The sequence below is a fragment of the Zingiber officinale genome, chromosome 1A (assembly GCF_018446385.1).
Source record: "Zingiber officinale cultivar Zhangliang chromosome 1A, Zo_v1.1, whole genome shotgun sequence".
Taxonomy (NCBI): domain Eukaryota; kingdom Viridiplantae; phylum Streptophyta; class Magnoliopsida; order Zingiberales; family Zingiberaceae; genus Zingiber; species Zingiber officinale.
Genome location: NC_055987.1, coordinates 144612204 through 144673151, shown reverse-complemented (window position 1 = coordinate 144673151; position 60948 = coordinate 144612204). Strand labels below are relative to the sequence as shown.

General features: G+C 41.5%; 5 protein-coding genes and 1 long non-coding RNA gene across 7 annotated transcripts; 1 reads left to right on the top strand and 5 right to left on the bottom strand.

The window, feature by feature from the left end:
• Nucleotides 1-4046: 4046 nt before the first annotated feature.
• On the top strand, nt 4047-6324 carry LOC122037424. 2 transcript variants are annotated; one of them, XR_006127649.1, is made up of 5 exons: nt 4047-5069; nt 5162-5301; nt 5405-5474; nt 5680-5779; nt 5945-6324. It is a non-coding gene; the product is annotated as an uncharacterized LOC122037424 (long non-coding RNA). The 2 variants fall into 2 exon arrangements; XR_006127647.1 differs by having other exon boundaries at nt 4047-5301.
• A 12344-nt stretch (nt 6325-18668) lies between these two features.
• LOC122037415 (calmodulin binding protein PICBP-like) lies at nt 18669-19455 on the bottom strand. The gene has a single exon (XM_042596885.1). The coding sequence runs from the start codon at nt 19316-19318 to the stop codon at nt 18926-18928; it is 393 nt and encodes a 130-aa protein (XP_042452819.1). The 5' UTR covers nt 19319-19455; the 3' UTR covers nt 18669-18925.
• Nucleotides 19456-19486: 31 nt separating this feature from the next.
• Nucleotides 19487-21345, bottom strand: LOC122004522. Its single transcript, XM_042559400.1, has 2 exons — nt 19582-21345; nt 19487-19513 (listed from the first exon to the last, which is right to left on the bottom strand). The coding sequence occupies exons 1-2, from the start codon at nt 21343-21345 to the stop codon at nt 19487-19489; spliced, it is 1791 nt and encodes a 596-aa protein (XP_042415334.1).
• A 1537-nt stretch (nt 21346-22882) lies between these two features.
• Nucleotides 22883-33614, bottom strand: LOC122037408 (2-isopropylmalate synthase A-like). Its single transcript, XM_042596878.1, has 12 exons — nt 32850-33614; nt 32565-32778; nt 32393-32473; nt 30558-30647; nt 30379-30465; nt 29838-29938; nt 25085-25118; nt 24926-25000; nt 24596-24679; nt 24386-24520; nt 23345-23490; nt 22883-23269 (listed from the first exon to the last, which is right to left on the bottom strand). The coding sequence occupies exons 1-12, from the start codon at nt 33545-33547 to the stop codon at nt 23131-23133; spliced, it is 1884 nt and encodes a 627-aa protein (XP_042452812.1). The 5' UTR covers nt 33548-33614; the 3' UTR covers nt 22883-23130.
• An 11865-nt stretch (nt 33615-45479) lies between these two features.
• LOC122004511 lies at nt 45480-45965 on the bottom strand. Its single transcript, XM_042559390.1, has one exon. It carries the CDS (start codon nt 45963-45965, stop codon nt 45480-45482), a length of 486 nt encoding a protein of 161 aa, XP_042415324.1.
• A 12052-nt stretch (nt 45966-58017) lies between these two features.
• LOC122004503 (glutathione S-transferase T3-like) lies at nt 58018-59038 on the bottom strand. Its single transcript, XM_042559381.1, has 2 exons — nt 58680-59038; nt 58018-58573 (listed from the first exon to the last, which is right to left on the bottom strand). The coding sequence occupies exons 1-2, from the start codon at nt 59036-59038 to the stop codon at nt 58018-58020; spliced, it is 915 nt and encodes a 304-aa protein (XP_042415315.1).
• Between the last annotated feature and the right edge of the window lie 1910 nt (nt 59039-60948).

Genomic DNA, 60948 nt, shown 5'->3' with positions numbered 1-60948 from the left:
TCTTTTAAAATTATTTGAAAAATCTTTTCAAAATCATTTCAAAATCTTTAAAACTTAATTTTAAAATTCTTTTAAAATTATTTAAAAAATCTTTTCAAAATCATTTCAAAATCTTTAAAAATTAATTTCAAAATTCTTTTAAAAATTATTTGAAAAATCTTTTCAAAATCATTTCTTTAAAACTTAATTTTAAAATTCTTTTAAAATTATTTGAAAAATCTTTTCAAAATCATTTCAAAATATTTAAAACCTAATTTCAAAATTATTTTAAATTTATTTGAAAAATCTTTTCAAAATCTTTAAAACTTCATTTCAAAATTATTTGAAAAATATTTTCAAAATCTCTTAAAACTTCATTTCAAAATTATTTGAAAAACTTTTAAGAAATCATTTAAAAATTATTAGAAAAATCTTTTAAAAAACTTTTAAAACTTAATTATTTGAAGAATCTTTTAAAAATCATTTTAAAAAACTTTTAAAACTTAATTTCAAAAGTTATTTGTAAAATCATTTGAAAAAAGATCATTTGAAAAAACTTTAAAAATTTTGACTTGACCTCAAAATTAAAAACTATTTTTGGCATATCTTCGAAAATTCAAGCTATTTTTAACTTAGCTTTAAAATTAAAATTATTTATGATCTGACTTATAAATTATAACTCCTTTATAAGCTAAATGTTTTCAAAGCTAAGTACTTAATTAAGTTTTCTCTAACTAAACTTAGTTAAATTATTTTCTAAACTTAGCTACTTAGCAAGATATTTTCTCAACACAATCATTTTTAAGCTGAAAACATAGCTAAGTATTTTCAAATTTAGCTAAATATTTTTTTTTTCAAAAACATTTAGCTAAGTACTTTTTAAAGTGTTTAAAAAAAAAAGCTAAGTGTCTCTCAAAGCAATTGTTTTCAAATGCTAAGTATTTTCCAAAGCATTCTCAAAATCTCATCAAAACAGTTTTTTTTTTGAAAAACTAAATCTTTTTGAAATCATAAAAATTTGCTATGTTACTGTTTAAAGACAAAATAACTTTATCTCAGCTAAAAGTATCTCTGAAACTAAAGGAAGAATTTTTCTTTCAAAATTATGATTTCACCTAGCTAAAAGTCTTACAAGAAAAACTAAGTGTTTATCAAAAGTATACTTAACCCTCTATTTTTCTCTTTGAAAGATAAGATTGAAAATTATCTTTGAAAGTTAAGCTAAGGCCTAGATTTTCTTCACTCTCTTGGGTATTTTGATTAATGGCAAAGGGGGAGAGTAGGAAGAAATTCAAAGAAAATTATAAATTAAAATTCAAAGAAAATTAAAACGAAAATTTTGTTGTGAATGTGCCTATGCTTTATTTATGTCTGTGCTTATTTATGCGTATCTTTATTGCATTTTTATTTAACTTTGAATTTCAGTTGCCATAATCAAAAAGGGGGAGATTGTTGGTGTAGTAAGCATCCGACGATCGAACCTCAGTTTTGATAATGGCAAAGGGATTCAAAGTTAAGATTCCTTATTATCTAACGTGGTTAAATAAGGTTTCAGGAAAGTCCTAACTGCGGTTAGGCAGGGGAAAATCCTAAGGGGAGGTAACCTTAGGTCCTAGGGGGTGGTAACCCTAGGTGAAGGAAAATCCTAAGGGGGGGTAACCTTAGGTCCTAGGGGGCGGTAACCCTAGGTGAAGGAAAATCCTAAGGGGGGGGGGGGGTAACCTTAGGTCCTAGGGGGCGGTAACCTTAGGTGGAGGAAAACCCTAAGGGGCGGCAACTTTAGGTCCTAGGGGGCGGTAACCCTAGGTCGTAGGGGGTGGTAACCCTAGGCGAAAAGTCCAGTCGGTCTGGAGGACCGGATTGCATCAGGTAATCTCTCCTGAGGGGAGTAGGTGAGGACGCGCTCCTCGTAGAGGGAACAGTAGGCGTCGGGTCGACCTAGGGTTTTCGGTCGGAAACCCGAAGTCAGACTCGGACAGTCCGGAGACTGTCTATACTTCATTTATCATATTTATTGTGCTAACTTTGTGTTGCAGGATAGTGTTTGGGACTAACGTATCTTGCAGGTGCAAAAGAGCAACCTAAAGCCTCGGATGAACAGTGTCCGAGGCGCCTTCATGGAGCTTGGAGGCGCCTCGGGTGCAAGGCTGGAGCTGGCTGCGAGAAGCTGTTCAAGGTGCCTTGATGAATAGTGAAAGGCGCCTTGAACATATGAAGGCGCCCTGTGAACAGTGGAAGGCGCCTTGAATCTGTGATAAGATTCGACCAGTTCGCTCCTTATCTCTGCGGCTGACTCGGCCTATTCAAGGCACCTTGGGTAGCATTCAAGGTGCCTTGAACACTATTTATAAAGGGGGTTCGACCAGCAGCTTTAATCAATGATTTCCAAGTCTTCCTTCTGCATTTAGCTGCTAACGAACTCATCTCGAAGTGCTGCAACTTGACGCCGACGACCCGAACCTTCAATTTAGAACTTCCTATTGTCGGTATAATTTATTTATTGTATTTCTTGTAAATCATCTTTTGTAAATTTACGATCTTATAGTTGTTGCCCACCGGAAGCGATCAAGGATCGTGGGCCTTCGAGTAGGAGTCGCCTTAGGCTCTGAATGAAGTAAATCCTTCTGTCTCTGTGTGTTTGTCTTCTTTATTCCGCTGCATTTTTACTCGAGTGTTTTACGAATCAAACGAAATAGCTGCGAGCGCTATTCACCCCCCCTCTAGCGCTTCTCGATCCAATAACATCTAATGCGTCATCTTGATGCTTCTTGTAAGCATCTTTGTCTGCTCGCGTGGCATTGGCAGGAGGAGCCTTCAGAATGGGCTGCTCCAGAACGTACAGTTTATGTTCCTGGGTGAGAACTATTTTCAAGTTTCTGTACCAGTCCAGGAAATTTACTCCGTTGAGCTTGTCCTTCTCAATGAAAGAACGCAGGGAGAAAGTGTTCGTATTTGACGTCATGGTTATCTATAATAGAAAAATGCAAAAAATAAATATCATATTCTTTTAAATCATTTAATTAGGCCTTTAACTAAATGATGCTCCCACTAAATTCTATAATTCATGTGGGATAAGATCCACATCATACTAACCCTTGAGTTAGCTTTGGCTAATACGCCCAAGATTTAGTATGATCGGTAGGTAACGATTTACCAATTACATCTCTATGCAACTCTTGTTTATAGGATCATTATCCGCAGTTATATTAAAACTTGAGTTAGCTTTGGCTAATACACCCAAGAATTAATATAAATGTGATTTATGTCCTATCTTTCCAACCGTTGGAAGAATGCCTATAGTTGTACTCGATCCAACCGAGTTAACTAGGAATACTCAATCTAATTGAGTTTGTATTCGCCCATGCATTGATAAGCGGGACCAAGATTGTCCCTCCGTACCCTACCAAGATAATATGTGTTGCTCTGCTTTGGCAGATTCAACAACACATGTGATCGAGGTAGTGATAGGTATCACGGCACGGTAGGCATTAGAGTTGACGCGATTTAGATCTAATCTAATCGTCGATGTGTATCAAATACGCGATAGATCTAATCTAATCGAAAGGGTGCATCTTATACATGATTTAGATCTAATCTAATCATTAGGCACTAATTAATTACTAATCATGCATCACATACACACAAACAATTAATTAAATTAATTCGTGATTAGTCATGGCGCGCTACAAGAAAACAGGGCTTCAGAGATGGATTTTTAAAATGGAATTGAAATCTGTTTTAGATTTTAGTAAATCAGAGACGGATTTGCAACAGAATTATCATTCCGTTTCACATAAATAAAATGTAATATACAAATAAAAAATTGAGACCGGATTTAAAATGAATTAGAAACAAATTTATAAATATAATTTTATAAACAAAAATAAAAATGGATTAAAAATGAAATCTGATACGAAATTATATTTGTCCAACAAATCTGTTTTAAAAAGATTTAAACGAATAAAATTCTATTTTTAATTTATATAAATTAGAAAGGATTTTATTAGATAATTATAAATTTATTTTATTTTAATAAAATAAAAATTGTTTTCTCAATCCCTAATCTTCTCTTCCTCGTTTGACACCCGCCGCATCCACACAGCGTTACTTGTTAGACACTGCAGCGCAAAACCCCAATCTGTCGACAGGGCAGCAGAGGCGCGGTCTCGCCGTGCCCGCTACTGCCTCGCAGGGAGGTTACGAGGTCACGAGCGTATTGGACGGTGGTGCGGCAGATCCGGCAATGGGGGAGGTGATCCTTTCGGATCTTTTCACCAATGTCCTAATCCCGGTGGCAGCCGTCGTCAGGATCACGTTCGCGGTCATGGTCTCCAAGGTGCGATTATCGCTGGCGGAGGCTGACGCGGAGGGCACGGGCAAGAATGGGTACTCCGAGTACTTGATCGACGAGGAGGAGGGGCTCAATGATCACAACGTGGTCGTCAAGTGTGCCGAGATCCAGAGAGCCATTTCAGAAGGAGCTACTTCTTTCCTTTTCACTGAATACCAGTATGTTGGAATCTTTATGTCTATTTTTGCCATAATGATCTTCCTCTTCCTTGGCTCCGTTAAGGGCTTCAACACAAAGAGCCAACCCTGCACTTACAGCAAGGACAAGACTTGCAAGCCAGCCCTTGCCAATGCCATCTTTAGCACATTGTCTTTCTTACTTAGAGGTATCACCTCTGTGGTATCTGGATTCCTTAGCATGAAGATTGCGACATATGCTAATGCCAGGACAACTCTTGAGGCAAGAAAGGTGTTGGGAAGGCTTTCATCACTACATTCTGATCAGGCGCTGTCATGGGTTTTTTGCTAGCCGCTAATGGACTTTTGGTTCTCTTTATTTCTATTAACTTATTCAAATTGTATTATGGTGATGACTGGGGAAGGCCTTTTTGAGGCTATCACAAGCTATGGCCTTGGTGGGTCTTCCATGGCTCTCTTTGGTAGGGTTGGTGCGGTATCTATACCAAATCTGCTGATGTTGGGGCTGATCTGGTTGGGAAGGTCGAGAGGAACATTCCCGAGGATGATCCAAGGAACCTAGCTGTTATTGCCAACAATGTCGGTGACATTGTTGGAATGGGGTCAGACCTCTTTGGCTTTTATGTTGAATCTTTATGTGCAGCTCTAGTTGTTGCTTCAATATCTTCCTTTGGAATTAACCATGATTTGACAGCAATTGTGTGCCCTCGGACAAGCCACGATACTGATCTTTCAAGTTGTATTCCACTGAGTTAGGGTTTAAAGAGTTTCATCAAGATAGCTAGAGTTATTTTGCTCAAAATGCAGAAATTTGATGCATACTACTATCCTGAGGTATTGGACTTTTTCCATTTTCATCATCTTTGTTATTCCTCTCTTCAATATTTTGCTTGTTAAAGTGCAGACTTTTTAATGAGATGTTCATTGTCAATGTTAGTACTGGCTTTAGGCTCCTTTGGAACACCATTAAAGGTTTTCTTGACCCAAAAACAACTTCAAAGATACATGTAAGTTTTCTAATATTGAAAGTGTCTCATTTTCTGGTATTTTTTGCAATATATTTTGATTACTATATCACGAAGGTATTGGGAACAAAGTTCAAAAGTGCATTGCTTGAACTTATCAACTCTTTATACGGTCATATCTTTCTCTTCGTGATGCTACTAATATTTGTTCTTTTGATGAATAAATTACATGCTCTTCAAATTTCAGCCAACTTCCAAATTTCTTGAGTGACTTATGCACTTGCTCTAGTAAAGGTGGATGTTTGAATTTTAACAAAGGGTCATGGAATAATCCCAACATTATGGAGGTATAGTTATTCACATATGTATCAATTCATTTCTAAGGCCTTTCAGGAATATTTGTGCTTGAAAAATATGTTGTTTACGGTGATACTACTCTACATGATTCATTATTTCATTCCATGTCATATTGTTTCTTTGGTGTTGAAGCAATCACTATTTTATCTTTGTAGAAAAAAGATTTGGGACGAGAAGTTTTTGAATGAATGCATAAAAGAAAGCAAGGTACCCAATTTATTGTCAACAAATTGGTATTCGTAAAGAAAAGCTTATCGAGGAAGGTAGGAAAATTGAAGAAAAACTCAAGAAGATGGTTCCTAAGATGATTCAAGAGGTGGAATATATAATCATTCATATCCAGAAGGATTTGGTCCCCATGAGCGTTGTGATAGATGAAATACATATTAAATTATTATACTTGGATTTAAAAATTTATCAGTATCTTACAATTTGATTATAGTGAAATTTATTTAGATGATGTGAATATTTATTATCTCAATATTAATTGTATTATACTTTTGGATTAGAAATTAGTTATTTTAAATATTTTAAATTTATTTGAAATGTGTGAGTGTTTCTTGTAAAGGTAATATGTAAATAAAAATATATAAATAGAATATAATAAAAAAAATTATCTATTGATTTATAAATAGATTAAAATTATATTTGATATGTTATTTAAGACAGATTAATGACGGATTTTTAAAAAAATTTAGAGATGGAATTTGTATTTGAAACTAAATTAATTTGGTCAATTTAAAAACAGATTTATAAACGGGTTTCTAATTTGTTTTTAAATTAGAGACGGAATATTTCCGTCTCTTAAATTAGCAACGGGACTTTCAATAACGGATTTTAGAGACGGAATATTCCGTCTCAAATTTTCTTTAGAGACAGAAAATTAGCTTTCAGAGACAGATTTTTTCGTCCCTGAAGCCATGTTTTCTTGTAGTATAAAAGCCAATGAGAAGATCAGATGGTCAACCTACGGTCAACAGCTTCTCAAGCTCCTCCCTTTGACCACCTTGTGTTGCTCGCGCCCTCCTCGTAACTCCATCTCGAGTGGACCTTCCACCGCTCCAATTTTGTACATTACAATTTTGAAACTCGAGTTACATTCGAATCTAAACTAATTTACAACAAGAATATATAATAGAGAAAGGCACGACGCGCAGGTCGCGAATCAAATGTACAACACGCACAACACAAATGATGGCGCGCAGGCCGTAATATGAATTACAACACAAATCCAATCAGATTGGGTCTTTTGGGCCATGACTATTACAAATTATACATAATTCTAAATTATGTAATTTCCATAATTTTCTATAATTTTAATACTAATTTTTACAATTTTTACAAGTAAAATTTCTCGGCGGTCCCGCGGGGCCAGGGGCAGCACCCCTACCCGCGATCTAACTATCGCGAGTGTCCCTAAGCGATCCTACAGCGCCTTAGTCCGCTGTCCCAAAAAGTTTTGGGGCGAAACCTTGCCGTTTTGGAAAAATCTTCTCGGTAGTCGAAGCCTACAAGTGTATAAACACTTGTGCCTCGCTTCTACGAGAAAATTACTCATAAAAATCCATAAAAACTTAAATTTACAGAAAATCACAGAAGCTATATTTTTCATAAAAATCAAAATAAACTCGTACAAGTCTTCGCACGTGGCTCTGATACCACTGTTGGGTTTTTCGGGCCGCGAAAATCACTTTTTCGCGTCGCGGAAACCCCGAAAATCCTCGGCCACCGGATCCGTGCGAAGAAAAATAAAACAAAAGATGAGTACGAGTTTCTAAAGTCTAGATCTACACTAGATAAGAGAGTTACCCTCGATGCGATGCCCTTCGCTATCCCGCTAGTCCAACGGTTTGCCGGGTCTCAAGATTGTCAAAGTAGACAACCCTCTAGAAGTATCCACACAAACAAAATTAGGTGGAGGGGACCAAACAAAGGTGTGCTAGCACCTATGGTGTTAGGCCAAGAGAGGAGAGGGAGAGCTTGAGGAGAGCTTGTGGAAGAAGAAGGAAGTTACTCACCAAAAATGAAAAACTCCCAAGAACCATAAGTGGTCGGCCAAAAAATAAAGCATTTAAACCTCCATGGGATACCAAGAGTCACAACTCTTGGTCTCCCTCATGAGGTGGCATACATATATGCTAGCCTTGATGATGTGGCATATCATCATTGGCCACTTAATGTCAAGTCACAAATGATGTGGCATAAAGTCAAGTCAAACTTGACTCTTCCTCTTCCTCTCAAGTCAAGTCAAACTTGACTTAATCTCTCTCATAGTTGATCTAATCCAACCATTTAATTCAAGCCAATTTAATATAATGAATCTAATTCATTTAATTAAATTGATTCAATGAGTCATAATCTAAATTAGACTCATGAACACATGAATCAACTTGAGTCTAACTCAATTAGCCTAATTAGGATTACTCTTAATCCAATTTGATTCATCACATGAATCTAACCCTCTTGGTTCATCATATGAACCTAATCTCCATCTAATTGCCCTTTGTGTGTGACCCTATAGGTTCTTGTAACGTTGGCAATGCCCCTAAATCCATTTAGGAGCATAAGTAATGAGCGATATCTAGCAACACATCATTACTACCCAAGTTGCAAGAATGTTGAGATCCAACATCACCTTGTGACTACTAATTGTGACTCCTCACAATATATGACAAGTGTCCTTCTATCCTAGACATCTAGATTGATCAATGTGAGGCATAGACCGTGCCATCCTCTGACCAATCTAAATCTTGATCTCCAAGTAGACTCACTAAATCAAATGAGCTCAATATCTCATATTGACTCATTTGGGCATGACCATGCACTTCGTGGTCTCACTCTATCAAGAATATCGATGTCGCTCTCGTCATATAGGAGGGATAGATCCCATCTACATCACTCACATCCCTCTGCATAATTCGTTACATACCCAGTAATCGCCTTTATAGTCCACCCAGTTACGTTTGACGAAACCAAAGTACATAACTCCTTATGTAGGGATCCATGGTGACTTCAGGTCCAAGGACTAGTAGTCATACTAATAGTCACATGAGAAAGTATATGACACTCATATAACGATCCATGATACTTTCTCATGGCGGGTCATTCAGTATACATTCTCCAATGCATACTCATGTGTCAACTTGATATCTCTATATCCATGACTTGTGAGATCAAGTCATCGAGTTGACCTACATGCTAGTCTTATTGCATTAACATTGTCCCTGAATGTTAATACTCGATTAGGAATGATTAAGAGTAGTGTTCCCTATATCATCTCACTATCGGTTCAACTAACCGATTGATATAGGTGAGAACCTTCTACTCAAGGACGCTATTATACTTAGTTTATTTGGCACTAATACAAGTAAGTATAATAACCAAAACAAATGCCTTTATTTATATAAGAATATGATACAACAAGTCCATAATACAATTATCAAATGATTGGCTCTAGGGCTCTAACTAACAGGGTTACCGCCCCCTAGGATTTTCCCTTTGCCTAACCTCAACTAGGACTTTTTTTTACCTAGGGTTACCACCCCCTAGGGTTTTCCACCTGCCTAACCGAAGCTAGGACTTTTTCCTAAGTACACTTAGGACTTTCTTGCAAAGCTCATTCAAACATATCAGATAACAAAACAACTTAACTTTGAATCCTTTTACATAATCAAAACATAGGTTCGATCGTCGGATGCTTCCCGCACCAACAAGGAGCTCTGGGAAAAATTCCTGGAACTTCACGAAGGAACCTCGGAGGCAAAACTTGCGAGACGGGACTTACCTCACAACCAGATTAGCAACCTCCGATTAGAATAAGATGAAACTAAGCACATCTTCACTCGAGGATCAAGGAGCTCATCACCGGACTTTCGAATCTCGGAGAAAAGGTAAGCAATCGAGATTCTCTAGGTACGCTCTTAATGCATTTCCTAGCAATACAAAATGGGCATCATAGATGTCTACTATATCTCTAAGGATTTAGAATCTATTACCTTAGAAGAGTTATTTTTAACTTTTGAAATACATGAAACAAGATGTGCAAATTCAAGGAAGGAGTCGAAGCATAACATTGCCTTTAAGGCAAAGATGGACGAACAAGATTCAGAATTCTCTCTCAATGACGACGAAACGACAATAATGGTAAGGTGATTTAAAAAATTGCTTAAATCTAGAAAATCTAATAATCTGCAAGGTAAAAAATGAAGAAGAATCAGATGCTACCATTATGATGAAGAAGGACATGTAAAAGACAAGTGCCCTAAATTGAAGAACAAAGACAAGGGTAAGAACAAGAAGCTTGTCCAATCTAACAAGTATAAGATGCTAAAGGCTACGTGGGACGAAATGTCGTCCGAATAAGAGATTAAGGCTTTCTCCGGACTTGCGTTAATGGTAAGCCATCAAGAAAATGAACACGAAACAAGCTCATCCGAAATGAGCATCGATGAAGGGGGAGCTACATTGGATGAAAGTAGCAGTTCAGGGGGAGCTACGGATATTGGGATCGACAAGGTAAGTCAGGTACGATCTCTGTCATCCGATAAATTATTCGAGTTTGTTAAATTATTGTCAAAAGATTGCTGTAAGTTAGAAAAAGAAAACCAAAAGTTAAAATTAATTCCAGCCAAATCTTGTCCATTAGAATAATTTGACAAAATAAAATTAGAAAATAATAATTTGCAAATAGAAATATCATACTTGAAAAATCGTGCATGCTCGTTTAATCAAAACAATAAAAAATATAATAATTTGAACTGATATGTTAAACACCACAAGGGACAAATTAAGAAAATTTCAAAGAAATACATACCCAAAAGATTTTTAATTAATCCAGTAGGCTAGAACCTATATTGGGTTCCAAAATCTTGTCTAAATTAAAATTTAATTGGATTTAGGACTTTCAGAGAGTAGATTAAATGTTTAATTTCTTTAAGAGGTTTTATCTAGAAAGTGGTTGTTGCTCCAATAACCAAGAAAGCCTAGTGCCTCGCCACAGGCTAGAAGCTAATTAATGAAATAAAATATTTAATTAACTAACTAATAAAGCATTTAATTGTAATTAATGCTTTAAATAGTTACTCAAATATTTCTTTTACTTAGAATTTTTTTTTTTTTTGCAAAACTTAATGTTTCTAAAATTATTGTAATTTTTTTTAAGTGATATCAAAATTATTTTCAAAGTTTTTAAAAACTTGATAAGTTTTTCAAAATGTTGGAAAAATAGAGTTTTTTTTAAATTAGATTTTTTTTAGGTACCCCATTTTTTATATGATCAAAGGGGGAGAAGAGAAGATTAAGTCTAGGGTGGTAGCTTAACTTTTTCAACTTTTGTACTTTATTGTAAAATTTATTTCTTTTACTTTATGTTGGTTTACCCTAACTTAACTTGGGTTGCTCACATCAAAAAAGAGGAGATTGTTGGTACCCCAAGGTAGTTTTAATGTGATCAAACATGTTAAGTTAGGTCATGTTGTGGTTAACCCTGTATCTAAGTGTGCAGGAACTTAAGAGCACAGGAAGTCGAGTGAAAGATGTAGCTAGTAATAAGGATGACTTGGAAGAGAACCGACGGGCTCAGTGCTGCGGAAGAATACACCGGCAAATGAGAAGGAAGTATACGGTGTTTCCGAGGGACGAGAAGCCAGAGTGAAAGATTGCTCGAGGATCAAAAGATGCAGCTGCCCGAGGGACAAAAAACTGTAGAAGAGTACGCTGGCGGACGAGAATGAAGCAAGCAGCAATTCCGAGGGACGAGAAGCTGGAGCAGAAGTTTGCTCGAGAAGACTGGAAGTTGGGTTCGAGTGAGCCCTGTTCCTCCAGACCCGTTAACTCCTAAACACTTGGTAAAGTAATTAGACCACAAATACTGTAACTTTAATATACTTATCATTCATCAAAATCTGAATTAGATCATTGGTACAAATTGCACCAATAGGGTTATATCTGTACTTCCTCTTGTTGGACTGATTTGTTAACTAGAGGCAATGACTCTTCCTGGATGGTATGCACTCCTCCCTCCTGAATTTTCTAGGTCTTGCGCGCCTCTGTTTTTATTACATCGACGTAACATTTCCACTCAGTCAGCTATTCCCCCCTTACCTCACCAACTTGATCATCCGCTGGAAATTTCACTTTATAGTGGAAGGTGGAGACAACCGCACACAATTCGTGCAAGGAGGGTCTTCCCAAGATGACGTTATAGGCGAATGGAGCACCCACCACTATAAATGTGCCCCTTTGGGTTCTTACCAGGAGCTCGATACCTAAAGAGATGGCCAATTTGATCTAGCCGGTCAGTTGTGCCTCATTCCCTATAAACCCTTATAAGGTCGTGGTCATCGGTTGGAGTTCACTTGCATCGAGCTACATCTTATCGAAGGTGCTCTTAAAAAGCATGTTGATAGAGCTTCTTGTGTCAACGAAGACTCTAACCAATCTATTATTAGATATTACAGCTTTGATGATGAGTGCATCATCATGAGGGAGCTCCACTCCCTCAAGGTCTTGGGGCCCGAAGCTGATTTGGGCCCCAACTGCCTGTTCTTGGCTACAGCCGACTGCATGAATCTTCAGTCGGCGGCCATGAGGCTTTCTGGCTCTTGTCAAATCACCGTTAGTGGGGCCTCTAGAGATCATACCGACGTCTCTTACCATGACATTTCCCTCGTTCTCTTCTTCTTGGGTCTGATGTGGTTCCTTGCCTCGATCAATCTGATCGACCATCTTTGTTTTCCATTACCTGAGGTGTGTTGGTCGGATGACCAGAAGTGCTAGGGTTAGGAGCTAATTGCCCCAGGAACCGAGGCGCGATAGCCTCGCTCGGCTCTCGGCATGTTTCATGAACAAGTTGATAATAGTCTCTTATATCGTGAGTCTTGGACTGATGGTAAGTGCAATATTAAGATACCCACTGGAGGGGTTCGTTAAAAGATATTCAGATGGCCTTGATGTGTTGTACCTCTCTTGCTTCCTGGACCCGTGAAGATTCGGTCGAGGGTCTCTTAGGCGTACTAGAGGTGGTGGTGGTTTCCAATCAGCTTGGTCGATTGGAGCTGGGGTAGCCACCTCCTTCTTTCAAGCGGCTTGAGTTTTCTCTATATTAATGTATTTGACCATCTTCCCCAGTAGGTCGTCGAAGTCCTTTGCAGGCTTTCTGATGAGGGCTTAGAAGAATTTTCCTTTTAAAAGAACTTGAGAGAAGACACTTATTAATATTTCAAAAGTGGCGAACGGAATATCTAGCGTCACTTGGTTGAATGGCTTGATGTATGCTCGTAGGGATTCCTTGCTCCCTTGCTTGAGCGTGAACAGACTCAGACTGATCTTTCGATACCTCTTGCTGCTGGCAAAGTGGTGCAAGAAGGCTTTTCTGAATTCCTTAAAATAGGTAATAGATCCAACCGATAGTCGGTCGAACTATCTCTATACCAAGCCTGATAGAGTGGCCAGAAACACTCAGTATTTTATTGCGTCGCTATACTGGTGTAGTAGAGCGACGTTCTTGAATCTTTGGAGGTCGTCCTCAGGATCGATGTTACCTCCATACTCTCCAACTAATAAAGTTTGGAAATGCTTAGATAGCTTTTCATCTAGTGTTAGAGTGTCTATTAAAAGCCAAGCTTTTGTAAACATTTATTTGTTGAAATAAAAGAATCACATTGGTCAATATCTACATTTATTTGTTAAATGTAATTGTTCAATTAATTTATATAGTAGACAACATGGTGTGTGGTGTCACACACAAAAGATCATGTTGTCGGTTCTTTATAAATTATAAACAATTGCTCGCGACTAAGATGGAAAGGAACAAACCATCGAAATAGTCGTAGTGTAATTAAGTATTAGTTTATCTTGATTAATAAATTACACTGGTACACTCTAAGTGTATTGAGTAGGACTATTTTAAGTAAGTTCTTTTTATACTGACTTAATAAAAGAACTAGACCTTAGTTATTATGGAAGTGTGTGCTCTTAATCCTAATATAATAACAAGCACATATATTTAATATTTATTTCTTTGACTTATCAAAGGGTGAGGTTTAGCTCGATAAATCAATATGCCCGATAAGTTGGTAAATGATATTACTTATAGTGTGTGTTGTTGATTATAGAAAGAATCTGTGTTCTAGTTATCTAGGCTGAGAATGTCCCCAAGAGGAGCTCATAAGGATTGTTATGTTAAACCCTGCAGGTGGACTTAGTCCGACATGACAATGAAGTTGAGTGGTACTACTCTTGGAATTAGATATTAATTAAGTGAGTTGTCAGTAACTTACTTGATTAATGGACATTCGTAATCTTAAACATAGGGAGACTAACACACTTATGATAAGAAAGAGCCCATAATATAATTTGGGATTGGTGCGGTAGTGCGATAATAACTCTCTAGTGGAATGAGTTATTATCGATGAACTTGAGTTGTGTGTTCGGGGCGAGCACGGGATACTCAAGCTCATCGGAAGGCCAAAACCAATTTCTCCTCTAGGTCCCTGTCGTAGCCTCATTATAGCCTCTAGTCCATCCAAATGTAAGGCTCTTCTTGGTGTCTAAGAAGTGGGTCAGTCTAATGCTTGGTGACCAAGCAAGGGCCGGCCACATCCTCTTCTATAGGGGTCGACCCTTTGCTTGGTGACCAAGCATGAAGGGGCTGGCCACAATAATTCAAAAAGGGAGGGTTGTTTTGAATTTTTAAAATATTCTCTTTGTAGAAAACTATAAGTTTTAAAAGATAGATTTTAATTTTTAAAACTTTCCTTATTTGAATTAGGCCACATGTTTTAATAGAGAGTTTTAAAATTTTTAAAACTTTCCCTTTTTAACCATCCTCATGGTTTAAGAAAAAAAAGGAAGATAAGTTTTAAAATTAAAATTTTCTATCATCATGTTAAAAAAGGAAATTTTATAAGAGAAGTTTTAAATTTTAAAACATGGTTTTAATTTTTAGAACTTTCCTTTTTTTTAACTCCTACTTTAGGAAAGAGAGCTTGTAAAATTTTATAAGAGTTTTTCTTCTTGTAAAATTTCATAAAAAAATTAAAATTCCTTTTCCTCTTATGGGGGTCGGCCACCCTTGCTTGGTGCCCAAGCAAGGTGGCCGACCAAGTTTAAAATTATAAAATCATCAAATTTATTTTTGGTGATTGATTCAATCAAGAGGAAAGAAAAGGAAAATTAAAAGGGAAAAGGAAAAGCTAGAGGAATATTTTAATTTTTGTAAAAATTCTTCCCTTATTTGCCTTGGGCAACTAATATAAAAGAAGGGGTGGGGAGGCTTCATGAGACACAACAATTCTTATTCTCTTGGAGGAGTCTCTCTTGGTGGTGGCCGACCCTCTCCCTTCCCTTTCCCTTTGCTCTCTTCTCCTTGGTGGTGGTGGTGGCCGGATTTTAGAGGAAGAGAAAGAAAGCTTTTGGGTGGTGTTCATCTTGGAGGATCGTCGCACACACGACGTTCAAGGCGAGGCGAGGAATATGACAGAAGATCTCGAGGTCATTAGTTTACAAAGAGAAGGTATAATTAGCAATTGTTTTCCGCATCATGCTAGTTATTTCTTTTTGTAAGAATTTCAAACACAAGAGGCATTAGATCTAGTTTTTTGAATTAGTTTTTCGAGTTTGTGTTTTCTTCTTTTTCGAATTTGTGATTCGATTGTTCTTTTTAGTTAACCTAGAGTTATTTAAGGAAATTAAATATTAGCTTTCCTTAAAAGGCTTTGTCTAGGCGGTGGTGGTTGCTCCCATATCCAAGAAGGCCATGTGTCTCACCATGCAGTCCTGAAAGCCAATTTTGAAAATTAATATTTAATGAAATTAATAACATAAGTGGATTTGAATCAATAGTGTTAAGTTTCGCTTGTGATTCAAATCTAAACCATTAAGAACAGATAAGTTAAATTTGGAATCAATGATGTTAAGTTCCGTCTGCAATTCCTAATTTAACTTCTAAAGAACACAATTGGTTATTTAAGGAAAGATTCGACACTTGTACAAAATTTTTGTACAGTGGAACCGGTACGATTTTCTTAGGACTAACCAACAATTGGTATCAGAGCTAGGGTTTGCCTCTGTGTGTTTTGGTTTTCAAATTAATTATGCACATGTCATATATAATTTAGGCAGGATAATAGTAGGATGTGCTAACTTTGTGGTTGCAGGCTCCAACTATTATGGCATTTAGATATTGTGTGTGATTGGACCCTTGGACTTGTCAAGAGTATTATTTTGTGTGCATGATTGTATGTATCAAATACAGCAGGAGCTGTATTATTTTTATAATTTTATTTTTGTTCGATCTAGAATACATGTACATTCCTTTATGGAATATAGGATCGATATATGTAAAATTCTATATTTATCGCGGATCATATCTTTGCGAGTCGTGGTGCTATTGGAGGACCAGAGGCGTAACGGAATAAGAAGCAAGATAGATGCGATAACTCGACCCGATGGCGGTGGCTATCGAGAAGGTGATTCTCTAGTAAGGAATCGGTACAATTTTCATCTAGTTCCTCTGAGAGAAAGGTACACTGGGTTGTTTAGGTGATTCTCGAGCAGTAGGGGCCTTGCCTCGCCTTGGGTCCCTCTGGATTAAATTCTCTATCGAGGAGGCTTGTGACCGCTCAATTTTGGTGCAACCCTCAGCGGCCATTTGGAAAAATGCTTGAGGGAACTCAAATGATTGTTTTTGCTTGGATCTTTTCTTAGATACAAGAAGATCTTCTAACAAGGCCACGGGTGCTCGGTGCTAGTGAGAATCGACTGTTTGATTTTGGGACAAGTCTTGCACCTTGGCATTCACAAATAGCTCGTATTCTTCCAGAGTGATGGAAATGTTGATTTTACCAGCTATGTCTATCTTTACATTCCAGAACAGGTGAATGTGTTTCCACAGACGGTGCCAAATTTGATCCCGCCTGGAAGCTGAGTAGATGAGTGGCTGGTGAGGTGGAAGGAATGTTGACGGAGGAAGAACTTCGAGCTGGGTGTTGTGGACCTAGAGCTAGGAGCTGCGAACCTACACACACCATAAGCAAAGCCAACGGGAATGTTAGAGCAAGAACTAGAGAAGGGTCCCCAGTGCAGGCACTCCAACTTAGAATGGTAGCCAAGCGAAAATGGAGAAGAAAATACATAGTAGAACAATAATGTGGATGCATGTGCTTGCGTGCCTACTAGTTGAATGGAGAGGACCTCTTTTTATATTGTCTCTCATAATCTCTACAATAATGGCGCGTCAGATAATGTCAGGTGTCAGAATATGTGGATAGTGGAGGATGTACGAGCGTCTTCTCCTAGGTAGAGGAAGGTTCCGTTATGTGTATATATCAGGGGAATATTCCCTGGCAAGTAGCCGTTATTCTCTGACAAGTAGTTGCGATTCCCTGACAAAGTTATCTCCTAGAAGGAGTCTGACAGGCTATAGTGCTGGTCGAGTTTATGCTAGGAGTCATGCCGATGAAAAGTGGAGAACTGAGTCTCGGAGATCTAACCAGCTCTAGTGTCGGTCGGGCTGATGTTGAGAGTCATGCATATGAGAAGTAGGGAGTTGAGCTTGGAGGTCTAACTGGCTATAATGTGGGTCGAATTTATGTTGGAAGTCATGCCCATGAATAGCAGGAAACTAAGCCCAGAGGTCCGACCGAATCTAGTGTCGGTCGGGTTTATATTGGGAGTCATGCCCATGAGAAGTGGGAAACTGAGCCCCGGAGATCCAATTGGCTCTAGGACCGATCGGGCTTATGTTGGGAGTCATGCCCATGAAAAGTAGGGAACTGAGCCTCGAAAATCCAATCGGCTCTAGGGCCGGTCGAGCTTATGTTGGGAGCTATACCTATGAGAAATGGAGAACTGAGCCCTGGAGATCCGACTAGCTTTAGGGTCAGTCGGGCTTATGTTGGGAGTCATGCCCATGAAAAGTGAGGAACTGAGTCCCAGAGATTTGATCAGATCTAGGGTCGGTCAGGTTTATATTAGGAGTTATGCCCATAAGAAGTGAGGAACTGAGCCTTTGAGATCCGACCGACTCTAGGGCCGACCGGATTTATATTTTGAGGCGTACCCATGAGAAGTGGAGAGCTGAGCCCTAGAGCTCCGACCAACTCTAGATCCCACCTACTACAGTGTTGGTCGAGCTTATGTTGGGAGTTATGCCCATAAGAAGTGGGGAACTGAGCCTCGTAGGTCTGACTGGCTATATGTCCAGTTAAGTTTATGTTGGAAATCATGCCCATAAGATGTAGGAAACTGAGTCCCAGAGATCCGACCAGATTTAGGGCGGGCGGATTTATGTTGGGTGTCATGCCCCTGAGAAGTGAGGAACTAAATCACGGAGATCCCACCGGCTCTAGGGCCGGTCGAATTTATATTGGGAGTCATGCCTATGAGGAGTGGAGAGCTGAGCCCTGGAGGTTTGACCGGCTCTAGATCCGACCGTCTCTAGTGCCGATCGGGCTTATGGTAACAGTCATGCCGATCAGAAGTGAGGAAATGAGCCCCGGAAGTCTGACCGTCTATAAGGTCGGTTGGATTTTTGTTGAGAGTCATGATCATAAGAAGTAAGGAACTGAACCTCAAGAATCTGACCAGCTCTTGAGCCGATCGGGTTTATATTGGGGATTCATACCCATGAGGAGTGGGGAGTTGAGCCCCAGGAGTCCAACTGGCTCTAAATCCTACCGGCTCTAGTGCCAGTTAGGCTTATGTTAAGAGTCATGCCCATGAGAAGTAAAGAACTAAGCTCCGAATGCCCGACCAATTATAGGGTCAGTTGGATTTTTGTTAGGAGTCATGCCCATGAAAAGTGAGGAACTGAATCCCGTGAATCCGACTAGCTCTATGGCTAATCAAGTTTATATTAGGAGTCATACCCATAAGAAGTGAAGAATTGAACCCCGTTAAAAATAATCCATTCGGATACATACACTTTCATTTTAATTGTACATCATCTTAACTTTAACCACACATCATCTTAACTACCAACCCTACCTTCAACGCCACATCAATCAACATGTTCATATCCACATAGTCAAAACAGCTCGTTCTACTCAATCCTTCCTGGAACTTCAAGAGTAACTTCAATTAGAGAAGACAGAAGAAACCATTCTTTACCTTTTACGCCATGACATTATTCATCTTCAAGCTAGCACTGGTCTTCCAAGATCTGAAGTAGGACTCTTCAAGGTGAAGTCATGGATAGGCACGGACATGACCGTCTCAAATGCCTCCACGAGAAGTGCTACCTTCTTGCTCCGCGCAGGGGTCAATTTCCTCACCGCCTTTTGAAGTGCATTATCGATCATCCATGTTTCTGAACTTTTCCTTTCGTCTCTCTGCTGGTGCCTCAGATCGACCATTTCATCTGCTGGGTCGGGTTCCAGCGGAAGGAATCGCGGTGCCCTTGGATTGATCAGTCTTAGCACTTCCATCTCGATATCCTTCTTCCACTTTACACTTCTGCGTCTTGCCATATGCTTATTGCTTAGCTTAGGAGACGGGTTGCATCTTGCTCCTTCACTGCTGGTGATCATCCCATTTTGGGTGCAAATAGCTGCAAAGATTGTTCCATCAGATACGTCTTTGTGTTCCGTCTGATCACGCTCCGATGTTTGATCATCCTCTGAGTAGATATCTTCGCTTAGATCGATGAAGTTGGAGTCCCAAAAGCTTGATATTCAATGAATCTACCATCTCTAACCTCATCTTCTTCGGTGAGCTTGAGGCTGCTGTCTGGGTTTTCATAACCACTACTGATTTCAGGTTCTTTGTTTTCCGGCCATTCTTCAGCTGCGGCCAATTTCGATTGTTCAGTCCTATCATCTTCTCCACCATTGTTTTTGTTGCTGGTGTCATCATCTTCATCATCTGTTCCAAAGCCATCTTGTTCAGACTTATTGCCGTGAGAAACATTACTACTTTCTGAGCCTTGATCATCTGCAGCAACACTGCGATTTTGTTCACTTGTACTTTCATCTTCGAGAACTTGTTCAATTGTTTGGCTTTCAGAAGAAATATTTTTTTCTTCCAATTCGTCACTTCCACTCTCATCAGTTTCTTCAGCAGTATCATCTCCGCGTTCTGCATCATCTGCGACAATGCTGAAGATTATATGGTGTGGACTTGTAACATCTGTGGGTAATTCGGACTCTTCTTGAGATTTTTCACTTCCAAAGCAAGCAACGATATCTGCAGCATTATCTCCTTCTCCATTTTCAGCAACAAAGCTGTGGCCTTTGCTCGTGTGAGATCCGTCGCCTATGACTAACTTTGATTCTTCAAGGCCATGTTGTACAGCAATTCCACTTACGACGACGTCTTCTTCCTTACAATCTCCAATATCTTCATCGCCGGCTTCGATTCTGTGGTTTGTATTGTCTAATTCAGATTCTTCAAGATCATTGGATTCACATTTTACGCGCTCTCCACTTCTCACCTCCATTTCTTTGAACTCGTGAAGCTCTTGCGCCTTGATAAAGAGTTCTCCATGCCCAGATAAATCATCGAAACAGAAATGTGGTTCTTTCTCGGATTCAGCTGTAAGAATGCTACCAACAGCACAGGCATCACCAGAAGAGATGTCACTTGTTTGCTCAAGACTCTCTCCTCCAACGCTAATCCGGGCATATATTTCAGGGATTTCAATATAAACCCCTGCTCCTTCAAAATTTTCAATTTCCTCTTCACTGAACTCCGTATCATCTTCCGACGGCTCTAAACTCTCAAGAAATTTTGATATCTCTCTATCAAACTCATCCTTGTAGATCTCATTCAAGAAACAGTAGTTCGTCTCTTCTATTACAGGAGCGATCTTTGAGCCTTGGATACTCCTCATCTTGCCTGAATTCATGTTTCTTCCTCCCTTCTTAAAACTTCCCCTCCTAATCGATGATACCCTTTTCAACTTCACGCTCCTCCTCTGCGTCCTGAAGGACCGCCTTCTCGCTGATGGTAAGCGTCTCAAGGGTTGCAGATGCTGGTGCCTACGGCCATGCAGAGAGCAGTAGTTGAAAGGGCAGACCTTAACCGCAGAAGTCAACTCAGCAACTCTGTTCCCCTGATTTACCTCTGACACACTTGGGAATTTGGATTCCGTCATAGTGGACGAACAAGTAGCCCTGCTAACCTTCTTTCTTCGAGGCGATAGAACACTCGTTTCATAGATCTTCTTCATCGAAGGCCTTCGCGGTCGTAAACTTGCTTTCCTTGCTAATGTTTTCAAGTACTTCGCGACAGGAAGAGAAGGAGAAGAGGAAGGGGAAGGCTTTGAATTGCTATGATCAGCATGATTCTTGGCCTTGACGACGGCAGCAGGTGCTGGGGATTGAGCACTTACCTGCATGGGGTACTTCCTTGCGTCCGAGCAAGTCGTGGGCTTCATATAATTTGGCGAGGAGTTGCTCGTTGCCTTTGCGGTTTCCTTCTTCGCGATTCCTCCCCTTCCTTTGCCGTTCTGTTGAGCAGCGGAGGATCTGGACCTGAGCTTGTCTGGAGTTGATTGCGTCTTCTTTGTCTGCGCTTTGGGCTGATGAAGCTCATCAGGAGTCTGTGTTTGTGCCATTTGGATTGGACGAGGAGGGAGATGTTTGAGCAGGGATGAAGCTTGCCTTGATCTGTTAATGGAGAAAATTAGAGACCCTGCGCCGGTAATAGAAAAAAAAAAGACTTGTTCTTCCTGATGGAGGATGGCGAATAACAGAGAAATATCAGTTATTTGGAGAATTGGGTGGTATCAGGGAAATTGAGACTTAGAACACCGCGTAAAGTTTCCTTGTAAGGAACTTGGTCAAACAAAGGAAAGATGTTAAACCCAACAATTAGATTCTTTCCGAGTTTAAAAAGTTTAGTTCCATAAAATTTCCAAGTCAGGGTAACTGATCGAAGAAGATTTTTAAATTAAATTCTCGGTGTAAATCCTCCCTCACCGAGAATGCACGCCGCCACCTAAAAGCATAAGAACGCCGTAAACTGCACGCAGGACGCGGCAAGCGGCTTTTGACGCGCTCCAGCGAGGTGAGACGCGTGCATGTGGGACTTAAGTGGACTTTGGTGAGTCAAGTAGCGTGGGAAGTTTGGGTCCACGCGGCCAGTCACAATAATTGGTTAAGATTACTTAAGTTTCAATAGTCAAATTATAGGCTTATCGCAGGATTAAAAAAGAGAGAATTAATCAAACGTTCAATAACTAAGAACGTCTCCCAAGATTTGTGAGAAATTTATAAAATAAAAAAAGAACTGAATAAAAACAATTTAAATGTGAAGTTAGATATGTAGTTTAAGAATAATAGTTAAAACTTTTCTATAGTCTGTAATTAAATAATAAAGTAATGATCAAAGTTCTACTCTTCTTATTGTTTTATATAAATATAAATTTTTAATAAAATTATTAGTAAATTATTATTTTAAAAATAAATGCATTTCATAAGTTAAAAAAATATATAAATGACTCTAATTAAATTAAAATTTATAAGTTAATTAAATATTAAATTAAAATTTTAATTAAATTAAAAATTATAATTAATTAAAATATTAAATAAAAAGTATATAGAGATATTAAATAAAATAATAATAAATAAAACTAAGATTTTGATTATAAAGAGAATAATAAATTTTTATTTTTAATGTATATTGATGTGACATTAAAGGCTAAAAAAATCTCATTTAAAATTTTAACGTTTCATCTTAAAAAACAAATAGAAAGAAAGAAAATGTCAGATTAAACAACAAATAGAAAGAAAGAAAATGTCAATGCACTCGAGTTCAGCCTACTTCAATGATCAATTAAGGTATAATTTTCCGCAAATGGCATCTTGTACATTATATTTATACAATTCGGCCGTACCACGATAGATATCTATAATTCGATTCTTATGACGTATTTAAAAATAATCTCTAAATAGAGTGCATAATCAAATGATACTGAACTCTTGAACTGCTCGTCACACGTATTTCCCAATTTATCTTAGTATCCAATGAAAAAAATTTCATAAAACTAAACCGATCATCCCAATAATAATCAATGAGACTAACTGAATTTATCATTTATATATATATATATATATATATACAAATCGAGGAATGAGTGGGCATAAGAAGAATTAATGAAAAACACACTTGCAACATGTACTATGGTCATACACTTTCAACATGTACAAAGAAGAGAGGTAAATGGTAACAGGTTGCATTCAATAGTCCAATTCATGTCTTGATGAATATGCATCGAGAACGAAATTGTTGTCTAAATAAATACAAATGGAGGATAATCCGGACACCTAATCACCATCAAACAAGTAAAAGCCTTGCCTATTATGCCAGGATCCTGACCAAACATTAAGCAGACTGCAATTTACTCAACTGAAGATGATATGTTCTTTGGTGTTTCCTTGGAAGCTTTCATGGCAGACACAAAACCTAGCATTTTGTTTAGAGCGCTAATGTAGGCCCGAACACTGGATACTACAACATCCATTGCAGCTCCGCTTCCACTGGGAAAAGTAAATCATTCGGCATTAGAAATTCTTATCCTTAGAAATGAGACATGCACAGAAGAGAAAGAAGACCTGAAAGTTCGATGCATAGCCTGCCCTGTCAAGGCATGTGTTGACGTATGACTACCATCTCCACTTATAACCACTCGTGTGGTTGCAATTGCATCTATGCCTTCAGTTACTGCATTTAAAGCATACTCCTTCAGAACTGCAGGCACCTGCAGAGGTAAAGCACATCCTAAATAAATTCAGGATAAGGATAACTTAGAAAAAAAAACATATATAGCATAACTTAAATAGAGATCGAACATACTGTTGGTGCAACACAACACACCTAACTGAAAAAGAACAAGCCTAAAATCTGCAATACAAACAATACCAAGAGGTTTCCTCATGCTAGTACTTTCTTTTTAATATCTTCAGTAACTATGAAAATAATAAGTACTCTTGATTTATTTTATATCATAATCCTAAATGGAGTTTGCTTGCCCCTTGCATCAAATACCACCTCCCACAGAATAAATTATAAAAAAATAATTTCCCCGACCTAAGAACGCTAGGATGATGAGTCACCTGCTGCGAGCGCTTCTTGATTTACCGTGATGACCGGTGAGAAACTTCCGAGAGACGGGATTAATCTATGTAAACTGGATACATGGTGTCAAAGATATATATATATAAACGAGCTAAGATCCAACTGTTTGCTGATCCCAGGTCTTAACAAATCTAACAGAATGCTCTTCAAAGTCGATTACAAACATGTCTTTTATCTTATATTTCAAAACTACCTGAAACAGTCACATGCTTTGGAGCTAGTCCTAGCCAATCACTGACTAAAACAAAGTAATCAATTCAGAAGTTTATAGTCATAAACTAGTGTACTAGATTACTTTCTCTCTTAGAGAAAGTTGCAGCTCAATACTGAGTACTGACAAGTTAACGAAATCTGTTTGAGTTGGTCCATAACTAACTTACCGTTTTATGTTACTGCAGATAGATTATTTTTATCACTACTGATTGCATCTATCTTTTGTTACTCGGGATGTCCCGAACTGCAATCTATTACATGAAATAACAGCATAAAATCAAGAGCACAGAAGTCTGTATCCTCACCTCAACTATGCTATCAATGGCTTTGTAAGCAGCATCAACTGGACCTGTGCCAATGGAGCAAGCAATTCTCTCTTCTCCATCAGAAGCTATTAATTTTACAGTTGCTGTAGACAGGCCAAGTGTTCCACATGTGGCCTGTAAGATTAAACCATTACTAGAGAGTTTATGTTTGGAGAGCTTGCTTATGGGGAAAAATCAGTCCAAGTATACCTGTAGTTCTTCAAGAGACCAAATAACAGGAGGCTGAAATATTTCATCGGAGATCAGTGCCTCCAAGTCTTCGTCAGATATGCGCTGTTGTCATAGAAAAAATGAGTTCGCATTTTTACTCCATCCTAGAGATCAATTCCGAGTAATTACCATTTTCAACAAATTAAGCACCACAAAGAAGGACGAAGGATGAGTTCAGTGTTATAAGATTGCATTTTCTCCTAAACCATTGGTTGTGGAGCATAGGATCATGTTTTGTAAGTCATTTAATGACAAAAGAAGAAAAAAAACTATGATTCTCCTGAGCTACAATAGTTAATTGTTTCTCACCTTTTTCTTCTCAGCGACTTCTTTAAATCGTTTGAAGACATCATCAAGTTCCTTCCCATCAATATCATACCCAAACTGAACAAATAAAACTAAATTACAACTTACAAATGCAAAATAGTAAATGTTGTTACAAAGCAAAATTAATGAAGAAAAATGAACCTCCAACAATCTACACCTCAAAGCATGGCGTCCGCTGTGAAGATCAAGTGTCAGTCTTTTTGGAAATATGATATCCTTTAAAAGATAGACATACTACAGACACACAATTCTGCAGATTATTTCAATTTTTTTCAACAAGTTTGTCATAAGTTTTCTAACATTAGTGCACTAAATTCAAACACTCCAAGAAGTGTATAAAAAACTTCTTTAATTTGAAATCCATTTGTTTAAATTGATCTACAAGATGTTTACAGATATTTGCTTCATATACTGAGTTGAGAATGAGTTTGGCTCTAATTGAGCTAGGTAGAAGCATGAGTTTAATATGCATTTTAACAAAACAAGAGTGAAAACAATTTTTAGGTGTGTGGCTGAACAGAATTCCTGAGCTTGGTTGGACTCATTTACAGCCTATGCATACAGTAAGAGAATGAAGATGCTTGTTTACTGCTTCCCAGACGTTTAGTTTATTCTGATGTGAACTAAAAGAATATTGTGCCAAAAGAACATTGATGTAGGACAAGAAATTCAAATGACATCATAGCTTGTTTAAAATTGTAGAATGTTTTAAGATGTGAAGTTGATATAGAAAAGGCATATATTAATCTATATGTGATGTGAGGTATCCTCCTAATGAGCTTCTCCCCAAACAGAGGGGGGAACCCAGTCGTCATGTTGCCAATAATCACTCAACGATGGAACCCACACAACTAAACTAGGACCTTTAAGACCTCTACTCGTCCTTGTTCCCCAGGTCATCTGAAGATCCGTTCAAGGGGGGTCCTTGAGGGCGGGTTTGATGGCTCTCTTCCCCTTCTTGATAAAAGAGGATAAGCCTGCAAATAGAGGCCTCTTTAAGTTGCAAGTCTCCCAAGGCCCAAAAGAATGGAGCCTGGCTAGTGAGAAGGCTCAGCAGCAAAAGACAGATCTGTAAACTCCTCTTTGGGGGCTGTCTTGTCAACCCACAGAGTGTTGATCACGTTGGTGGCGAGAGCCTTGGGCTCTGGATGATCGGCCATGTTAGTGCAACAACTCCACAGGTGGACTATGCTCCTTTGTGAAGGATCGAAAGAAAGCGATAGAGGGGGGGTGAATATCACATGTTAAAAACTCTTTCTTTTTGTATCGTAAAAACATGAGCAGTGCAGTGGAAAATGAAATACATGTTTCGGTTACTTAGTTTGGAGCCTAGGTCAACTCCTACACGACCCACGATCCTTGATCGCACCGTTGGGCAATCCACTAAAACTCTTCTTTCCAAAATCATTCGGAGAGAAGCAATTCATACAGATGTAAAGTATAAGATAGTAACAATCTACTATCTTATTTTAATTTAGGTACAATGCAAGCTAATAAATAACAATTATACCGAACAAAAAATATCGATGAAGTTTGTCAGCGCTGTGTTGGAGCAGTAGCTTGCTTGAAGGTGCGTTGCAGAACAATAGCACGAACAGAGCCTTTGCACAGAGGTGAATTGAAAACTGATGATCTGCCTCGGACCTCGAGCTTTATTTTTATAAGAATTGTCATCGTTCGGTAGACTGATCCTCGGGTTCAGTCGACCGAACCCGCTCCCTTCCTTCTTCACTGAGATCCAATCTTCGGGCACTGATGGCATTCAATGGTTCGGTCGACCGATCACCTTGGTCAGTCAACTAAACAATGAATTTCCCTGTTCGTCGAGATTCACACTTAATGCTGCTTTAATGAGATGATCTTTCGATCGACTGATCCTCTAGTTAGGTCGACCGATCAGCCAGGTTTCCTTCTCTGCTTTGGCTCGGTCAGATTTGTGACATATCATCAAGGTTCGGTCGACTGACCCTCTGGTTCGATCGACCGATCAGACTTCGATCGGACTCTGCTCCGCTTTAGTCTAAACTAGTCTCTGGTCTGAGTTAACCTTATTCGATCGACCGATAAGGTAATTCTCTGCAAAACAAAGTTAGACTCTATATTCCTGCAAAAAGCATAGTAATATAATAAGATGCATGAGTAATAATAGTCTTGATCTCAACTTGAAAACCTTCCCGGTTTCTTCAGTTGGATCAACCACCTAGAGTTTGTTCCTCTCTGGAGCATGTCCTCATTGTCATTATTCTCCGATTGCTTACTTCACCCTACCTGCCAAACATTGATCATCTAGACCTATTTGAACTTTGTCGCTTAGCATCGGACCTAAACCCACCAGGACTTTCCCTCGATCTTCGATCCTCCAAACCTATCGAGCTTCCCTGCCAAGTGTCGGGTCATCTCGACCCACTTGGACTTTCTGCCTAGCTTCCATGATCTGCTAAGACTTTCTCCAGGTTGAGTAAACAACCTGCACACTCAGTCAACTTGTTAGATCACAACAAGACTTAACTTGAACCTTTGACAACATTAAAACTCAGGTTTGATTCTGGTGCGTCCTGCACTAACACTTGGTTGTTTAAGAAGGAGACATGCTCAAGCCTAACCTTTGGGTTGTGGAAGATGTCGACGTTTCTTCATAAGAATAAAGGGCAGCCCGGTGCATGAAACTCCCGCCATGCGGAGTCCCGGGGAAGGATCCATTGTACGCAGCCTTACCCTGCTTTTTTTCGCAAGAGGCTGTTTCCAGGATTCGAACCTGTGACCTTTTGGTCACATGACAATAATTTTACCGTTGCGCCAAGGCTCCCCTTCCGTTTCTTCATAAGAATCTCTAACAAAAATAGCGAAGTCCATCCCCACAAAAGCGTGAATCAAACAAGCACCACACTTAAAAAACTTGTTGATAGGACCCTAAAAGCCTAACTTTACGAGCTTCTCTCAGCCAAGTCCTTAAGAACCTCAGAATTGGCCATAACGGCCTTCAATTTTTTTCACCGCCTTTTGATACTCGAGGATAAGGCTGGATGTCCATCAGTAGCCTAGTAAGAAATCCCACCAATACGAGATTACCCAAGGTAATGGACAAAAAAAACTACATCTTCCATCCTTTTATGAAGGAGGGGATATGCTAAACTTTCTAGTCAATCGAGGTGTCACAAAGAGTACCCTTTTATCAAAGTTAATCTTAAAGGCCGCCATGAACAACCACACTTAGTGACCCAACTTGGCTTGATGAAACCTTAATTAGAAATGTAGTCAAGCTTCATCAAGAGTTCAATGAAAAGTGGCTAAAGAAGAGCCTGAGGGTTCGAAGGAGACTCACCAATAGGGCGAGAAGGGAAAAGCACAACCTAACGATGAAAAAATCCATAAAGAAAAGTAATCATCCTTCTTGGGGGCTATTAAGGCCTATGATGCCTCTAGGGGACCAAGCAAACATAGTACTTCGACACCTCATACCTCTTGCAGAGCACATTCATCTGTCCAACAATCATCATGGATGGTTCGGCATGAGCCTCCTCAAATGGAGGTTGAATACTTTTGCCTAAACCAAGGGGAAACTAGCAAAGTGAGAATACTATCGAAAGTAGTGCTTATGGGGTTTTCAAGGATTGATAGGAGAAAAACCGATCAGATCAAAGCTCATTTGGGACAAAAGAAGCAATAATATAAGGCTCACAACACTAAAGGAACGTGACAGCAAAAGACCTAGTGCTTGTGGTTGGGCCCTTTTTATAGTCATGATAAATTGTGGAGGAAGTTAGGAAAGGAGAAGATGAAGGACAACTATCAATTCACAAGGCCTTCACATCAAGCACTTCTTAATGGGCCCCAATGTAAGGTGGGAAAATTGATATGTGGTATCTGCTCACCTCAGAAAAACCAATTAGGACAAATCGTGTGTCCCCCCCCCCCCCCCTAACCAGAGGCATATGTCATCCCTAGTAAAATGTCCCATTTGGATGTCCCTTGTTTTGCACTGACATCAACGACCAACTAAGAGGAGAACATGCCAATGTCACCTACAAGAGGGGTCAGAGCCATCCCAATTAAACATACTCTTTTCTTTGTCACCAAAGACAAGACAGAAGACCGTTCCTCACCTCTCCACTAGTTGTGGAGGTTATAGGATAAGATTGAGATATGAATGGTAGCCACTTCGTCCCTATCCCTATAAAAGGTGCAAAGGAAGCATGGATGAGCTTCTTCTAAAACCCTCAAGTTAGGGGTGCAAATAATTCAAGCTGTTTGCGAGCGGCTCGGTCAAAGCTCGACTTGAGCTAGAAGTTGATCGAGCTCGAGCCGACTCGTTTAATATTCGAGTCGATCTCGAGCCTATTTAATACTGGCTCGATGGCTCAGCAAGCCTTATCAAGCCAGGCTAATTCAATATTCTAATATTTAAAATAAATAATAAGTTGAGGAGGTGTTTGTGGCTAGAAGGTTTCATTGGGTCTAGTTGTGGTTGAAGGTTCGAACTGTGCCTTGTTTCGTTTTAATTTAATTTTTTGACCCAAGCTTGAGCCGAACTCGAGCTCAAATTCACCAACTCACTCGAGTTCAAGCCGAGTGCCTTTAATTTTCTTGAGCTCGAGGCTCATTTGCACCACTACCTCAAATACCACAACCTACACTTCAAGATACTCTACAACACACCTTGGCCAAAACCACATCTCGACTCTCAAAACTCCAACAAACTTGGTGAACCTACATGAGGCATGTTCAACCATCTAACTCGGAAAGCCACATCATCTATTAGGCCCAAACCTCAATAAGATGAAACATGGAAGGACACTAATTCTTGAAGTAATAATAGTCTCACTGAAAGGAAAGAAGTGAAGCACTTAGTATCACAAACTCTCTTGAAATAGAATGAAAAAGGCCTAAGCCATACCTAAGCTTTCCAAGGACAATGCCAGATTCATTTGCACGAGCTAATCCAATGTCTTCAGGAGAGATAATTTCATATGTACCCTTGTGTTTAAGCATCCCATCCTGCAAAAGATTAGATCAGATATCAATGCACAAGTGCAAAAGCTAACCATAAAAAGAATGCAAACGCAGATGTGGTCCAAAACCCAAAAGATTTCCCTATTCTGAAACCAATGAGATAATTTGATTTTATTGTTAACATGATCAATTTCAAAACCAATGAGAAAAAAGTGATTTATTGGACCGTCGTTGTTGAGTAAATTTGATGCAGCTGTCTTTGAGACAAATAATCCCACTTACAGTAAAAATTCAATGATTTTCCAATTCCTTGAGTGTAGCTAGTGAATAGCAAATGATTTATCTTAACCAAATAGTTATTTGTAACTGTTTGTGTTGCCACATTTTTTTTGTATTTGTCTTTGTACATGCTGTCCTAAAGTATTACATAGAACCTAACACAGCACAAAAAATTGCAAGCATAGCATCAATATCTTAACAAGCACCTGGTGGATGCCACTTTCATGAGCAAAAGCATTAGCACCAACAATAGCTTTGTGTGGCTGTAAATGCAAGCCTGTATATTCAGCTACCTGAAACATCAATCTAAATTTACACTTATTGAAAATAAAATAAATAAATAAATTCTTCAAGGGAAACATTTAGTGATCAATTTTTAAAGTACCATCTTGCTTGCCATCACTATGTGTTTTGTGTTAATTCCAGTATAAAGACCTCCAAGAAGTTCCTGACGACACTTCATAGCAATAACAACCTGCAACAAGCAAAACAAAGGATGAAGAGACATTTATCAGATATCAAAAACCAAAACAAAATCATAGTTATTTGAATCGTGCAGAAAGTCTTTGATAACACTTTTCACTGTTCAACATCATTATAATAAGGATCAAAACAATTAACAAGTTTACATTGTTGATGGTTCCTTTTTTTCGAAAAAAAAAAGGATTTAAATGTATCTTAACTTCTAGTTCACTTCTTGTCACTGAAGAACACATTGAACAAATCACTGCATATCTATCTCTGAATCTAAAGGGACTAATTTCTTACCAACTTTAAGCATATGCATACCCACAAGGAAAACATTGACAACACCTAAACATGATCATAATGCTTTTTGTCTAACCTTTGGACTATATATCTATGTAGCTGGTATGAGAGTTTATGCTAGCAATATATAATGCTAGTAAAATATCTTTGCAAGAGACAAGAAATAGGAAGAATGATGGATAGCAATTCCAACTCAAAAATTTTCCATATCTCGTGGAGATGACATGCAAATGAACACCATCGGGTTTCTCTGTAATAATTCATAGTCATATCTTTTATAGTGGATAAACTATTCAATAAAGTTAATTTATCAATATTCATAATTCCACTCTGTTTTGATAAAATATCTATGGGTCATTAATCTATTTATATATAAATTTCTACACTATTTTGATATTAAATCAACTGAATGGCTATGGATTCATAAGGTTTATGTTGGCATTCACATTCAAATATTCTACATGTATAAGCTCTATCAAAGGATATGTGCTTTGTTTTGGGCAAAAGAGATTAGAGAACGAACTTGGTGCTTCTCCTGTTCATGTAAGCAAGCAGGTGGTTGTCTTTTATGTGCATTTCAAAAATGACTGATCTCAACAAAATTAATTAAAGCTATATGATTAATTAAATTAGAAGGCAATCAATATAGGCTGAGTGGGGAAAATATAACTCACGAGTCTAAATTTTCAAAACAAAATATGGTGTGGCTGCCTTTTCACAATTGCCCCAGCCGTGTCATTCATTGTAACCCAACAATATGTGTAAATCTATTACATATATCTTCACGACCAGCTCAAATGAGAAACTGACCATGGTTTAGGTCCAACCACCGGCCAAGATGTTTATGCACATGATCATAGTAAGTCCCTCATTTAAACCTATTTACCCTCATTATTAGTCTAAAATCCAGTGAGATGACAGGTTGACAAAACGAGGATATTGTATATGAGATGCCAGCTTAGAGACCTGTATGGTACCATGATAACCAGAAGCCTAAGAAACCAAATAACAGTATGGCATTTAAAAACAAGCATTAAAGGATTGCGTCTTGTGTTAATGATGCTTGTCAGACCAGAAAACACTGCATACTACATTTCCATATAATCAGCATTCTAAACCATGGAACAGTGTGATAACTATGGCATACTCAAAAATATAGTTAATGTGATGATATCATCAAGCCTTTGCAACCACTGGCACATACTATAATTTGTGTAACCATGTGAATGCATAGCACGGCCTAGCACCAACTAATGACAGCCAGCAGAACAATCAAAATTTTGGTACTTTTAATCAGTCAAGATGAAAACATTTGCAGGACAGTAGCAAAAGAATTTTTGTTTTTGAAAGAAAGATCTTAATGAAAAAATCAAAATAAACCTCAGTAATTGAACAGAATGTATCCCTTTTTATTCACTGCGTGTAATGTAGCCATTTATATATTAATCATACCTCCTCCAAAGAAGCATTTCCAGCTCTTTCACCAATACCATTGACAGTGACCTCTAGTTGCCTTGCCCCTGCATAAGCGCCCTGAGATTGGGTTGCCAAAACAAGTGAATACAAAGAAGATATAAGAGAAAACACAGGACAAGCTCACTTGAGTCGAGTATGCTATACTTACTGCTAATGTGTTTGCAGTTGCAAGTCCAAGGTCATTCTGGCAGTGAGTAGATATAATCACATTTTCAATACCAGGGGTGTTTGCCTTTATGTCAGCGATTAACTGTCCAAATTCAGATGGAAGAGTATATCCAACAGTGTCCGGGATGTTCAGTGTCGTTGCGCCAGCTTTAATTACTTCCGCCAGAAGATGATACAGAAATTCCCTATCAGATCTGAAAGAGATGGCCACTAGAATCAGAATTACACTTCCATTATTCGAGTTCAAGTTAAGAGAGCAGGAAACCTGCCGGCGTCCTCAGGGCTAAACTCAATATCCCGGCAGCCAAGACTCTTGGCATAAGCTACCATGTCACGAGCAATGCTCACCACTTCCTCCCTTGTTTTCCTCAGCTTATGCTTCATATGGATCTCGCTCGTGGCGATGAAGGTGTGCACTCTCGGCTTCTTTGCATGTCGAACCGCCTCCCACGCGGCATCAATATCTCTCTTATTGCACCTTGCCAACCCACAGATCACGGGTATATGCCCGTCATCGCCAATGGGATGGTTCCCTACCTCGATGGCAATGGAACGGACGGCGTCGAGGTCGTCGGGGCTGGAGGCAGGGAATCCGGCTTCGATGATGTCGACCCCGAGGCGGGATAGGTGGCGAGCGACAACGAGCTTCTCGTTGCTTGTCATGGTGGCGCCGGGGGACTGCTCGCCGTCGCGGAGGGTGGTGTCGAAGATGCGGACGTAGTTGGGGTCGGAGATGCGATTGGGGACGTAATCAGGGCGAGAAGGGAGGGAGCATTTGAGGGATCCTCCGGTTAAGATCCGCGGTTTGTAAACTGTGGAGCGGGTGGGGAAGGAGAATGAGCGGGAGGAGAGAGACGAAAGCCATGAATTAGGGAGGAGACGGGAGCGGGGAAGAACGAAATCTTCCCGGCGAATGTTGGTAGATGAGAAGCAGTTGCTAGAGAGGGCGAGCGAGAACGCCATGCGAAGGAAGCGGAGGCGCGAGCTAGAAACGGAAGATGAAGCCGGCCGTCGTGTCTTATACGATAGGGTTTAAGAGGATCCGGTTCGGCTTCTTGTCTTATACGATAGGGTTTAATCACGTTTTAAGCACTTGATGGACGTTCGTTTCATGCTGAAGTCATTAAAAATATACTGAATAATAACAAATAAAATAAAATAATAGATTGATTCACCTGTAAAATAAGAGTCATATATGAGTATTTATGAGTTCCCTCAGATGGTGCGATGGTTAAGACATGAGAAATTGTCACATGAGATCTTGAGATCGAAATTTGGTATGGCCAAGCATAATCTTCCCCATGTCTTAGTCATTTGTACTAATGACTAGTAGTCATCCGTGATTTACCTCCTCCGTGCTGACTTAGGGACGGATTGGTGGGGGCGAGCAAATCACTTTTTGCCACATATATGAATATTTATGAGATATTGCCAAATAATCATCATGATCTTCAAAAATCAAACCTATTTAGCAGTTTTGGTTAAGTTAGTTCTTATTATCTTCAAGAATAATAATTATACACTACCATCTAAGAATAATAGAGGAACTATTTAATTAGAGTAAAAGGTATATACTCTTTCTAGATATCCTTATAATCAAATGGCTAGGGAATAAATGAATAAACATACGTCAGTAGAAAATTAATAGATATTTGATTATAATAAATCTGTTACTCTGTAATCCACTGCACATCTCATGGAACATAGGACTGTTTAAGAATCATGAGCACAATCCGAAGACGGAGCCCAGAATTTCGTATTGGGATGAGGTCGTTATTAAAGTATCATTCTAGTATTGTTAAAGATGTTTTCTGGAATTCCAGTATCAATAAGTTATAAATGTATCTAACTAGTATCCCAAGCAGCTAGGCATCCTGATGGATTCTTTCTCTCATGCTAGAGCATCGAACTGATTGGATGAGGGGTCAAGGGCCGAGCCAGGAATTGAATTTTATCCGGCCTAAAAATTTTTAATCAAAAATAACCAAAAAAAAATACATGGCTGGAGTATTTGACATGGAGATACCTACATAATGAATTCTAGAACAATAATAATTTACAAATGGACAAATAAATTTCATAACAAAAATCATTTACAATTCATGATGAATAATTTCAAAAAACATTGCAATCAATTTGGCAAAGCCATGGTGATATTGTTAAAGAAGCAATTTCAAAGCTATTTGAGAAAAGAAATCCTATAGTTAAATTCTCAAAAGCACTTTTAAAATGTTACTTGCATTTCATTTTCCTCAGCGTTTAGACTAAACGAACTCTCCATCTCTAGGATTTCTCTCGCATAATCTCGTGACAAAAAATTACAATATACCAAAAAAATTGTTAAAAAATACCTATAATCAAGAATATGAAATATGATTTTACATCAGCAACACATAAAAATTACACAAATCTTACTGCAAAATTCATACTAGGCATTAAGGAAAAAAATTTCCAAATTCAATCTTAGTTTAAAAATTGTGTTAATAGTGATAACACGGCGGAATCTTAGTAGCAACTAAGAGACACAAAAAGATGAAGATATAAAGATAATTATAGAAGTTGTGCATACCTTCAATGCCAAACTCCCAAGATATAAAGGTAATCTATATATACATACATATATTATTGAAGTTGTGATCTATGATTTTTAGCAACATTTAATATTCAGCAATATTCATACAAGCGATCTATATCATTTTGTCGTTTTTAGAACTCAAATTTCCTAACTCGGATATAGTTAGGGTCGAAATCTTTCAAACTATGATAGCAACCTCCCCTTTGTACGAGGATCAAGTGCAAACCATAACACCTTATCTTTTTAGGGCTCAAACTTCATAACACAGTGTCACCTTTCACTTATGGTCAAGTTCAACATTCCTTCCAGCTCCGATGAAACATGCATCTTGTTAGAAAAAGGGGAGGCAACTCAAGATTGCATTGAATTCATAAGTTCATTATAGAAAAGGTAATTCAGGATAAATTAAACTTGTCATTGAGCTCAAAAGATTTTTTTTAATTACATATAGATCAAAAGGATAGTTGAAATAATGTCAAGTTAAATCTACTATGTCCTTCTCGAGGATGTTGTCGGTGATTCTAGATAAGCTAATATAGGGGGGTGGGGCATCTGCGAAGAGGCATCCGTTCTCCAACAGTTGATGAATGGTGAAGTCCATTCCATATCGAATTATACGAATGAAGTGGGTGCTAATCAGATAATAAAATTCCTTTGAGCGAACAAATTCTGCCTTCTTGGCAGCCAAGCGCTTGTTCTCCCCACCTTGATACACTTGGAGCTTTACCATCTTACTCTCCAACTGGCCGCTTTGAGCCACCAAGGCTACTTGCAGTTCAGACTAGGAGACTTCTTGGGCCTCCGTCTCAGTATTGGCTGCCTCCACTTCAGCACGAGTCGACTCCAGCTCCTGCAACTAGGCCTCCGCTAGAGCCTTAGCTGATTCGGCTTCTTTCTAGGTAGTTCTTAGCTCTACCTTTAGTAGCTCGCATTCTTTTAGGCTAGCCTCCAGCTCGGCCTTGGTGGTTCCCGCCTCTTCCTTGGCCACATCCAGCTCAGATTTTTGATCCTCCATCGACTTCTTCAACTTCTCTACCTCCTTCTGTTGGTTCCTCTTCCCCGACTTTAGTTTGTTATTTTTAGCCTCGAGGGAGTCCACCCCTTTCTTCCATAGCTCCAAGTTATGTGTAACCCGAAGGTGATCTCCTCTCTTGCCCACCAAAACTCCCTTCAGTCGGGTAATCTCCACCTACATTGTGTCTGGGTCAGCTTGTAGATTCTTCAGGCGAACAATCTCCACCCTTGCTACGGACGCTTCTTCGTGAAGTATAGGCAAGATCTACTCAAAAGGGGCTTGGGCTAATTAGGCCTCCAATTTAGCCACTTGGGTTTGCATTTCTTGACGATCTTCCAAAATTTGGTCGAATCACTGGCCAAACACCAGCAACTTGGATGTATGATCATCTCCCTCCAATATGAGGTCCTTGGCTAATGCTCTCAAGGACATGTTCTTGGCAGCCTCCTAGTCACTCGACCACGTGGTTGCCATCGAAGCGTAGAGGGTGAGATATAGTTGATTCACTTCGGGAGTCTGTGTAAGATTAGTGTGATCAAGGAATCTTGATTCGTCGCTTTCTTTTTATTTCGTCATATATTCGTTCTATCACAAGAGTGAGCAATGGAAATATAAAAATAATAACAAAAGACACAAGCATTTACTTGGTTTCCAACCCCCTAAGATCAGTACATTCAAGGTCTAAGTATAGGAGGTGCTTGTCCACTAGCTTATCTCCTTTCTGGAACTTTTTCAGAGGTGGAGAATGTTGTAAAACTGATTACGCAAATACAGTAATCTATTTGCACCAAAATAGCAAGCATGCAATAAACTTGTAAATGAAAAGAGTAAGGTTGAGAAATCGTGTATCTCTGGTTGAAGCACCGGCATGTCAACTGTCTTTAGAGAATTTATTGCCGCCCACGGTGCAGAGGCTCTCCGCCAAAATTCTCCCAAGATCCGACAACCACTCGCGTCGTCCGTAGGTGCACTCCAAAACGAACGCCGCACTCGGACTCAACCTCAGATCGCAGAACCAAGCCTCAGAACAGGGGAAAAGAGGGAAGAAAGAACGAAAGCAGAATGATTTGTTTTCTGGAGTGAGTTGAGAAGGAACAGAGGAAGTGTATTTATACACTTCAAAGCAGTGCACACACCAAAGCGTACGTCGCTTCAGGCCGCCTGCAAGCGCGAGGCCCACGAGCTGGGGATTTGCACCCCCTGCGCGCGATGATCGCGTGCGTCGCGCCCGGTTTATGGATTTTCGGCTCGAACCCCCCCAAGCCACCTGATTTGGACTCGGCCCACGCATGCATGTAGGCCCCCCTTTACTTTGCTAAGCAAGGATGGAATGACTCCATATATAAGGCCTTCCAACCTTCTTTGCTTAGCAATGTGGGACTAAATGCATACACACATGCATTGCCAAAACAACAACTAAACCAAAAAAAAAAGTTTGAATTAAAATACCAAACTCAACAATCTCCCACTAATTCAAATTATTTTTGGTCGAAAACAAAGATATGTTCTGAGGCTTGGATGCAATGAGCTTTTAGTGAAAATACCTTCCGATTTGAATTTTCACCTAAGTACACCAATCTTATTCACATAGGTTTGAAGTGAACTCAGTCTTGAACTTAAACCTTTTATATGTGAAAATCAATTGGTAACAACTCATCACGGGCGACGGTTGAATCCTTCTGGGTTGGTGCATTATGACCATGCCACCGAATCTTGTTTCATAAGTGCTAAGGGGAGTTGCCTAGACCCCCCACACTGCGGCCACACAGTTACACTTACATAGGTAAGTTCTCCAAGGATGTAGTGCAAGCATCCTGTCATTAAGACCTTTAACTCATTAAGAGCTCCTAAGCTCATCCTTACTAGCAGTCAAGCATCTATCCAGGGAAGAGACTATGAGATTACATCTCAATCAATTTGATGCTTACGGTTCACTCTTATAACTTGTTTGTACCATATTGAACCTACTTCTTGGGATCTTCAATCAGATAGGTTGGGTTGCCGTTATAGGTGAAACCAGGATAGGCCTCAGTCCCATTCCCTTACTGGATCTCTTGATTTTCTCAGAATCAAGTCCTTTAGCGTGTGGATCAGCAATATTGTCTTTTGAACTTACAAAGTCCAATGACACTACTCCAAGAGACACTAACTCACGAATAGACTTTAATCTTATTCGTACATGTCTCTTATGTTTCTGGTTATACTTGGAGCTTTTAATCTGAGCTATTGTTGTTTGATTATCACAGTGTACTGAAATAGAAGGTATTGGCTTTATCATCAAGGGAATTTCATAAAGAAGACCCTTAAGCCAATCAGCTTCAATTACTGTGGTATCCAAAGCACACAATTTTGCTTCAGATGTAGAATGAGTTATAATCGTCTGTTTAACAGACCTCCCAGCAACTGCACTGCCTCCAAGTGTAAAGACATAACCAGTAACGCATTTACACTCAACAGTGTCAGCTATCCAACTAGCATCAATATATCCCTCCAGGACTGCAGGGAATCTCCCATACCACAAGCCCAAGAATATAGTACCTTTTAGATATCTGAGTACTCTGTCTAATGCATCCCAATGCGTTCTATCCGGACAGCTGGTAAACCTGCTCAATTTCGATATAGCAAAAGAAATATCATGTCTAGAATAATTTGCTAAATACATTAGACTACCTATTATTTGTGAGTATCTTAATTGAGACACTGCCACACCACTCTTATTCTTGTGGAGAGTTTTTGAAGGATCATAGGGTGTGACGATAGATTTAACTTGGCTATAGCCATATTTCTCTAATACTCTCTCAATATAGAGTGACTGAGAAATTACTATTCCATCAGTTGAACGAGTCAACTTCAGCCCTAAAATCATATCAGTACAACCCATATCCTGCATATCAAACTTACCACTTAAGAGGGTCTTAGTCTCATTAATAATAGAAAGGTTAGAACCAAAAAGTAGAATATTATCTACATATAAACATAAGATAATACAATTATCACCTTTCATTTTAGCATACACACATTTATCAGAGTCATTCATTTCAAATTCAAACGATAGCATAACACTATCAAATTTTTCGTGCCACTGCTTTGGGGCTTGCTTCAAACCATAAAGAGATTTGACTAACCTACAGACTTATTCTCATTTCCAGAAACTACATGTCCCTCAGGCTGATCCATATATATCTCTTCTTCAAGATCTCCATTTAGGAATGCCGTTTTGACATCCATTTGATGGACCTCAAGATGATATATAGATGTCAATGCTATTAACACTCAGATTGTAGTAATTCTGGTAACAGGAGAATAAATGTCAAAATAGTCAATCCCTTCTTTCTGTTTGAATCCCTTAGCAACTAGGTGGGCTTTGAATTTATCTACTGACCCATCAGGTTTTAGTTTTTTCTTAAAGACCCATTTATATCCTATAGTGGTACACCCAGGAGGTAAATCTACCAACTCCCAAGTGACATTAGAGATAATAGAGTCCATTTCACTTTTAATGGCCTCTTTCCAGTGCTGAGCTTCAGGAGAATCCATAGCATCTCTATATGTCACAGGGTCTCCTTCTATATTATAGGTGATAAAGTCCTGGCATAGATCCATAGACACACGTTGCCTCTTGCTCCTTCTCAGTTCTATATGCTCACTAGATTCATCTAGTCTAGAGTGACTTGAGGAAGGTGTACCTTCTATGGATAATGGGGCCTCTATGGAAGCAGACATATCTCTAGTAGGAATACTAGATATAGACTGAGGTGTTCTCGTCTACATAGTAAATATATCCTAAAAAAATGTAGCATCACGAAGTTCTACAATAGTATTTGCATCTATTCCAGAAATTTCAGATTTAATAATCATAAACCTATATGCAATACTATTTTGAGCATAACCCAAGAAGATACCATCTACGGTCTTTGGACCAAGTTTTTTCCTTTTGTGTTCAGGTACTAGTACCTTTGCAAGGCACCCCCACACTTTAAGGTATTTCAAACTTGTCCTCCGATCTTTCCAAAGCTCATATGGGTTTTTATCCCTTGACCTCATGGGGACTCTATTTAACACATGGCATGTAGTGTATAGAGCTCCCCCCCACATGTAGTTGGGTAACACAGAACTGCCTAACATGGAATTAATCATATCTTTAAGGGTTCGATTTTTTCGTTCTGCTATACCATTGGATTGAGGACTATATGGAGCAGTTACCTCGTGAATTATACCTGCATCTTGACAAACTTTTTGAAACAGGTTCGAGGTAAACTCTCCACCCCTATCAGACCTTAACCTCTTAATAGTTTTATTTGTTTGATTCTCAGTTTCAGATTTAAAAACCATAAATTTATCTAAAGCTTCATCCTTAGTTTTCAGCAAATAAACATAACAATAACGAGAATGATCATCAATGAAGGTAATGAAATACCGTTTATGATCTCTCATTATTACACCGTTAAACTCACAATAGTCAGTATGAATCAATTCTAAAATATCAGAATTTCTATCAACTGATTTGAAGGATTTACGGGGTTGTTTATATTGCACACAAACTTCACTTTTTTTCTTATCATTTATAGCATGCTTAGGAACCATGTCTAGATTCATCATCCTTTTTACGGTATTAAAATTGTCATGTCCTAATCTGTCATGTCATATATCATAAGACTCAATGTTATATGAACAACCAATATCAGTAGATTTATTTAAGGTAGCATTTTCTACATTGAGTTTAAATAAACCTTTATTAAGGTAACCTTTTCCAATAAAGGTTCCTAAATGTAATATTACAACTTTATTACATTTAAAGTTTAACTCATAACCAGCACGGACTAACTTTGACCCGCTAATCAGATTCCGACGGACCGCTGGAACATGATGCACCTCATGCAGTGATAGGACTTTTCCAGAGGTGAACCTTAGGTCAACTTGTCCTATCCCAAATACCCTGGCTGCAGAATGGTTCCCCATGGCCACAGAAGTGCCTTCAATTACCTGATAAGTAAGGAAGGCAGAGCGATCAGCACAACAGTGCACATTAGCACCTGTATCAACTAACCATTCATTGGGTTGATAGATCAAATTTAGTTCGGGTTTGAAGGTAACAAACCTATCGCTGGTGCCGTCACTATCAGTCACAACATTTGCTTGTGCCTTGGTGTTGGACATATTGCTCTGGTTCTTCTTCTTGGGGCAGAATTTGGCATAATGTCCAACTTATCCACATGCCCAGCACTGCTTGGTTCCATTTTTCTTTTGAATTTTTGGTTTGGGTTTCATCTTGTTCTTCATTTTCTGATTTTTGAATTTTTTTCTTATCAGATGAGACTACTACGTTTGCCTTTGGTATAAAATCCATAGGCATTTTTATATCATCATTTTTATGTTACTTCCGATGTTCTTCTTTGATATTTAAGGCAATCATCAAATCTTCTAGAGAAATTTTACCTCTCCGATGTTTAAGAGTCATGCCAAAATCTTACCAACTCGGAGGCAATTTTTCGATGATAGACAAGACCTGAAATTTTTTGGGTAATGGCATATCTCCTTCAGCAAGACCATGAATTTGAACTTGGAATTCATGTGTCTGCTCAACCACAGATTTGCCTTCAACCATTTTGAAGTTTAGGAATTTTGCCATAGTGTACTTTTCTAAACCAGAATCTTCGGAGTTGTATTTTTTATCCAAAGATTTTCACAGCTCTTTAGCCGAAAAGGTTGAGTAGTACACATCAAATAGTGCGTCTGAGAGGGCAAACAGGATTCTCCCATGGCAGAGATAATCCCTTTGCTTAAACCTCTGTAAGGCAGCACTATAGGCAGGTTCCTCTTCATCATGTGAAGGAGGATCTGTTTCTATAATGGAGAATAGCCTAAGCGTAGTGAGCCAAAATTTCATCCGTCGTTGCCAACGTCTGAAGTTTTGCCCGAAAAATCTCTCGGGTATAGCGCTAGCCTCATCAGACCCCGTTACCCTATCATTCATCATGTCTATTGCTACTACAATAAATTCTCTAAAATTGTTGTAAAACTGATTACGCAAATACAGTAATCTATTTGCACCAAAATAGCAAGCATGCAATAAACTTGTAAATGAAAAGAGTAAGGTTGAGAAATCGTGTATCTCTGGTTGAAGTGTCGGTGTGCCGACTGTTTTTAGAGAATTTATTGCCGCCCACGGTGCAGAGGCTCTCCGGCAAAATTCTCCCAAGATCCGACAACCACTCGCGTCGTCCGTAGGTGCACTCCAAAACGAACGCCGCACTCAGACTCGACCTCATATCGCAGAACCAAACCTCAGAACAGGGGAAGAGAGGGAAGAAAGAAAGAAAGCAGAATACTCTGTTTTCTGGAGTGAGTTGAGAAGGAACAGAGGAAGTGTATTTATACACTCCGAAGCAGTGCACACACCAAAGCGTACGTCGCTTCGCTTCCTCACACAGACAGAACCGCGTCGCTTCTCTTCCTCTCGCGGGCAGGTGCGTCGCATTGCTTCCTTACACGGACAGAACCAAACCCAAGTGTGCGCGGACAAAACCAAACCCAAGTGCACGCGGGTCAGTACCTAGAACCAAACCAAACCGAAGACTGGCAAAAACAAACCAGGCCGCCTGCAAGCGCGAGGCCCACGAGCTGGGGATTTACACCCCCCCTGCGCGCGATGATCGCGTGCGTTGCGTCTGGTTTATGGATTTCCGGCTCGAACCCCCCGAAGCCACCTGATTTGGGCTCGGCCCGCGCATGCGTGTAGGCCCCCCTTTACTTTGCTAAGCAAGGATGGAAAAGCTCCATATATAAGGCCTTCCAACCTTTTTTGCTTAGCAATGTGGGACTAAATGCATACACACATGCATTGCCAAAACAACAACTAAACCAAAAAAAAAAATAGTTTGAATTAAAATACCAAACTCAACAGAGAAACTGCTTATGAATTTGTATCAAATACAAAGATAATAAATTAAAGCATAGATACAATATATAAAAGTAAACTCGTAGTCATGGTTCGAAAGTCCTAAGCGCAACGCACCCCTCCTGGAGCTTCCTTGGTCGCAAAGTTTCGCAATAGATTTTTTTCAAGCACAAAGTAGAAGAGAAGTATGGAATTGTTGTACTTAAACATAAAGCCTTCGTCTCCTTTTTAGAGTTGGATTAGATCCTTATCTAGATCAATTTTTATCTAGATGAAGTCATATCTGGATCAAACATTATCTTTATCCACATCATTTGGCTTATCCTTATCCTCGTCTAAATCATAAAGTTGAACTTGATCTTTTTCCACATCAGCTTCCATGTCAATTTCTTTGACAACTCAATAATCTGGTCAATCTAACCCAGTTGATTGACTGAAGCAATTTTTCCATCGACTAAACCAAGTCAAGTCACTGATTTGAGTCTGAACTCAAACCCAGTCAATCGAACTCAACCACTCTAGCAATCCCTTGGATTTGTCTACCAAACCCATTTGGTTTACCAAACTGCTGGTGCAATTGATTGAGTTGGTTTAAGTCTGATTAGACAAGAGTCAAGTCTGATTCACCCTAAACTTGGTTCAGTTGCGTCTGATTACATTTGTCTGCTCTTTATTTTGCTTTCAAGTACAGGTTCCTGCAAAACAACTATACAAAATACAAGCAAGCAACCTAGCTTAATCCTATATGTTTACCTAACCTACTAGGCTTACCTTTTGCTTGGAGTCAACTGCTCTAAAACTTTACCACCTAAAGTCTACTCCTTAGGATTTTATTGCCTAGGGTTCACTTCCATAGGATTTCTCTTTGCCAATCCTCCAGTCCTCCATACACACTTGGACTTACACTTACCTAACCTCTAGTTAGGATTAGTCACTTGATAGACTTCTCAAATGCTTAATCTCAAATTAGGACTTTACCTAACATCCAATTATGACTAGTCACTCAGTAGACTTCTCACCCACCTAACCTCCAATTATGACTTTTATTGCATAACCTCTAGTTAGAACTAGTCACTCGGTAGCCTTATTACTTGTCTAATCTCTAGTTAGGACTTTTCCTTTCCTAATCCCCAGTTAAGACTAGTCACTCGATGAACTTCTCACCTGCCTAACCTTCAGCTAGGATTTTCCCTTGTTAGTCTTTTGGTCCTGACTAGACTTTTCTTTTCTAGTCATCTAGTCAACTTTAACTTGACTAAACTTCACTCACATCCAAACATGAAGTCTTGTTTGGATCAACCCTTGGTCAAACTGACCAGACTTAGGTACATTGTCAAATATCAAAATTTTGGAGACTAATTACACCAATAATCTTTTTCTGTTTGATTTTTTATAATTTTCTTAAGTTAAGCTTAGGTCATAAGGGTGTTTATCAATCTAGGTGGGTTGATAAATATTTTAACTGAAATTTTTTCTCTCCCCTTGTCAATAGATATATATATATATATATATATATATATAAAAAGAGTTACCCTGTTGAACGGTTATTCTCTAACCCTTCTCGACATATCATTTATGAATTTATTATTTTTAAAAATATCCTTTCTGAAATTGTCTTTCAAAATATTTTTAAAAACATTTGACAAATATGGTAAAATCTTCTTGCAAAAATTTTGAAAATAGATTTTCAAATACTTTTTTAAACACGTTTTCAAAGCATAATTTTTAAGATTTTTAAATGAAATTTTACTGGTTTTTTTAAAAAGAAATTTTTAAAGATTTATAAAACTAATTTTTCATAAACTTTTGAAGAGCATGTTTTATCTTCTAATCAAGACTCCCCCTAATCTTGACAGACTCTTAAGAATCCTTCTTAATCATAAGAAAAACTTCTTAGAGCATCCACAATGCTCTAACATTATAACACTCACCACCTCATCAAAAAATATGGGGCCCACTGCCACATACTCGTTATAACAACATCCTTCTTTCACCCACATCCCTTTTAATGTTAATACTCATTATTCATGGGTCCCACCGTCCACTCACTCATTTTAACATTATATCATATTAAATATATATGTTTTAAAATATTTAAATTATTATTATTTTTAATAATAATCTTACGTTTAAAAATATAATTTTATTATCTTACAAAAATAATATTAATTTTTTAAATATATTTATTAAATAAAATAGATGTTTGTGAGAAAACGAAATTACAATGTTAGGAAAATGAAATTATAAAGTTGGAAAAACGAAATTACAACTGAACACCTAAAATTATAAAATTGGAAAAATGAAATTACAACTGAACACCTAAAATTATAAAGTTGGGAAAACGAAATTACAACTGAGCGGCTAAAATTACAAAGTTGGGAAAACAAAATTTATTTTAAATATGAATTCACGAATTGTTGTTGTATTGCCCCAGGATATGCTCAACTAAGTCGGCGCGAAGTTGGTGATGAACTTGAGTGTCACGTAGCTCAGAATTTGTTCGAAGATAATCCTGAAATCCTCGGTTTGAGCCATGGATAGGTTGTGCGGGTTCGTCACCTTCTTCGTTGTACCAATTTGTCACATGACCTCCCTCATCCTCAACAATCATATTATGCAAAATAATGCATGCTAACATGGTTTGTTTTAACTTTTTCCTATACCAATACCGAGTTGGACCTCTGACAATCGCCCATCGAGATCGGATCACCCCAAATGCCCGTTCAACATTTTTTCTTGCAGACTCCTGTCTTTCCTTAAACAACTTCCTCTTGGGATCCTCCGGGCAAGGAAAAGCCTTAACAAAAGTAGCCCACTCGCGATATATTCCATCTGTTAGATAATAGCCCTTCGTATATGCAGTGTCGTTCACCGTGAAATTAATCTCCGGCATATTTCCTTGCAAGACGTCGTTGAATATGGGAGATTCATATAACACGTTAATATCGTTACGTGAACCGATAACCCCAAAAAATGCATGTTATATCCATAAGTCATGAGACGCGACCGCTTCAAGTATGATTGTTGGTGACCCATGTCCCCTTGTAAATTGACCTTTCCAAGCAACTGGACAATTTTTCCATTTCCAGTGCATACAATCAAGGCTACCTAACATGCCAGGAAAGTCATGTCTCTCATCATGCATTTGAAGAAGACATTGAACATCATCGACATTTGGCCTTCTCAAGTACCTATCACCAAATATTTCAACAACGTATTCGCAGAACTTGAAAAGGCACCTAATGGCAGTTGATTGACCCATACGTAGGTACTCGTCAAGATCATCGGCGGGGACTCCGCAAGCTAGTTGACGAATCGCAGCGGTGCATTTTTGTAGTGGTGGCAACCCTTTTCTTCGTACAGCATCGTCCCTTTGTTGAAAAAATGTTGAATGATTCTCTAATGCATTCACTATGCGGAGGAATAACTCTCTTCACATTCGAAATCGTCTTCAAAATATTTCATCGTGATACACCGGGGTTATAGAGAAATAATCATTGATGAGCCTCTTATGCCCGACTTCACGATTTCTTTGGATGAACCTTCTTCTGCGTGTGTCCCTCCTCTGATATGCTTCCATAAGTTGTTGGTGTTGTTGAAGAACCAATAACATCAGTTCTTCGCCCGAATCATAAGCTTGCTCATCGATTTCAACATGGACTTCGTCTTCGCTTGTCGAGCTGGAACTTGAGCTAGAGCTGCCTGTAGAATGAGACATTTTTGGAGAAAACATGTTTTAGTATATGTGTTTGAGAAATGGTATGATAGTCTATATATATTGTTTTTCTCATGCAACGGCTAGTTTGCAATGACTAGTGATCCTGTCCGAACGCTGACTCAATGGACGCTAGGCACGTGGCGCTCTCCTAATCAATGACGTGGGCCTCCGGCTAGTCGTACGAAGCTCTGGCCGACCTGCACAGAAGTCGGGCCGGGAAGGGGTTCCCGGCGGCGACCCTCCGACGCTCAAGTCAGGCAAGCAGATGGTGGAAAAAGTAGCTCCAAAGGTCTTGAACGCGTACCTCCGGCGAAGTCTGCGGCTCTTTATATAGAGCGGTGAAAGAGCTTCTACACGCCCACTGAGGCGCGTACGTGTCCGCAGCCCATACCTCGGTATGTGTTTGTCAGAAAGCTTACCTGACGTCATACTGCAACAGTCCCATCGCGCCTTCGATGGGACAACAGGACACCCCGTTGTCAGACTAGGAGTATGGCTTAGCCATACGACTTGACGGCTGTCAGCAGATGTTCCTGTCCCTATTTACCCACCGCCGGCCAGGACGTCCATCCGGCCGGCTAGACGAAGAGCGCCGTCCGGAAGGCTTTAATTCCCTGCGCCAGCCGGGCGGCGCGCCCATTACATCCTGCCTTCTCTTAGGCCTTCCGCTCGGTCATTATTTACTGTTTCATTGAGCGTCGGAACCCCGATCCCTGTCAGGGCGCCTTTTACTATCAGATGTTTACTGGCAGACCGATCGGCTCACCCTTTTCTCATGAGTCCGGTCGGCTCACCCTTCTTCGACGGACCACCTGGCCTTTTGACCTCCACGTGGCGTTGACCCCTTGTTAAGGGGTCCCGAGCTCTTACCACCGGATCACTTGCCTTCCCCTCGAGTCTAGTCGAAGGAGGCAAAGTCCGACTGACTGGACTGCCGATCTGACTGAGCAATGATCACTGCATTAGGCCGCTCGGCCAGGCATAGGGATACTCATCCGTTCGGCGGTATCTTGTCCGTGCCTTGTGTTCTCTTGGAATCCATGTCTGATGCTCTCCCCTACTACCCATCACATGCGCTGTGCACGGTAAGGGGAGCTCATTAAATGCGGTCAGTATCCTGCTGACACGTGGCGATCGTGCGTTTGTCAGCGTATGGCGGTGGCGTCACTTCCGATAGGACAGCCGCCGTTTGAAATGAACGGCTAGATGACGACCTCGATATCAGCGACCTGGATTGGACGGCTGAAATTAATAGCGGCCGCCCTTATAAAGCTCCGACTTCCGCTTTCTGCCGCATTTCGGCCTCATCTCCTCCCGACGTTTCGCTGCTCCTTTTTTCTCCGGCGACCTTGCGTTCCGGCTCTCCGGCGACCCCACAGCTTCTTCCGATCATCTCCCTTGCCCGTAAGACTTCCTCTTCCTTGCCGCCTCTCCTTTCTTCTCTCTATTAGCTATTTCTTTTATCATCCCGCACTCTTTCCTAGTTTTATTTCTCCTTCCTTCCATCACACGTCCATCCCTGGCCTTATACCATGACCAATACCTCACAGCCGACCGGCGATGCTCCGGGTCTTTGGTATTCGACCATGGAAAGCCGGTTCGACGAGGAGGACGCCTTGCGCCTCACTCAAACCTATGATCTGCCGACCGACCACCAAATAGTATTAGCCACACCGGCCGATCGGCCTCATGAACCGCCGCCCGACACCGTTCTATTCTTCTGAGACCAATTTTTGGCCGGGCTACGCTTTCCACCCCACAAGTTCTTCTTACAAATCTGCAATTATTTTCGCATTCCGCTCGGCCAGGTAGTCCCTAACTCCATTAGGCTGTTGAGCGGAGTGATAGTCCTTTTTAAACTGAACAACATCCCCCTCGACCCTAAGATTTTTCACTACTTTTCTTATCCCAAGCAAGCCGAGTGGGGTACCTTTATTTTCCAATCTAGGATAGGTTTCGTCCTTTTTGATAATATGCCAAGCTCCATCAAACATTGGAAGGAGCACTTTTTCTATGTGCGTTTTCCCGAGCTGCCAACTTTTCGTACCAAGTGGCAGACGGCGATGCCGGCGCAACCGGAGCTCGGCAAATTTAGAGGTGATGCGGCTTACCTTTATGCGGCCGAGCGGTTGGTGGGTCAGCGCTATCACATTGACAAGCTGCTCCTCCCAGGAGTAATGTATATATTCGGCCTGTCTTCCACCCCAGCCGATCTGCCTTGCAGCATGAGTAAGCGATTCTCATCCCTCCTTTTTCTTTTGTTCTAATTGATTTAATCTTTGTTTCTGCAGCTGAAGTTATGTGGCGCGCTAAGGCAACCGAGAAGCTCAAATTGAAAGCTGCTCAGATTGAGGCGGTGAAGAACAAGGAGGTCGCCGAGCGGGGCCTTGATCCAGCCGATCCGACCGGCGAATTAGGCGAGGGGACCCAGGATGCCCCTGAAGCCTTAGCAGCTACTACCTCTCACGACGAGGCAGCGGGTGGCACAGAACCTTCTACCCAAGCCGAGGTGGAGGGTCGTTCGGCCGATGATGTTCCGCTACTCACTCGGAAGCGCCGACGACCGGAATCTGCATCTGCCTCAATTCCACTTGATGAGCCACAGCCCGAGCGGGGCGCGGATGCTCCGTTGTTGTCCGGGACGGTTTCCCTAGAGAGTACCCCGACCCCACATGGCTCTCCAAGGGCAAGCTCTGAGGTGCCGCCGTCCAGCCCTTCAAGAACTCTGCGTCGTATCAGGCGTTTGGGCGAGCTTCCTTCCTCGTCCACCGGTGGGCCATCCGGTAAGGCCGATGCTTCTCAGGGCGAGCCGAGCGGCCCGAATTTAATTAAAACCGTCCTGCGCCTCCCCTCAGAGGAATACATGGCTGCTGTTGATCGGCCAGTGGTCCCCGAGCAGCAGATCACCTTGACGGCCCTCTTGCAAAAGCTTGGGAGGACGCTCGGCGCCGAATAAAAGCGATGACCCCCGGGCAGCTCGGCGACAGCAACCTTCAACAGGCCACCGGGGTATGCTCTTTTTCTTTGTTCGTGTATTTGAATTAAGTTTTTAACCTGTTCACTTTTGCTCGTAGAACTGGGTGGGGCAAATTGCCGTTAGCAATCGGTTGGCCGAGCTGGAGGATGAGTTGAAAAAACTTAAGGCCGCGGGAGACAGCCGACAGTCGACGGCCGCTCTGGAGAAGGCCAAAAAATTACTGGAAGCCGAACGGAAACGAGCTTCCGATCTAGCGAGCAAGGTCGTTCGGCTCGAAGCGATGGTCAAACAACGAGATAAGGAGATCAAGACGGCGACCACCCGGAAGCGCCAGGCCATCGATGACATGGACCGAATGAAGGTGGATATCAGAGGGCTGGAGCAACGCATCAAGGATCTGGATGCTCTTCTGGCCACCGAGAAGGAGAGCCGCTTGGCTGATTTGCTCAAATTCGAAGGGGATTTAAAGGATCTCCAGGCTACTAATGATGCTACCCAGGCCACGCTTAAAGAGTATCAGGACGGGGAGTCGGCTCGTTCTGACGAAGTGAGGAAGGCGTTTGTCCGCTCGGACGAATTCGGAGAGAAGTTCACCGACAAGATTTCCCTCACCTTCGAAGAAGCGATTAAGGCGGCGGTAGATTATTTGAAGACTAAAGGCCACCTTCCCGCCGAGCTGACCATCCCCCCAGAGGATCTGGCTAATGTGATGGGCGCCATTCCTGATGCCCTTTTTGATTTTGACGCATGAGGAGTGTATTTTATTCACCTTTTTGTATCTTCGCCGTTCGGCAAGACTGATTTTCGCTGTAACTTCTTTTGTTTGCCTAGTATTTGGCGTAAATAGACCATCTTTCTGTTCTTGTCACCTTTGTTTTGGGAAGAAAATTTTCTTTCGTTTTGTGTGAAGTGTTCTTTAAAACTCCTCCGCTCGGCTTCACGCTCTAACATGGACCCAAGCCGCCTGCCTTCAATAACGTCTTTCGCCACGCCATTAAGCAGTCGTTCGGCGCGCGAACGTCACTCGTTCACTTGCTCGCATTTTTAACTCCGATTAACCATCTTTTGCTTCGCGCCTTACCTCAAAGGGGTTTTCGCTAGATTTTCGCAATGCGAGCCGCTCGGACATTTATAGACGCCGGCTCGTCTCTCGATATTTAACGTCGGAGCTCGACGGTCTTCCGCTTGGACGTTTATAGACGCCGGCTCGTCTCTCGATATTTAACGTCGGAGCTCGACGGTCTTCCGCTCGGACGTTTATAGACGCCGGCTTGTCTCTCGATATTTAACGTCGGAGCTCGATGGTCTTCCGCTCGGACGTTTATAGACGCTGGCTCGTCTCTCGATATTTAACGTCGGAGCTCGACGGCCTTCCGCTCGGACGTTTATAGACGCCGCCTCGCCTCTCGATTTAACGCCTGAGCTCGACGGTCTCCGCCGGACGCTTATAGACGCCGCTCGCCTCGATATTTAACGCCTGAGCTCGACGGTCTTCCGCCGGACGCTTATAGATGCCGGCTCGCCTCGATATTTAACGCCTGAGCTCGACGGTCTTCCGCCGGACGCTTATAGACGCCGCTGCCTCGATATTTAACGCCGAGTCGACGGTCTTCCGCCGGACGCTTATAGACGCCGCTCGCCTCGATATTTAACGCCGAGCTCGACGGTCTTCCGCCGGACGCTTATAGACGCCCGCTCGCCTCTCGATATTTAACGCCGGAGCTCGACGGTCTTCCGCCGGACGCTTATAGACGCCACTGCCTCGATATTTAACGCCGAGCTAGACGGTCTTCCGCCGGACGCTTATAGACGCCGCCTGCCTCGATATTTAACGTCAGAGCTCGACGGTCTTCCGCTCGGACGTTTATAGACGCCGGCTCGTCTCTCGATATTTAACGTCGGAGCTCGACGGTCTTCCGCTCGGACGTTTATAGACGTCGGCTCGTCTCTCGATATTTAACGTCGGAGCTCGACGGCCTTTACGGCTAACTTCGATACTGCCGATCGGCGAAACCCTTGGCCATCCTTTGAATTAATTTCGCTTCCTGCATTACAAGGACACGGTCGACTAGCATATACACAAAAATGAGTTACATTCGTGCACCTTTCATCCAGCTCGATAAGGCTGGAGATGATTTGCACTCCACGGTCGATCCAGATACCGCCCGTCTTCATCCTCCAAATAATATGCGCCCGAGCGGAGCTTTTCAATAACCTTGAAGGGGCCCGCCCACGGTGCCTCCAATTTGCCGACATCGCCGACCGGCTTGACTTTCTTCCAGACAAGATCGCTGACCTGGAATGATCTGGGGATTACACAGCGGTTGTAATTTTGCTTCATCCGTTGCCGGTACGCCATCAGCCGGACGGACGCCTTGGCTCTTTCTTCTTCGACCAGATCCAGCTCCATGTTCCTCCGCTCGGCGTTGCCCTCATCATAGCTTTGGACCCGAGCGGATTCGACTCCGACTTCAACAGGAATGACCGCTTCGCCGCCATACACCAGATGGAAAGCCGTGACGCCCGTCCCCTCCTTTGGAGCCGTTCGGATGACCCATAAGACGTCCGGCACTTCATCTACCCAACTTCCTCCCAAATGGTCGAGCCGAGTGCGTAGAATGCGAAGAATTTCCCGATTGGCTACTTCGGCTTGACCGTTGCTCTGGGGATAAGCCACGGACGTGAAGTGTTGCTCGATGTCGTAGCTTTTGCACCAATCCTCTAGCATCTTCCCTGTGAATTGCCGCCCATTGTCGGAAACCAATCGGCGAGGGATGCCGAACCGACAGATGATGTGTTGCCAGATAATTTTTTTGACCATCTGTTCGATGATCTTGGTTAGCGGCTCGGCCTCCACCCACTTGGAAAAATAATCAACCGCCACTAGCAAAAATTTTCGCTGCCCGGTCGCCATCGGAAATGGACCGACAATATCCATTCCCCATTGATCGAACGGACATGAAACTGTTGATGCCTTCATTTCCTCTGCCGGTCGGTGGTTGAAGTTATGGTACTTCTGGCATGAGAGGCACGTCGACACTGTCCGAGCGGCGTCTGCTTGTAAAGTCGGCCAAAAGTATCCAGCTAGCAGGATCTTCTTAGCTAGTGCTCGTCCGCCCAGATGTCCTCCGCACGATCCTTGATGTACTTCTTGGAGGATGTAAGCCGAGTCCTCCGAGCTCACGCATTTCAACAACGAGCGTGAGAAAGCCTTTTTGTAAAGTTGATCGCCGATGAGTGTGAACCGACCGGCTCTCCTCCTTAGCAGCTGGGCTTCATACTCATTGGATGGTGTGGCGCCCGAGCAGAGGAACTCTATGATGGGTGTCCGCCAGTCGCTTGGAAATGTGAGGCCTTCCATCCGGTCGACGTGCGCCACCAACAGTACTTTTTCAATTGGCTGCTGAATAGCGACCGGCGTTATTGAGCTCGCGAGTTTGGCTAACTCATCAGCTGCTTGATTTTCTGCTCTGGGTATCTTCTGGACAACAACTTCTCTAAAATCGGCTTTGAACTTCTCGAAGGCTTCAGCGTAGAGCTTGAGCCGAGCATTATTGATTTCGAAGGTACCAGAGAGCTGCTGAGCGGCCAACTGCGAATCTGAGTGAAGCGTTACCCGACCGGCTCCCACATGCCGGGCAGCCTGCAAGCCAGCTATGAGGGCCTCATACTCTGCTTCATTGTTGGTAGCTTTATAATCCAGCCGGACGGATAAGTGCATCTTTTCTTCTTGAGGGGAGAGCAACAATATTCCAATCCCGCTTCCGAGCCGATTGGACGACCCATCCACATATATTCTCCACATACCTTCCGGCTCCGGCCTTTGCACCTCAGTCACAAAATCGGCCAAGGATTGCGCTTTGATCGCCGAGCGGGGATGGTATTGGATGTCGAATTCACTTAACTCTGTCGTCCACCTGATGAGCCGCCCGGACGCTTCTGGGTTTAGTAACACACGGCCGAGCGAGCTATTTGTTTTAACAATGATGGTATGCGCGAGGAAGTATGGACGAAGGTGCCGAGCTGCAAGGACCAGAGTGAAAGCCAGCTTCTCGAGCCCAGTGTAGCGAGATTCAGCATCTTTTAAAATGTGACTAAGGAAATACACAGGCTCTTCTCCGCTCGCCCTCACTAAAGCCGAGCCGATTGCATGCTCAGTTGAAGACAAGTACATATAAAGTGGCTCACCCGCAGTCGGCTTGGCTAATACCGGGAGAGAGTTCAGATATGCCTTCAAGTCTTCGAATGCCCGGTCGCATTCTTCGTCCCAGTGAAATTTTGTAGCCTTGCGTAAGATCTTGAAAAAAGGAAGGCTCCGGTCGGCGGTTTTGGAGATGAATCTGGACAGAGCGGTTATCCGACCGGTCAAACGCTGCACCTCCCTGGTATTTCTTGGAGGCGGCATATCTTGTAGAGCTTTCACCTTGCTGGGATTTGCTTCGATGCCCCGCTCGGTCACTATGTACCCCAAGAAACGTCCTCCTTTTGCTCCGAATAGGCACTTCTGGGGATTTAGCTTGACTCCATATTTGTGTAGCGTTCGGAAGGTTTCTTCCATGTCCTTGAAGAGATCGGCCGCTTGGACGGACTTAATGAGAATGTCGTCCACATAAACTTCTAGATTTCGCCCAATCTGCTCTCTGAATACTTTATTCATCAATCGCTGATATGTGGCCCCCGCATTCTTCAATCCGAACGACATCAGATTATAGCAATAAGTGTCGTCGGCCGTCACGAAGCTGACTTTTTCTTGATCTTCACGGGCGAGCGGCACTTGGTGATAGCCCTGGTAGGCGTCGAGCATACAGATTAATTCACAGCCGGCCGTAGAGTCCACCATCTGATCTATCCGGGGCAGAGGATAAAAATCTTTCGGGCAAGCTTTGTTTAGATCCCGAAAATCTATGCACACTCTCCACTTGTTGCCTGGCTTGGAGACTAATACTACGTTAGCCAACCAGCTCGGGAACTGCACTTCGCGTATATGGTCGGCCTCCAGAAGTTTTTCCACCTCCGCTCGGATGATGGAATTCTGCTCGGCGCTGAAGTCCCTTTTTCTTTTCTTTACTGGCCGTGCGTCCGGTCGAACATGTAGCTCATGCTGCGCTATGCTCGGCGAAATTCCGGGCAGCTCATGTGTCGACCAGACGAAGACATCATGATTTCTTTGGAGGCATTGGATCAGCTCCTCTTTCTGCTTCTCCTCCAGATCGGACGCAATAAAAGTCGTGGCCTCCGATCGGGTTGGGTGAATCTGCACTTCCTCTTTTTCTTCATAAATTAAAGAGGGTGGCTTTTTGGTGATGGAGTTTACCTCGATCCGGGGCGCCTTCCGAGCGGAATTGGCTTCTGCTCGGACCATCTCGATGTAGCATCGCCGAGCTGCTAGCTGATCTCCCCGTACTTCTCCCACTTTGTCCTCCACGGGGAACTTGATCTTCTGATGGAAGGTTGAGACGACCGCTCGGAATTCGTTGAGCGCCAGTCGTCCCAAAATGACATTGTAGGACGAGGGAGAGTCGACCACCGCAAAGTTTGTTGTCCTTGTCCTCCTGAGCGGCTCTTCTCCCAGCGAGGTAGCCAGCCGGATCTGTCCGACCGGCTGAACTTCGTTACCCGTAAACCCGTAGAGCGGAGTTGTCATGGGAAACAGCTCGGCTCGATCAATTTGCAACTGATCGAACGCCTTCTTGAATATGATGTTGACTGAGCTCCCTATGTCAACAAACACGCGGTGAATAGTGTAATTGGCTATTACCGCTTTGATGAGCAGAGCATCGTCGTGGTGTACTTCAACTCCTTCCAAGTCCCCGGGCCCGAAACTAATTTCGGGTCCTTCCGCTCGTTCTCGGCTACACATGAATCTGAGTGCCGGACGCCGCCTTTCTAGCTCGGTTGGAGTCTCCTCCGGCCGCCCGCCAAGAATAACGCTGATCTCGCCGGAAGTATTGCTTTATTTTCCTTCTTCCGAGCGAACGGCCGAGACCGCTCTCGGATGCTCGCGATTCTCCCGCATTGGAGAACGATGCCGATCGGGAGTCTGTTGTCGGCTATCAGCTCGCGTCCCATCGGCTTCATGAGTTCTCTGTTGCCTGTCGACCGAGGGAGACCGTCGTAGCATTCCGGCACGGGATGAGCCACGAAGGGAAGACTTCGACAATCCTTGTGTTGTGCGTATCCGTCCGGTGGAAGGAACATCGTGGTCCATCTCTTCTTTGGCTTGGGCGGGCTACCTCTTGCACATGGGACTTGGCGTGGGGGGATCGGATTGCTTCGCCCTTGGTCCTCTAGGCGGCTGATTAGCGGCGTGCTGTTTCCGCTCGGCAGGAGGAGCCCGCTTCTTTTTTTCTGCCGCTTGCGCTTCTTCCACGTTGATGTATTCGTTAGCCCGGTGTAGCATGTGATCGTAATCTCGGGGCGGCTTTCGGATGAGTGATCGAAAAAATCCCCATCCACTAGGTCTTGTGTGAAGGCATTCATCATGGTTTCCGGGTGGCCGTTGGAATATCCTCGCCACTTTGTTGAATCGCCGGATGTAAGCTCGGAGCGATTCACGGCTTCTTGATGGCGAACAGCTCACGCCGCTTTTACGTAGCGCCTACCGCTTGCAAATGGTGGAGGAAGGCCGTCGAAGTCCTTAAAGCTTGTGATGGATCCGTCCGCAACCTCCGAAACCACCGCTGAGCCGATCCCGAGAGAGTGGTAAGAAAACTCGACTTTACTCCATCTCGCATTGATGGAGAGTAGTCAGTTATCGAACTTACCTGATGATCATCCGGTCCGTTGTCCCATTATACTCGCCGATCGTCGGAGGCACATAGTGCTTCGGCAGAGGATCTCTCAGAATAGTCTCTGAAAATTAGCGATTAATCCTCTCGGGTGATGCGTCCGCTCGGGGGGCTTTCCCCTTTCTGTCATCTCGTCTAGGCATCTCATCCGAAGAAGATCCCCTATCTCTATGAGCTGGTACGGCTTCAGGGGTGCGGAATAGGGCTTGATGAAATGCAACGGTGGCCGGTGGTGCTTCCGCTCGACCACCAGACGCTGATGTTGCTTGCTGCTCCGACCGCTCGGCTGTGGCTTTCTGTTTTTGCTCCACGAGCTTGGCGGCCCTTATCTCGATCAGAGCGTCGAGTTCCTCGTTCGAAAGCGTCACCATGTGTTGTCGTCCAGCCTCGTCCATTGCTTCCGATCGGATGCAGGAGCGTTCCCACAGACGGCGCCAATTTGATCCTGTCCGAACGCTGACTCAACGGACGCTGGGCACGTGGCGCTCTCCTAATCGATGATGTGGGCCTCCGGCTAGTAGTACGAAGCTCTGGCGGACCTGCACGACCCTCCGACGCTCAAGTCAGGCAAGCAGATGGTGGAAAAAGTAGCTCCAAAGGTCTTGAACGCGTACCTCCGGCGAAGTCTGCGGCTCTTTATATAGAGCGGTGAAAGAGCTTCTACACGCCCACCGAGGCGCGTACGTGTCCGCAGCCCATACCTCGGTATGTGTTTGTCAGAAAGCTTACCTGACGCCATACTGCAACAGTCCCATCGCGCCTTCGATGGGACAACAGGACACCCCGTTGTCAGACTAGGAGTATGGCTTAGCCATACGACTTGACGGCTGTCAGCAGATGTTCCTGTCCCTATTTACCCACCGCCGGCCAGGACGTCCATCCGGCCGGCTAGACGAAGAGCGCCGTCCGGAAGGCTTTAATTCCCTGCGCCGGACGGGCGGCGCGCCCATTACGTCCTGCCTTCTCTTAGGCCTTCCGCTCGGTCATTATTTACTGTTTCATTGAGCGTCGGAACCCCGATCCCTGTCAGGGCGCCTTTTACTATCAGATGTTTACTGGCAGACCGATCGGCTCGCCCTTTTCTCATGAGTCCGGTCGGCTCACCCTTCTTCGACGGACCACCTGGCCTTTTGACCTCCACGTGGCGTTGACCCCTTGTTAAGGGGTCCCGGGCTCTTACCACCGGATCAACTAGTATGCAACGTCGCATTGCAACGGCTAATTTGCAACGGTAAGTTTGTAATGCCTAGTTTGCAACGGCTAATTTCCAACGGTTAGTTGTAACAACTAGTTTCCAACGACTAGTTCTAACAGCTAATTTCCAACGACTTGTTTATAATGACTATTTTACAAAATTATAATAATTAAAAATCACATTAATCGAAATGAGAAATACAATAATTAAAAATTACAATCACTCGAAAATATAATAATACTAGAAAATGAACGTTAAGTAAATAATTTAGATATTCCATCTTGACCTAATATCCTTGCATAGGCATTCATGTATGATAAGCTGCTCCTTTGTCATCTGCGAGGTGTCTTTGTTCAATATTTTGTACTCCTTCAACTTCAAGCGACGATTCTTAGCTTCAGATTTGGACAATACAGCTTTTGCCTTAATCTCCTCTATTTCGAGTTGTTTTTGTTTCAAATCGACTTCGGACTTCTTCACGCTTGCATACTCGGTGAACTTTGTGATAATATTGTTGTAGTTTACTGTCAGATCCTCCATGGTCGATTTTACTTTGTCTTTTCCCTTTCTTTTTGCTGCCTTTTGCCCCATTGGATGATTATCTTCATAATCCATGTCTATACTCACATCTTGATTGGAGGAGGTGTTGCTTGCTCCCGACTCTGAGGTCCTCGTCTTCTTTGTCACCATAAAATGATCAGTGGACTGTGGAGTAAACATTGGACGATCTTTGACAATTCTCCACACATGTTCAAGATTGAATGCAACACCATTGTTTTCGGATAGATATTTTTCGTACGCAAACCTCAATATATCTTCATCACTGTGACCACTTCGATATGAACTATAAATACTATTGTAATTTGCGTTGAATCGATATACTTTCTTTTGGATTGTATTGTGCCAATGTGACCGTATAACATTTACACCTAGTTTTTGAACCTAGGGGAAGATTCTCATTGTAGTAGCTTGCAACCCGTCCCCAAAAAGCATTCGTCTTTTGATCATTGTCGATTATTGGATCATCATTGATAGTGACAAAACTTCTCGCTAAGACCTCGTCTTCAACCTTTGTCCAACTTGAACGCTTTCTTGTACCCTCATCATTTGAAACCGCCTTTTCTAAATTAACCACCTCAATTGGGGATTCATGGTCGGAAAGTTGAGTCTCCGGGACAAAAGTCGGAGTTACAGGTTCATTCGACATCGAAGGAGTGAAAGACATACCAGTTGTGTGCGGGGTACCATATCCATGAACAACCGACGGCGTGAAATACGGATGACTCATGTTTTGCCAATATTCGGCTGGAAGCGGTTGATATGGACCTCAAGGGGCATAATTCAGATGATTCATAGAATTTCCAAAACCTTGAAAATTTTGAAGATTTTGTGGAGGAAACGACATATTGGGAAATGAATGTGGGTATTGATAATTGATGGAATTTGTGGATTTTGGGAAGATGAATATTCTTGCGAGTTGTTTGTAGAATTCAAGAAATTTGTAAAAAATACCCTATTATTTTCATCCATTTCGGATAGAAAATAAGATGGTAGGAACTTGAAAAAAATAGATGGGGAGAGAATTTAGAGAGTAGAATTGAAAGAGTAGTGAGTTGGAATGAAAATATGTGTGCATATTGATAGTTATTTACAAATGAAATTTTGAACTAGCCGTTAACTAGCCGTTAAAAAGTAACCGTTAAATAACTAGCCGTTATTTAATTTTTAATTTAAAAATGTAAAGCTGTTATTTAAAAAAGTCATTATTTAAAAATTTATATTTAAAAAACCGTTGCACTAGCCGTTATTAAAAAAATAAAAAAAAAGTTTACACATGGGGTGGGCCCGCCCTAGCCCACCCCATGAACGCTTGAACGCATTCAAGCGTTTTAACGCCACGTTAGCAGCTGCAACGCGGCATTAAACGCACAGTCGCGTTATAACGTGGCGTGAATGCCACGTTGCAGATGCTCTTATATGTCTTAGGGATTGATCCAAATAAAAAAAAAGCAATTCACGTATATTTTTCAAAATATATATTTTAAAGTTACTTTTCAAAATATTTTTTTAAAGACTTTTCAAAATGTTTTTCAAGACCTTTTTTTTTAAAACAAAAAGTTTCTAGATTTTTCAAATAATTTTCAAAAACATTTGAATAATTTTCAAATTTACCTCCCTTTAACTTAACATACTCTAGTTATCCTTATTAACCACAAAGAAATCTACCTGAGTGTCTAGGGGGTTGGTTCTAGTGTTGACCTAAGGATTCTGTGTCTAAGTATTGGTTAACTAATTTCCAAAAAATATAAATTTTTAAAAAATATATCTATATATAGTGATCTCGTCCGAAAGCTGAGTCGATGGATGCTGGGGATATGACGCTCCTGTTGACTGGTCGAAAACTCTGAAGGCGTAAATCTACCGCTGATGTGGACTTGCAAGCACAAAGCCGAATCGGGGAGAGGTTCCCCGACGATGGCCCTCCGACGCTCAAGTAAGATCTCCGGTGGAAAGAAGTAGAGCAAAGAAGAAACGAGAACTGTAGCTACATTAAAGAAGTGAGCATACATCCGTCGAAGTCTAAGGTCCTTATATAGGACTACCCAGAGGCGCATGCGCGCTCCCCGAGGTGTGCACGCTCCTCAAAGCATACCTGGAATGAACGTGTCAGAAAAGCGTGTATGCCGCCATACCTTAGTAGCACGAGCATATTCCTGACGTGACAGTGGAAGCTTCCACCGTACGATTTTCTATCTGACCATGTCGTCGACCATGCTGTATGTTGACGACACTGGTTTCTAAGAAGATATCGTCAGCTGCTCCTTTCGTCTTTTACCGGGCCGAGCGAAGGGACCGCTCAGCTAATGCCTTTCGGGCGACACCGTGGTCGGGCCGAGCGAGGTGTCCGCTCAGCCAATCATCCTATTGTCCCAGCTCCGTCTGGCCGAGTGAAGATACCACATCTGCCAGGTCGTAGCTGCGTTACCTGTTCGACAGGGGGGGGCGTCAGCCCTCATTCCTCACTGCTAAAGTCATGCTTGAGTCTTCTGAGCGTCGACAGCTCGACATTAGGTCGAGATGTGATGCGGAAACGGACACACATGCCCGCTCGGTCGGATGCTCTTGACGTTGACCGTTGACTTTGACCCCCCACGTGCCCCGCCTTCTTACTACCGGATCATATAGTATGTTGTCAAT

What these genes read in the sequence shown, in the direction of transcription:
- LOC122037415 (XM_042596885.1), bottom strand. Translation starts at nt 19,318, where the DNA reads ATGATCACCAGCAGTGAAGGAGCAAGATGCAACCCGTCTCCTAAGCTA.
- LOC122004522 (XM_042559400.1), bottom strand. Translation starts at nt 21,345, where the DNA reads ATGGCACAAACACAGACTCCTGATGAGCTTCATCAGCCCAAAGCGCAG. An exon ending in GGACTGAACAATCGAAATTG is followed by an intron (nt 19,514 to 19,581) that starts GCCGCAGCTGAA and finishes AAACCCAGACAG; the next exon opens with CAGCCTCAAGCTCACCGAAG.
- LOC122004503 (XM_042559381.1), bottom strand. Translation starts at nt 59,038, where the DNA reads ATGAGTCATCCGTATTTCACGCCGTCGGTTGTTCATGGATATGGTACC. An exon ending in CCCCTAGGTTCAAAAACTAG is followed by an intron (nt 58,574 to 58,679) that starts GTGTAAATGTTA and finishes AAGTGGTCACAG; the next exon opens with TGATGAAGATATATTGAGGT.
- LOC122037408 (XM_042596878.1), bottom strand. Translation starts at nt 33,547, where the DNA reads ATGGCGTTCTCGCTCGCCCTCTCTAGCAACTGCTTCTCATCTACCAAC. An exon ending in AGCCCTGAGGACGCCGGCAG is followed by an intron (nt 32,779 to 32,849) that starts GTTTCCTGCTCT and finishes CATCTCTTTCAG; the next exon opens with ATCTGATAGGGAATTTCTGT. An exon ending in ATGAAAGTGGCATCCACCAG is followed by an intron (nt 29,939 to 30,378) that starts GTGCTTGTTAAG and finishes AATCTTTTGCAG; the next exon opens with GATGGGATGCTTAAACACAA.
- LOC122004511 (XM_042559390.1), bottom strand. Translation starts at nt 45,965, where the DNA reads ATGCCGGAGATTAATTTCACGGTGAACGACACTGCATATACGAAGGGC.